General features: G+C 41.2%; 1 protein-coding gene across 2 annotated transcripts; it reads left to right on the top strand.

The window, feature by feature from the left end:
- The first annotated feature begins 31,374 nt into the window (after window positions 1-31,374).
- CDH11 (cadherin 11) lies at window positions 31,375-53,685 on the top strand. Of its 2 annotated transcripts, XM_054389737.1 has the most exons (11): window positions 31,375-31,602; window positions 33,319-33,613; window positions 34,381-34,500; window positions 35,650-35,817; window positions 38,302-38,489; window positions 39,976-40,229; window positions 41,674-41,810; window positions 42,023-42,144; window positions 43,619-43,736; window positions 51,726-51,977; window positions 53,189-53,685. In XM_054389737.1, exons 1-11 carry the CDS (start codon window positions 31,375-31,377, stop codon window positions 53,683-53,685), a joined length of 2,379 nt encoding a protein of 792 aa, XP_054245712.1. The 2 variants fall into 2 exon arrangements, with proteins under 2 accessions (XP_054245712.1, XP_054245713.1); XM_054389738.1 differs by lacking the exon at window positions 34,381-34,500 and having other exon boundaries at window positions 31,534-31,602.
- The last annotated feature ends 18,404 nt before the right edge of the window (window positions 53,686-72,089 follow it).

Here is a 72,089-nt window from a genome sequence, read left to right as displayed (position 1 = left end):
AGGTGGTAAAAGATTTCATAACAGCAGCTCAACTGATAAGCTTCTGGTGCTTTAAAATATAATGGGGGGTGGAAATATATATACAATGAGAAAAGTTTGAATCTGGGCCAAAAAAATTAAGACCTTTCTGGTGGATTAAACTGTTTTGCAGCTGAAGACTGCTTTTGTCTGAACCAGCCCATTCCCTCATGCAACTAAATGCTGCCATATGTTGAAATTCTTGCAGGCCTCCTAAGGCTGACCCAGAAGAAATGTCAACAAATGTTTGTGAGTCCTAGTGGCCCTGTAACATTTTCTTTAAAAAGTGAAGAATGGAACAGCAGGAGCTGTAACACTCCCACAGAACAGACATATGAAGGCATATGGCTAACATAGCAGCCTGCTGGCTCTTCAAAGCTTGCTGGCTTCATTCTTAAGACTTCCTTTTTTTCTTTTTGTTGTTTTTTTTTTTCCCTTCTCCTCAGAACAGCTCAACTTGTCTATTTCACAGGTTGCTCTGTTCTACTCAGAGCTGAGTTTAGCAAGCCTGGGGTCCTGTACAGTCCCTGGCCTGCCACAGGAAAGGGGAGACATCTGTTCCGAGAGGTGGCAGGCTGGTGAAGGCAGGTATGGTGCAGTGTGGTGCCCCTTGGTTTCTCCTGAGTCTTGGCATAGCCTTGAGGAATCTGTAGACAGTCACTCACCCTGTACATAGAAGAGCCTAGATAGCAGTCGCAGAATCATAGAACTGTTGAGGTCTGAAGAGACCTCTGAGATCATCAAGTCCAAGCAGTCGCAGATTCATAGAACTGTTGAGGTCTGAAGAGACCTCTGAGATCATCAAGTCCAAGCACTCGCCTTGAGCTCACCAGTCCCACCGCTGCTGCCATTGATCCACATCCCTCAGCACCGCATCCATGTATCCACATCTAGGGATGGTGACTCTACCACCTCCTGGGCTTTCTCTTCTCCAGGCTGAACAGCCCCAACTCTCTGGGCTTCTCCTCATAGGATTGGTTCTCCAGCCCTCTGATCATCTTCATGGTCTCCTCTGGGCCCACTCCAACACTCCCATGTCCTTCTGGGACCCCCAGAACTGGATGCAGTATTGCAGGTGGGGTCTCACAAGAGCAGAGTGGAGAGGGAGAATCACCTCCCTTGTCCTACTGGTCACACTTCTTTTGATGAAGCCCAGGGCACAGTTGCCTTCTGGGCTGCCAGTGCCCATTGCTGTACACCAAGGGGAGAGGAGAGCAGCTTGAGGCTGTCCCTTAGCTCACTTCCCAGTGCTCCACTATGAGCCTTGTTCAGGGAACCTTGGAGTGCCTTTTGAAAGGGTGTTTTGCCCTGATGCTGTGCAGATGTGGGAGCTTTTCTGTCATCTAAATTTATCTGTCTGAGGCAGCAGAGGATTTTGCTCTTAAACTTGCACCTTTGGGCCATTTTTGTTTCATTCTATTGTGCTATATTTGTAGATGTGGAGTGTTTGAAACCACGAAATCCTGATGCTTGGAGTCACAGCATTATGTATTTCTTAATACCACAAGATATTTCCTCACAACCTCTTTTGGAAGATTGTTTATGTAACCACCCACAAAATTATATTGTCTTGATGTGGAAGATTGCTGAGGTTTATTTTTCTCAAATGTGGTTGAGGAAGTTCCAGTGCCCTGAAGCAGAATGAAAGCAGAAAACCAGCATGCAAAATATAAACCACAAAATTCAACATTTTAGTGGAGTTTCAGTGGTTTGTTCCTCATCCTCTCTCTTTCTCTGTGCACTGCAGTTAATAAGTAAGCAATAATGTAACAAAAAAAAAAAAAAAGAAGGTTTTGCAGGAGATTGGCAGAATGAATAATTAGATTTCTTCTTATAAAGGGAGTGGGGAAGGTAATTGTTGTCATTTGAAACTTCTCCAATGCATTTTCTGAAGTGTTCAGCCATAATTCAGAATGCAGAATGCTGTCAGTTAAGAAGGAGTTAGGTTATGCTTTCAGTTGCTGTGAATATTGGCTGGAGAATCACCAAAGTTCTCCACACTCACCTGAAAATATTAAATGACTTGCTTCCATTTAGGTTGATACTGAACCCAGATTAGCAGGATGTTAAGGTATGTCAGATTGTCAAATACTCGTAAGTCTTATGAACGTGAAGATAATGTCAAAGATAATGCCAAAGCGTCACCAGCAGGAGGGGAGAGGAGATTCTTCCCCTCTGCTCTGCTCTTGTGAGCACTGCATCCCACCTGGGGCACTGCATCCAGTTCTGGTGCCCCCAGCATTAGAGGGACTAGGAGCTGCTGGAGTGGGTCCATGGGAGGCCACAAAGATATCAGAGGGCTGGAGAACCTACCCTATGGGGGCAGGCTGAGGGAGTTGGGACTGTTAACCCTGGAGAAGAGAAGGTTCCAGGAACCTAATAGTAGCCTTTCAGTACCTGAAGGGGAGCTACAAGAAAGCTGGGGAAGGACTTTTGACAAGGGCTTGTAGTGATAGGATAAGGAGGAATGGCTTTGAGCTTGAGGAGGGGAGATTTGGACTGGAGATTAGGAAGAAATTCTTTCCAGTGAGGGTGGGGAGACACTGGAACAAGTTGTCCAGGGAGGCTGTGGATGCCTCTTCCCTGGAGGTGTTCAAAGCCAGGTTGGATGAGGCCTTGAGCAACCTGGGCTGGTGGGAGGTGTCCCTGTCCATGTCAGGGGGGTTGGAACTGGATGATCTTTGTGGTCCCTTCCAACATAAACCATTTTTTGCAGGAGGGTTGGACTAGGTGAGCTGTGGAGGTCCCTCCCTTCCAACCCAACCCACCCCACTCAATGAAACCATTCCATGATATGTGACCATCTCTTCATGGTACCCAAAAGGGGAGCTCAGCCAATGGAACATGAAGTGTGTATATGGCTTTATTTTGGCTCAGTTCCATAGCATACATATGACAAAAGGTTTACTCCCTTAAGTGACAACTACAGCCACATGATTCTAGTTCTAGAGCATCTTAGTATTCCTTGTGAGAGTAAATTAACTCACCTTCACAGTATCGTTTGCAGATACAGGCATTAATTATTGTCTCTAGTTTGGTGATGGAGCTGAGGAGCAGAGGGCATGTTGACAAAGCCTATTGTTGGCAGATGGGATCTCAGCCCACCAGAGCTACACAAACATGTTTATCACCATGCCAAATCTGAATTAGCAGGTCTGAGCACAAGCTCATTTGCCTCAACTCACAGTAGGACTTTGTGGGTTGGGCACAGTGTGCCTTGCTAACCACATTTATTCAGCTTCAACTCAGCTTGGAACTCAGGCAGAAAAAGCTCACATCTGCCAGCAATATACTGTGTGGATACTCCCAGGAAATCTGCCCAAGACCACCCAGGAGGCTTAACTTACAGCCTGGAATATTCTTCCACTGCTGCCCAATGCAGTTGGAAAGGATACCCAAAAAAAAAAAAAAAACAACGAAAAAAAACGTTACTCCTGTACAAAAAATTATCCCACTTGTGTGTTTCCAGATAAGCTTTTATCAAACAGACCTTGCCATGCTTTTGTGAGAGAGTCCCTTTCTGCATGTTGACAGAGCAACTTCCTTCACTGTTATGAAGAGATCTTTGATTTTGACTAGGCGTTAGATTATTTCTACCTGCAGTCTTGATTTTTGACTAGCTATACTAATATTGGGTGCTCCTGGTTGTCAGACTGAAAGCTTTCTTCCAAAAGAAAGCAAGTTTGAGAGGGAGAGAAGCAACTTAGAGGGAGAGAAGCAACTTAGAGGGAGAGAAGCAACTTAGAGGGAGAGAGAAGCAACTTAGAAGCAACTTTGAGAAGCTGCATTGCTGGAATAATTTTCAATAGTGGAGATAGGTTCTCAGCTTTCAAGCAGCTTGGAGGTTTTTGCTTATTTGTGTTTGTGGTTTTTATTGTCTTGTTTTTTATTGTCCTTGTTATTTATGAATATATCTCCTTAGCTGGTTGAATATGAGTTTCCTAGATGATTGCTAGAGCTCATTTATTGTTATTTACAGCCAATGCCTTCATAGCACATAGGACTATCTCCATCAGACAAAACTCCCTTCGACAGCAGTAGGAATTCTTGGCTAATTATGCAGTGGCTCCTGAACATGCAGGAAGCTTGCTCTGTTATTATTTGGTTATGCATATTTCTATTTCACAATCATTGTTTTGAAGAAACCTCATAATGCACTTGCTCATAGCTTATAATGATTACACTACAGAAAATTAAAGTCTTGCTGGTGTTTGGGAGGCAGAATGAATAGCAGGCAAATGTTAAATATTCACACTCTCAGCTCTTCTGCTGAGTTTTGGCTGTGAGCTGCAGTGTCACAAGCACTTAATTACTTGATGCAGCTGAAGTACAGAAGGGCTGGAGCACCTCTGCTGTGAGGACAGGCTGAAGGAGCTGGAGTTATCCAGCCTAGAGAAGACTCCAGGGGCGACCTTGGAGCTGCCTTCTGATACCTAAAGGGATCGTACAAGAAGGCTGCAGAGGGATTTTCCATAAGGATGTCCAGCAACAGGACAAGGGAGAATGGTTTTAAGCTGAGGGAGAGTAGGGTTAGAGTGGATCTTAGAAGTTCTTCAGTATGAGGGTGGTGAGACTCTGGAAATTGTGGATGCCTCCTCCCTGGGGGTGTTTAAGGCCAGGTTGGATGAGGCCTTGAGCAGCTGAGTCTAGTTGAGAGGGGTCCCTGCCCATGGCAGGGAGGTTGGAGTAGATGAGCTCTAAGGTCCCTTCCAACTTAAGCCATTCTGTGATCTTTCTCAGGAACAGATAGGTTGGGCTTGATGATCTTAGAGGTCTTAGCCAACTGAAACAATTCTATGATTCTATGCTACCAAGTAACAAAATAATTAAAACCAAACCCATATTGTAATTTCTAGAGAGGAATATCCTGAAATGGTAGGTGGTGGTGGAAGATCCCTTTGTCCTTGTCCTGGAAAGATGTGTTGTGAGTAGAAACTGCACAGAAAGCATCATGAAATGCTTTTATTGCTTGCACGTCATCCAATTCTCTACTGATTGATATTTTGCTGTACCTTTAATTAATATTTAAAACTATATATAGCTGAGTATAGTTTGAAAACATCAGCTGGTCAGGATTGCTGAGTCTTGAAACCTGAAATGTGTCACTTAAAGAGGCTTGGCTTTGGAATCAGTGATGTTTAGCTTGTCTGTCTTCATTTTTTTAAGCTTTCTTTTGTTAGTGCTTAAAGATTTCCATGGACAAATGAATGTGTTTAACATTGCCTTGTCCTTGTTGGAGAACCCAACTGTGTAATGTCTTTGGAGAAAATACAAAAAGAAATGAGGAAAAGACAACTGGGAAAGATGGACTGAATGCCTTTTGGTTGACCTGGAATGAATTTACTATCCATTTTCCCTTCCTTCTGCCCTCCCTAGATCTAGACAAGCTATGACCTCTAGTGTGAGGTGTCCCTGTCCATGGCAGGGGGGTTGGAACCAGATGATCCTTGTGGTCCCTTCCAACGCTGACTGATTCTATGACAGGGGGAGGGGAATAGGAAAAGAGGTGTATTTGGTCCAGAAATAAGAATGAATTAAACTTCTTTAAAAAGCTTTCCAAATGTTTGAAGAGTTATTGCTGGGTTTTGCAATAGGCTGCCCAGAATGAATCATGTGTTTTCCTGGGCTGACAGAGACATTCAGTGAGTTGAATGAGAAACACAAAAATTCAGAAATGTCAGATCTCTGTGGTGACTTTGAACAGTTCCTCTTTTCTTTATTTATTAATATAAGGGAGAAGGTAGGGAAATAAAATGTCTCTAAGACCAAAGAACTCTCTCTCTCTTGAGTCTCTTGAACCTATTCTGAGCTGTTCTCCTTTACTGTATCTCTGATGTCTTAGAATTATTCTTTCTGGGGTGTCTCCGGTGGACCTGGAACCAGCAGGATGATTTTGTAGAACATTTATATAAAGATTTTTTTGAAAGGTTGGGGTTTTTATTTTTTTTTTTCCTGTGCTGAGTGTCCCCTACAGCTTGACTAATGGGGGCATTCAGCATATACTTCAGTGAGTCTCAATTTTTAGGTTTTCTTTTCAGGTCACTAGAAGAGATTGATAGAAGAGAGCAGAAGAAAGCCAGAGGAAAGAAACAGAGAACAGCTTACTGAAATTGGCAGCAGAGGAAGATAAGATAAATAGAGCACCAAATGCAAGAGGAGACAGTCAGTAGCATTTGCTGTAGAGGAAGGATCTGACCATTTGTGTTTATTGGGGGAAAAGCACCATGGAATATGAATATGAAAATGGTGAGGGGAGGAAGCAAACAAGAAACAAAAACATCTGAAGGGAAAATTTGCCATAATGATGACTTGATCCCACTCTAGTAGTCTCTGACTCAGTGGAAGCTGAGTTCTAGTATGACTTAGAAGGCTTTAGAGCAATTCTGTCTGCCTCTTGCAATGGTAATAATTGATTTTGTATACTTTGTATGCATAATGTTTACCCAGAGAGAATACATCAGAACATTTCACTGGTGGTCCTTCAAGAGCAAGCATTTAAGTTAATCTGTTAGCAAAGAATTTGGAGGACAAGTGAAGGTTTTTTGCAAAGGCAAGGAATTCAAATTGTATGAAGAGTGGTACCCAGAAATATTTGTGAATCTCTCTCTCTCTCTCTCTCTCTCTCTCTCTCTCTCTCTCTCTCTCTCTCTCCTCTCTCTCTCTCTCTCTATATATATATATGGATATGTATATGCATGAAGAAGGTCCCCATGGTCCAGCAGTGCCCTCATCCAGCCCACAAGGCAAATCATGTGCTGGGCTGCATCAAAAGGAGTGTAGCCAGCAGGGCAAGAAAGGCCATTCTGCCCCTTTGCTCTGATGGGACTTCACCTCCAACACTGCCTCCAGTTCTGGTGTCCCCAGCATAAGAATGGCACAGAGCTGTTGAAGCGAGTCCAGAGAGGGCCACAAAGATGATCCAGGGGCTGGAGTACCTCTGCTAGGAGGAAAGGCTGAGGGAGCTGGGGGTGTTCAGCACGGAGAAGAGTCCAAGGGGACCTTAGAGCTGCCTTCCAGTACCTGAAGGGATCCTACAGGAAGGGTGCAGAGGGACTTTTCATAAAGGTGTCTAGCATTAGGACAAGGGGAAATGGTTTGAAGCTGAGGTTTAGATTGGGAGAGTAGGGTTAGAGTGTTCTTCAGTATGAGGGTGGTGAAACTGTGGAATAGGCTGCCCAGGGAGGTTGTGGATGCCTCCTTTTTTGGGGGTGTTCAAGGCTGGGTTGGATGAGACCTTGAGCAGCTGAGTCTAGTTGAAAGGTGTCCATGCCCATGGCAGGGAGGTTGGAGTAGATGATCTCTAAGGTCCCTTCCAACCTGAGCCATGCTGTGATTCTGTGATTAAATTTATTAACAAGCTTATGTATCTGGACATGTATATATAAGAAGCATGTTTCCACTTGCTGTGGATCCTCTTCTTCCAAATGTAGTTTTCAGAAGAAACTCAGAGAAGTTGGAGCTCTTGAAGTGGTGGGCTTGATTTATGATATTGAAAATGACAGAACATACCTGCCTTCAGGCCTCCCAGTCCACTTGGATTCTTAGTACCTGGGGAGGATGGGACTGCAGCAGCATGAAGCTAATGAATACAGACTTTATCCTCAAGGGCTTGTCATCTACCTTCAGGCACTTGTGACCCAAAAGCAAGAAAAAACCTGATAAAGTCATATTGTATTGGGTGAGCAGAAAGCCTGGGTGCTCATGTGATCTGGAAAGAGATTTTTGAGGGGGCCTAATTTATTCTTTGTGAGCCCACACAAACCTTTTCTCTTCCTGCTATTTAATTTGGCCTTGAACAGATTAGGTTTGGGCTTTAATCTGATTTCTGTTAATCTTCTGAAAAGCATCAAGATGTATTTTTGTCTGTTGGGAGAGCATAGAGCTATTCCTGCTTTTTGGTTTGTTAGTTTCTGCATTCACTGGTGGCCTTCACATATTAATAATTTAGGCTTCAGGACAGTCAACTCTTTTTCAATGCAGAGTATTTGGAAGCAGTCAGTCTCACTGTTCCCCTGGCTTGTGGCTTTGTGTGCTGGAGGGATGGGAAAATATTTTGGTGTAGAGAGTATGATAGAAAATGAGAAGAGTTCCTGAGAAAGAGAAACAATATTTATTGCTTTGGTCAGAACTTTGTGTGAAAGCTTCTTTGCAGCTCTTGAGTTTTGTTCTTTTCTCACATGTCACATCCTGGGTGACCAGGTCCTTCTTTCCTTCTGGTGGTGCAACTGCTCAGTTCAAAATCTGTTTTCAAGCTTCATTTTATGCCAGACTTCTTATGTAAATCATGGGTTGAAAATGCAGGACTGCAGAAAACAGATGTGAACATTTTCCTACCTCAGAAGCAGGAGGTAATAAAAACAGTCTGAAGTGTTCAAGTATTGTGATGGTGAAAGCCAACAACAGAGGAAGTGTGTGCCCCTCCATCACTGCTGCTGAACATGAGGCACACATTAGGTCTGCTGTAGGTGGTCTGAGTGCTCAGGAGCACACACAGAAGGATGCAAACATCCCCCAGAGCCTGAAACGTGGTCAGTCGTCAAAGTCCTTGGCCCTGACCTGCCAGGAGACCCTGTAGCTGCATCCAGATGTATTTATTTGGATCTTTCTTTATGGAAAGAGTGGTCAGGCACTGGAACAGGCTGCCCAGGGAGGTGGTGGAGGTGTTCAAGAAATGTGTGGACATGGCACTTGGGGACATGGTTTAATGGCCTTGGTGGTGTTGGGTTGATGGTTGGACTTGATGACCTCAGAGGGGCTTTCCAACCCAAACAAGTCTATGATTCTATGATTTATAAGGCAGATTATGCAAGATTGCCCTTTTTATGCTTTCTGATGCAATTCTTGCCCATTGTTTTGTTCCATTCCTTTTCATGTCACCATCTTTCAGCATAAGGTGGTAAACCCTTAAGGAGTTCATGTCACAGAGAGACCATGGTCATGCTGCTTATTTCAGCAGTTAACAATAACAAAGTGACAGCCTTAATTACCTAAAGTAGCTTTGAAATGGGTGCTGCTTTCAGTGAGGGAGTTGGACCAGATGACCTACAGAGGTCTTTTCCCACTTTAAGCCATTCTAGGATGGTATATTGGTTGCTGTATGTAGGGCTTCACATTACCTGACTTAGCTGCCTGTAGTAAGTGGAAAAAGATAGATTCTCCTGGAAGGTGATTCCAACATAAGCTTGTTTAGATGCTAAGATAATAGCTTGCAGGAACAATTTATCTGCAGGCAAGGACACTACCATCCTAGTCAAGGCACTTGGATATATATTCTCTGGCAGGGTTGAATGCCAGTTTTTCACTAAGAGACTTAAACTTCAGTGCAGATCCATTTATATATATATATATATTTTTATACCTAAACATAGCCTACTGACTATATAAAAATCTGGTATGGTTGGGTGCTGTGTAGTAGGAACTGGAATAAAACTAGGAGAGAGCTGTCAGGAAACAGATCTTGTTGAAGACATATTTCTGAAGTGGGAATTGCCTAAATGATCAGAATAACTTTATGCAAATGCTATTGCTCCAGATGATCCAGCTTGGAGAGGGAGGGGAGTTTGGGCAAGGCACAGCATAGGGTAGCAAACACTCAAAGATGGCAGATGAGAAGGCAGGTTGAGACTTCCTGTTAAATCCCAACTTCTGTCTGTATCTTTAGAGCAGTTAATTATTCACTAGGAGAGAAAGTGAGAGGAAAAAAATGATGAAGCTCTGCACCCAAACAGTAGAGATACTCAGCTGGCATGTGGGAGGTCTGAATCCAGGCCTGTTTCCTCTGATTTTTGTCCCAATTAGCACATCCTTCATAGGTGAAATGTTTTATAGGCTGCCTTTGTTCACTTGTAGGAACGGCTCCAAGGTTAAGTGGTGCCTGGCAGGGTCAGACTGCAAATTCGTGCTATAACCATGGAAAGCTCACATATTCCTCAATCTTGGATTTTGTTTTGTGACTAAGAGCTGAAACCTGTGATATTTTAAATTTAAATGGATTTTGTTTTGTAACTATGAGCTGAAACCTCTGATATTTTAAATTTAAACGTGGTTAGACTCTTTTTTTTCCTTTTCCTTTTTTTTTTCCTTTTCCTTTTTTTTTTTTTTGTTTTCTTTTTGTATTTTAACAGTCTTGATTATTGTGTACATGGTGAGTATTTACTTTTCCACTTCAATATCTGTTTAATAGGCAGGTTAGAAATACCTGTGAGTTTTGTAGGCTTGTAGTAATCAGGCATGGGAGGGGGGTAGGAAAGCTATTTAGCCACTTCAACCCACTTACCTGGGCTATGTGAAACTTTGTTTCCCTAATGCATTTGAAAAAGTAGTTTACTGATCCAGTAGCTTACTGACCTAGTAGTTTATGACTGATGATTCAGTCCAGAAGTTTCAGCTCATCCATACAGGTTGCTCTGGCACTTTACAGAATCACAGAATGCATCAGGTTGGAAGGGATGCTCAAAGGTCATCTCTTCCAACACTCCTGCAGCCAGCAGGGACATCTCCAACTAGATCAGGTTGCAGAGGGCCACATGAAGTCTGGTCTGGAATGTCTCCAAGGACAGGGCCTCAACCACATCCCTGGGCAACCTGCTCTAGTATTTTACGACTTCTAAAGAACTTCTTCCTAAGTTCTAGGAAGAAGTCCAACCTAAATCTCCCCTGCTCCAGTTTCAAACCATTGCCCCTCATCCTATCACTCCAAGTCCTTCTAAACAGTCCTTCCCCAACCTTCCTGTAGGTCCCTTTCAGATACTGAAATGCAGCTCCAAGGTCCCCCCCAGAGCTGGGGTGTTTAGCCTGGAGAAGAGGAGACTCAGGGATGACCTCATTGCTGTCTACAACTACCTGAGGGGAGGTTGTAGGCAGGTGGGGGTTGGGCTCTTCTCCCAGGCAACCAGCAGCAGAACAAGAGGACATAGTCTCAAGCTGTGCCAGGGCAGGTATAGGCTGGAGATTAGGAGGAAGTTCTTCACAGAGGCTGATTGCCCATTGGAATGTGCTGCCCAGGGAGGTGGTGGAGTCACCATCGCAGGAAGATGTTCAAAAGCAGCTTGGATGAGGCACTTAGTGCCATGGTCTGGTTGATTGCTTAGGGCTGGGTGATAGGTTGGACTGGATGATCTTGGAGGTCTCTTCCAACCTGCTTGATTCTATGATTCTATGATTCCCTTCTCCAAGTTGAACAGCTGCAGTTCTTTCAGCTTGTCTTCACAGGAGAGGTGCTCCAGCCCTCTGATCATTCTTGAGTATGGTCAGTGCTGTTTGCTTGAGCAGCACCTTAGGCTGGGAGGGTTTTTCTTTTATAGTTGTGTATGATGTAAATCATCTTTTTATGAGCACTTCTTTAGTAAATTGTAATTGAGTAACTGTTTCTGTGGAAATGACCAGATGCAATGGTATTCTGACTGTGTTAGAAATGTTTTTTTTTAAGTATTCTTTGGAATATTTTAGTCTCTTTCACTTCTCTGTGGTAGCTACTGGAGTTTTCATTGGGTTTAAAACAAGTTGCAATAATCTGGTGATTGTTTCATTTCAGAAACTGATCCCTGATGCCTTCATATCTCTCAGCAACAAGGGCCTAAACACATAGACTTACAAATCCACAGCTGAAATCCTATTATGATTGTAAATAATTTGTCTCTATTTCATTAAACTCTCAGATATATCCCAAACTTATTTTGGCAACTCTCAGATGTGTCCCAATTTAATTTCTCTAATTGCTCTTCTGGAAGTAGTTAACTTTTTAAAAAGCACATTGGATGCAGTTTTGCACCAAAGATCTCTGAACATTTCTGCTCTTTTCCATCGCTTTCAAGTGCGTGTGATGTACCTGGGCCTATTTTTACAGAGACAAAATGTGTGGTCAGTGTAATTCTCTGCAATCAGGAAAAAGGAGACAGGAAAATAAAGAGGGGTCTGGGGTTGTTCTAGGTTTCCTTGCTTTAAATCTCATCTTTTGCATGCTCCATGATTGTATTAGTTTACATTCATTTTACCAAACAGACCGCAAAGCTGTGAATATTTATTTAGTTCTGTTCCTAATAGTTTTTCTAATAGGGAATTACTTGGGCACAATGAAAGACATTTGTAAATGAAGCAGATAAGCCCTTTGGCAGACAAGGAGTGCTTTGTTCAACACAAGAATTCTATTGTCCACTGCTTTAGTTGTCAAGTGCCTGGGGAGCCCAGGATTTATGATGATGTTACAATGGCCCTTTCAGAGCGAAGGCTAAGAAGCTGTGAGATTCGGTTCCTCTGCTTTTCAGACTTTCAAATCTTTTTATCATGCAAGGACAATGCAGGATTCAGCTGCTTCTTTAGGCCACAGGCCTGCCCATTTAACATCAGGCATTGTGAAATAATTACCATAGTGACAATGGGGTTGGGGTTGTTTCTTTTCTTTTTTTTTTTTTTTCTTTTCCTCTCTAACTAGCAACATTGCAAAATGGTTGGGCTTGTCACTGAGAATAAAGTGACTCTGAAGCCACAGCTTATTTAAAAAACTTCAGATAAAAATCTTGTTAGGAGGTTTGATTTAAGGTGCCACTGTGTGGAATCTCTTTGGAGCATTGGAAGTGTTTAATGTTTTGTTTTGTTTTGTTTTTCGGGGGAGGGGGGGAGGGAGGGTGCTTCTTGTAATTATAATTGGACTTGGAAACAGACTTTTGTAAATACAGCAGGTTCTTTTTCTTGGGGCTTTTCTCCCTTTTGTAAAGGTTGTAGTCTTATCAGGAGCTTTCTGTAGAAGCTGTATTCAACTACAGCAGAAAAAGTAGTGCCTGATACCCCTGTATCAATCAGCTAAAGTATTCCTTCTGCTGATGGAAATCAGCAATCTTAAATCAGTTTTTTTCATCAAAACTGATATCTGGAGGAGTTTCTCTTTCCGTGCCTGATGTTAATATGAAGATTTATTTGCTCCAAATCCTGATTAGTGCTACAGAAAATATTGATTTGTAACCTCTGATGTCTGTTTAAATGCAGTGTAACTGGAAAATGGAGCCTGTCTTTGGCACTTAAATTATTGTATACTCGGACACAGGATTCTGCCCCTTTGCTCTGCTGAGACCCCACTGGGCAAATACTGTGCCCAGCTCTGCTGTCCCCATCATAAGGACACAGAGCTGTTGGATTGAGTCCAGGGGAAGACCACAAAGATGATCCAAAGGCTGGAACACCTCTGCCATGAGGACAGGCTGGGGGAGCTGGGGTTCTTCAGCCTGGAGAAGAAAAGACTCTGGGGGGACCTTAGAGCTGCCTTCCAATACCTCGTACTGAAGAACTTCTTCCTAAGATCCAGTCTTAACCCTACTTTCCCTCAGCTTCAAACCATTTCCCCTGTTCTTGTTGCTTAACATCTTTATGAAAAGTCCCCCTGCAGCTTTTCTGTAGGATCCCTTCAGGTATTGGAAGGTCCCCCCAGTGTCTTTTCTTCTCCAGGCTGACCAACCCCAGCTCCTTCAGCCTATCCTCATGGCAGAGGTGCTCCAGCCCTTGCATATAATCTTCGTGGGCCCTCCTGTGAACCAAGTGCTTTCTGTATGAGTGCCTTGGTTGTCACTGTGCATAAGCTTTATTAGTGACTTGGTCACAGCAGAAGCCACATAACTTTATTTCTTCCTCTGATGGAGTAGGGGTGAAATCTGCTGATGTAAACAATGCTATGATCCTGTAGTTCTATTTTGCATCTGTAATCTCCAGTCAGTGTCTATTCATTTCTTCTCAACAGCTCTGAAATTTGGCCTCTGCTGCTGAACTATTTTTTTTTTCAATTAAAACTTGATTGCTTTAAGAGGAGTGAGAAATGGGTATAAAATGGAGGATTGATATAAATGAGAAAGCTTTAACAGTTAAATACTGCAGAAAATTGCTGATTGGGATGTATCAACCCATATTGCAGAGGCTATTTTACAACAATTCTTCCTAGAAACCATCAATTAATAAAGATCTGGGTAATCTAGCCTGATTTCCTTGGCTAGAATTAATCCTTGTCGTAGGATTCATTTACTGCCCATTTACGAGTCTGTCCAGGTATCAAATGAGCATCAGAATTAAGAGTATCTACAACAGTACATAAAAATAGATAACAGTGTTTTTTTTTCTGCTCAGCCTCCTTTTTTTACAGTGTCAGAAGCACACAGGATGGTGAGGATCTGCTTTCTGAAACTGCCACCATTCTTAATTTACTGATTTAAATTTCAGAAAAGGCTTAGCTCATCTCATAGGAAATGATTCAGCTGTTTTGTTCTTGTCTCTACCACCTTTCTGCAGACTGTCTCAACTCACTGTCCCACTTATGAAAGGATTTTAACCACCAAAACAACTGTAGATGAGCTTCTTACAGGCAGAAGCCCTTCATTTGCTTCCTTCAGATGTTTTATCCTAGATACCTTTCCCCTGCTGTAGTGGTAGCTCTGCTTATTACAATAATCTACTCCTTTCTCCATCATAATGGTAAAAAAACTTATTTTCTAATATGCCTTTAGAGGACTTAGACTTGTTCAAAGCACATTTTGTTGGCTAATGGCATCTGCAGCTATTACTTCTTTGTCTACAGTGTGTCTTGTATTGGATAATGTTCCCAAAACAAATTTTTGCACAGAACCTTGTTTTTTTTTTTTTTTTTTTTTAAGGAGATAACACAAAAGATGCAAAGGAATTTTGATATGGCCTCCAGCATTTTAGTTATGGAACCATTCTTGCAGTAGTAAGTCTGTTAAAATAAAAGCTGTTTATTAATTTTTCTCCTTGGAATTTTAAGTATCATTTAATTGCTTCACTCTAGGCTACAGTGCTAGTTATTAGGTTGGCCTTTAGTTTCCTTTTGTGGTGGTACCAACATTGCATTGGATCTCAAATGATCTTTTTCATTCTTTGCAGCCAGAGCTGAAGTACTGGAGAAGTGGCAACAGAATGCTTGCATCTGCTTTGTCATCATAGCCTCCTTCAGTGGCATTTCAAATGTGTGGAATATGCTACATAAATTGGCAACAAGTTTCCAGTGGGTGAAGGTAAGTGGTGCATCCAAATGTCTGATCTTCTGAGTGGTGGTGTCAGACATGCATGGCTAGCCTCTCGCTCCTGTAGTGTCTGCAACATTTTTACAACGTAGGGAACATTCCCTCAGTGATAATCTCTCCCTTGATGTGTGTCGTCAGCCAGTTTTCATGACACAGTTTGTCCACTGGGTATGGATTGTTGCTCAGGAGAGCTGATGTTGTAGGCCACTGACAATCCTTCTATGTCTGTAAAGCACGGTTTGATAAGGTGCATTTTTGGGATCACTTTTTAAAATGCCTTGTTTAAAATATCAGCAGCAGTGTAGCACTGGAAAAACAGGAATCACAGAATGGTAGGGGTTGGAAGGGACCTCTGGAGATCATCAAGTACAACCCCCCCTGCCAGAGCAGGATCACCTGGGGCAGGTCACACAGGAATGCATCCAGATGGGTCTTGAAAGTCTGCAGAGAAGGAGACTCCACAACCTCTCTGGGCAGGCTGATCCAGGGCTCCAGCAACCTCACGGTAAAGAATTTCCTCCTTACGTTGAGGTGGAACTTCTTGGGTTCCAGCTTGTATTCATTGTTCCTTGTCCTATCACTGGGGATTTCTAATATTTAGATTTCCAACTTGATTTTATTAGTCAAAAAGATTCATACTTTTCTTGTTCAAGGCCTACATGAGTAAGTGAATAAATTAATATTTGCTTTATTTCTCCAGTATTTTGTGCAATGCCACCGAGCTCAACATGACTGCCCAGGCTTGGGTTAGAAAAAGAATTTAGTGATGACCCTGAGGCTTCAGAAGAGGTGGCTGTGGAAAGTGTGGAAATAGAGCAGCATGAGAAAACTTAGACCTAAAAATACTTTGCTTTGAATGGTTTGAATTTTTCATATTCTCTTTGACTTTAAGTTGTGCTGCTACTGAAACCAGTGATCCCACAAAGATGAGAACTGTCCATGTAAAGGAGTATCCATGCTTTTTAAAAAAATAACTTAGAAACAGATTAAATCTAATAGATGCTATATACATAAATACTCTCCTTTTTTGCAGAATCAAAGGCATGATCCCATCTGAATTGTCTAGACTAAGGAGTACAAAGCTAGGATATTAAAGCTCTTTGTCTAGCTGACTCATTCGCAGTTTTTACATTCAGTGCACTCAAGTCCTGCTTGACAGATGCCTCATGTCTGTGGCAATGTCCTTGAATGATGATAATCTTATTTCTGGCAGCCAAATGGGCCATACACTTCCACATCCTTGTGAGAAGCTGTGCAGGATATGTGTTTGTGGTATCTACAGGCATGCTAAAGTAGACTGCAGCAATTAGTATTAGGCTGAATCAGCTTGCATTTGACAGTGATACCAGCAGCATCCAATTTAATTTTGGTGGGAAACGTGTAAGCTCCTTTGCTGCTTAGGAAGAGTTGTAGCTGAGGATGTGAGATTCTTACCCTGTCATTCACTGAACACGAAAGCCAAATTCTGCAAACTGTGCTCAGTTCTTGTCCAGATACAGCTTTGCAACAGCAAGTTTCCTTAGGTTCTTCTTAAACCAAGGCCCGAGAGTGAAATGTTAAGGAGAGTAATCTGCTTGTGTCAGCCTCATTTCACATGGGCTGTGTAATGAGATGGAGCCTGAATTTGTTACTTCTGCTTTGTTGATGCTCTTCAAGACTTGCTTGAGCTGAAATACCTTTGGAAATACTGTTGGCATATTTATAAGAGATAGATCCTGGTCAAACAGATACCAAAGAAGAATGACTATATGGATAGAAATTACAAAGACTTGCAAAAGATACCAAGTGCCCTATCTGATATAATCTCAATACCTCATAATGTGGCCATTTGAGATTTTACTATCTGCATTTTAATAGAAAATTATTTCCATGAAGTGTGATTGCCTTGAGAGAATCTTGATTTTGTTCAAACGTGTAGTTTGCTGTTCAAAAAACCTGACTTGTACTGAAATTCAGCTGCTGGTGACAAAAAGGTTTTTTTATCAGTGCAAATGCTGAAACAACTGAGTTGTTATCAAACACTCAACTGAATTATCAAACACTCATCTCTGCATTTTCCCAGCCTTCTGGGTGATCTCAGCCCTGTCTGGGTTGCAGTGTAAACTAAAGCAGCCTGGCTGGACTAAGTCACAGGAAACTCTTGAGGGATTCCCCCAAGGCATGAGGTTTGCCTAAGCAAAGGAGAGACTGCACAGACTGCAGGTACTGGTCATAAGTGTATTCTGCCATTCAAGGTTTCCTATGCAGCAAAAATATTCTATACTGTATGTTGTAAAATAACCCAAAACTTAGTGCACTCAATTAATTTGAGGTGTCTAACCTCATTTAACTGCATTGTTAGTCACAGCTGAAGAAAAGCTTCTTAGAAATGGCTTTGATATCTTTCAGGGAAACTTGCTGGTGTCATCATGCAAACATGCAATTTATGTGGCTCTGCTAATCTGTATAAACACTAATAAAGCCACACAAGTTGTGATTGGTAAAATCTAATGTAATGCAAAGGCTTTTCCCATTTTATTCCTGACAAACTGCATTTGCAAGCATTCAGTTACTTTATTTTAAAATGGCTTTTCGATTACATTCTAGTGCTGTAGGGGAAAGCCTTTTGACAAAGGCATGACATAAACCATTTATATTGCAGCTCCATCATAGTTCCCATAGCTAAACTAGACTGGACAGTTCATTAAAAAGAAAAATTAATAGTACAAGGTTGCAGGGAAACAATAACAGATTATGACTGGCCTGTGGCAGCCCACTGAATTCATGTAGTGGAATAAAAATGATTCCCTTGTCTTGTAAATGAAGGTTTGTTCCAAGGTTTTAGACAAACTCTATACTTCTCTTCCTTTACAGGAAAAAAGCAATACAGTTTCTCATCTCTAAAAGCAATGCTTGGTGATTCCTGCAGAAGATTAATGCAGACTTTTTTTTTTTTTTTTTTGAGGGTGGGCGGAAAGCACATATTTAATAATCTTTGAATGCATAGTAACAAATATAATATGAAAGAGAATATATTAGAACACATTAAACAGCAAAAAATGTAACCTTCTCAGGGCTGTACAGGGGCATGGATGGGCAAATGTGAGGGTGGAGTCAGGACTCAATCCTGTCTTTGCTTATCTTAAGGCAGCTACTGCTCTAGACCAGTCTGAAGTTGCTGTTCTGCAGTGTGCCAAAAATAATGAAACATTTGTGATTTAATGACATCTCTGTTAGGTCCATTGCTGCTACCTGTGTAGCATCAGATGTGATTTATCTCTTGGCTTAAGGTTGTTCTTAAAGGTGTAACCAAGTCCTAATGGCTTCTTTCTCCATGTTACTGTGTATCTTCCTGCTTCCCTCAGGGTTTCATGGTTCATGTTTTCTGTATTAATTCTGGTATATGTGGCAAGAACACAGGCTTATACTTTCATGTTGAAATCTGAGTTTTATTATAGCAATGCTATAAATTCCTGTCTCAGAAGATGTTTCAAAGAATATAGGCTCTGGGATGCATTAACCATTTGTTTTGGCCAGTGGCCACAACCTTGTGATGAATTCAATGGGCTAACAGGAGAGGCCAGAAAAGGGGAAGTCTGAGCCAGTGGAGTGTTTGGAATCAAATGTAAGACTGACTCTGCAGGGTGTTCTCTGGTCCTGTTTTTGTTCATGGTCTTCTTGTAGAAATAACAACCTAAACCACTGACAAGTCGTGGTTCTGGGACCTAATCCCCTTTTACATGTTCATACCTACTTTTAGAAGACAGCTTGGGTACTTGGCCTCCCATTTTCCCTTCTCTGCTCCTAGAACAGAAAAACAGATTACATAACCTCAAAATCTGGTCACTCTGAGAGGCCTCCTGGCATTCTTGGCTAAGTTTCATGCTATAAGCTCTATTTTGTGAACTGAGGCTGCAATGAAGCAAAAATAACCATCCAACCAAGAGTCTCCTTTGACCTCCTGAGCTGTTTTCGTACTTTCACTGCGGGCAACGTGTATGAGTTGCAGCATGCTGGAGAGAGGAATATTGCTCTTCATTTTTCAAGGGAATGAGTTTAGCACATTTAGCACTCACTAATGAGCTGCTCCTTTCAGGACTGGGTACTAACTGCAGGCTTCATTGCTATGTTCCTCTGTGTACATGCCCAAAGATAGCATTTGTTTTCCCTCCCTCTCTGCCCTGTAAAAGACACAGGAGAGAGCAGCCCCATCACAGGGAAGGGTCTTTCAGTGAATCACAATGACTCAGTCCAAGGAGAACTCAACAAAGACTGTGTTGTGCTGTTTCACAGTACAGCTAGTGACCCAGTGCTTACTGCTGCTTTGCTGCTCCCAGGATAAACAGAATTAACACAATAGTTCTGTATTCAAGAGACCTCACATCAGATGGAATTAACTTTTTTTTTTTCTCCCCCCTCTTTTTAGATCCGTAGTGACTCTATTTGCTTAAAGAGCACTTTAACAAAAATAAAGATCAATTAAATGTTTAAGTGGGAAAACTTCCCAGTAAAGAAAAGAGTGGCAATGGCTTTTCTAATAGCTGTCAAAACCAACTCATAAGCAGGGGTTGGTGCTCTGTTGGCCCAGTCATTGTCCAGGTTACTTCTGCTCCCCACATGCTGTTGCCTCCTTGCAGCACAGGCTGCATGGCTTTTAACATGAGGTCACACATGGTTGGCAACATTGCCTTTTATTTTACCGAATTCAGTTTTCCTGTGAGCTGTTACCAGTGTGTTGCATCCAGGTTTCAGAAGAGGTTGCTAGAAGTCTCCATCAGTTTATTGTGGTACAGCTTGTGGAGCTCATTTAGGCTAAGAAAGAGCAATTATATGTCAGGCTAAGAATGTAGTTATGTCCAGTTAAAACTGATACACACAAGCTTTCTTATATCTACCCTTTCTCTGGTGCCACATCTCCAGGCAGATGTCTTCAGGCAGGGATGGAGTTAGAGAGTTTTACATTCCAGAGCAATACATAGATGCTTCCCTCCTCCTCACTCCAGAACCCATTTGGAGTCATGTCTATGTTTGCAAACATGCTCCATGTCTCCATGCCTTGCACTTTCTTCATTGGCCTGTAGTTCCACATGACATCCAGTTTTGCTGGGAATGGTGTGGTTTATGGCTATAAAATACTGTCCTTTGTTCTCTGTTATCTCTAAAACTGGGTTTGTGCAGCTTCCAAGGCTGTGTTTGTTCACTGGCCAGTGGCTGACCCCTTGTGAACGGTTTACAGCCCTGAGGCCTCCACTTATTGTCTTCATAGAATCATAGACTGGTTTGGGTTGGAAAGGACCTTGAAGATGATCCAGTTCCAACCCCCGTGCCCTGGGCAGGGACACCTCCCACCAGCCCAGGTTGCTCAAGGTCTCACCCAGCCTGGCCTTGAACACCTCCAGGGAGAGGTGATCCACAGCCTCCCTGGGCAACCTGTTCCAGTGTCTCCCCACCCTCACTGGAAAGAATTTCTTCCTGATCTCCTGTCTAAATCTCTCTTCTTCCATCTTAAAGCCATTCCCCCTCGTCCTATCACCATAAGCTCTTGCAGGAAGTCCCTCCCCAGATTTCTTGTAGGCCCCATTCAGGTACTGGAATGCTGCTGGAAGGTCTCCCTTGAGCCTTCTCTTCTCCAGGCTAAACAGCCCCAACTCTGAACTTTACAACACAGCCATCCAAAGCCAAGCAAAAAACCAAAACAAAGGACCTGGTCCTCAGATAACCTGTTACAGCCAGAGCCCAGAGCTGTAATTGAAGCCCCATCCCTGGAGACATGCAAGGTCAGGCTTGGTGGGGCCCTGGCTAGCCTGATCTGTTTGGGGGTGTCTCTGCTGACTGCAGGGGAGTTGGACAAGGTGACCTCTCAGGGTCCCTTCCAACCAGTGCCTACTGTGATTCTCTGGGGCCCACAGACGTCCCTTGAAGCCTACCAAGTTGCCATGGGTCCTGAGGACTGTGTTGGTAGCCTCAGACAGAGCCTTTGGCATGCTGCAAGCAGTGGTTACAGAGTTTTACTGGCTTAGGGAGCTCTGAAGTTGTAACAAGTTGATGCTGCACATGGAAATGTTTTATTATTTTCCATTATTAAATAGGTGTTTAGTAAACATTCATCATAACAATCTTATTGTTATACAAAACATTCATGTCATGTATTACAGTTGGGTTTACTTATAGCTGTTTACAAACATTCTATCATAAGTGCCTGTGACCTTCTTAATGAGCTCTTCCTGCTTATAATATATATTCATCACTCTTCAGGGCTGATTCTCAGCCCTTTTGCTGAAGCTTAAGCCAAAAGGGGTCCACAAAATTTGTAGAAAGTAAATTTTAAAACAAGTCACAGAGTCACAGTCCTTTTTTTTTTTTTTTTTTTTTTTTCTTTAAGGCAGTGTTTAACCTGACAGCCATTGCATTTGAACAAGAAATATGTCTATCTGCTCAGAAAGATGTTCCCAGTTCTTGGATGAATCCCCAGATCCAGTTTCTCCAGCTGGTCCCCGTCTGGTACATTATTCTCTCTAACTACTGGATTTGCAGGAAGCTTTTTTTTTTGTAGGTGACATACAAATGGTACCAGATCATTCCTTTTCCTTTTGCTCACTCTCCTGAGCTTCTAAGCTGAAAACACTGTCTTTAGGTCTTCAATGTGGCAAGAAAATGCAAGCTTAGCATTGTAGAAGAGCGCCGTATCACTATCATTGGATGTGATATTGTAAAACACTATAGGGAAATTCAAAGAGCTGATCCATATGGGTAAGTCTTATGCAACATTCTATTATTTACCAAAGGGAGTTAGAGCAAAAAGGCAGATGGAGGTGTTCAGCATTCTACACAAAGAAAAACACAGCCACTGAAATTTTGCATAGACTTTTAAATGAAGCACTCCACATTCCTTGTGATGCAAACAAAACCAGCATGTGACAGTATAGTGCTTCATAGAATCACAGAATATACCTGGTTGGAGGAGACCTTCAAGATCATCCAGTCCAACCTTCAACCCAGCACTTAAAGGTCAACATTAAACCATGTCCCTAAGCACCAGGTCCATATGCTGCTTAAACACCTCCAGGGATGGTTCCACCACTGCCCTTGGCAGACCATTCCAATGTTTAAAAACCCTTTCAGTGAAGAAGTATTTCCTAGTATCCAGCCTGAACTTCCCCTGGTGCAGCTTGTGACTGTTTTCCTCTAGTCCTGTCACTTGTTATCAAGAAGAAGCTGGTCCCTCCTTGTTCCAACCTCCCTTCACCAGTTCTGGTGAAGCCTGAGATAGCAGAGAACAAGGCAGAAGGTTAGGTCAGCCTGTTCTGATGGCAAAATCAGTGGATGCTATAGGTTGCTTAGCCAAGTATATGACAAATTTCAACAAAGAATCTTTATTAAACTTTAAAAAGAGCTTAATCTGGAAAAAAAGAAAAAAGGCAACAAAAAAAAACACTAACAAAACTCAAGGTGCACTCAACACACTGCAACTAATAATTTTAGCCTGGCTTGTAATCAAGAGGCAAAGTACAGATGAAACATCCAGTTATGCACTTGACAATTACTTGGACTGCTGAAAGCCTCATTTCTTTCTATCAGAGGTGATAAAATTGACAGAGATGAGAGCTGTTTGATCTGATGAGTTGCCATATCCTGGACTTTCTTAACAGAATCATAGTAACATGGTCTCCAAAGCCTCATGCTTTTGCAAGCCTGATTTATTTGGAAAATGCTGTTTAATACAATACCATTGCTTATTACTCTTGGGCTTTCAGTCACTTTCATCATGTCCACCAGCTACTTGCTTCTAACATCGTAATTTGGGCTTCTAGTTCATGGCAGCTCTCTTGGGCTTAACATGTATGGTCTTTAAAAGCTTTCTATTGACACAACTTTAATTTTATTTTCTCTTTCCCAGGACTGTCAGCAATTATTTTAGTTTGTTTATTTCAACTCTCAGGTTGACATTTCCTTCACAAAAACTAAAAAGGTTCAAAGTTACTAAGCATTCCATCCTTCTTCCAATGACTGCAGCAAGTAGTGATGTATTTAGAAGCACTATGCTTGGTGACAGCCTTTCTCATCTCTCTTTGCCCTAATGGTTTCCTTTTCCACAAAAATCATCATTAGTGCAAGAGGAAATTTTGTTTAAATTACCATAATGGGTGACTTCAAGGGAGGTTGGTTGGATTAAAGTAGTGATATCACACCTGAAGCTTTTTGAAAATAACATTTTGGTAGAAAATATGCAGAACACAAGGGTATATTTAAGGTGAAAAAGTAAAAAGCTTCACCCTATTCTTTTGACACCTTCCATTAGCCCAGGTCGCTCAAGGCCCTGTCCTGTCCAGCCTTGAACAGCTCCAGGGAGAGGCCATTCACAACCTCCCTGGGCAACCTGTTCCAGTGTCTCACCATCCTCACTCTCCAGGCTCAATCTCCCCTCTTCCAGCTCAAAGCCTTTGCCGCTCGACCTGTCACTAAAGACCTTTGCAAAAGTTCCTCCCCAGCTTTCTCTTTCAGAAGGTTGGACAGGATGATTTTTGAGGTCTTTTCCAACCAGATATATTCTGTGATTCTTGTATCTCCCTTTAGGTACTGGAAGGCCACTGGAAGGTCTCCCTCAAGCCTGTCTTCTCCACGCTGAACAGCCCTAGCTCAGCTTTTCCCCATAGGGGAGGTTCTCCAGCTTCCTGATCATTTTGTGGCCTTCCTCTGGACCCACTTTGGAATCTAATTGTAGGTGATTCATAGCTCTAGCTACAACTAACAGTCATCTCATTAAACAAATGCTTATTTTTGCCGGTTTCCCATGACCAACTTTCTGTGGAATGTCAGTTTCTGAAACTAGGGCTTTTATGCAAGAACAGCTGTTGAGAATCATAGAATTGTTTGGGTTGGAAAAGACCTCTAAGATCACTGAGTCCAACCATTAGCCTAAGACTACCATTGCCATTAATCCACATCCTGAAGGGCCATGTCCACATATTTCTTGAACACCTCCAGGGACAGTGATTCCCCCACCTCCCCAGGCAGCCTCTTCCAATACCTGGCCACTCTTGCAGCAAAGAAAATTTCCCCCATTTCGCCTAAACCTCCCCTGGCACAACCTCAAGTATTTAAGTTTTGTCTCTTCTGCTTGATAACATAGTACCAAAAAAAAAAAAAAATCATTTAATTATAGCAAGGCACTGCCTTAAAACTATTGCTGTTACTGGTTTCTGTCAGAAGAACAAGAAATTGTTTTGTTGCAATCATCTGTAATTATAGGTCAGAAATAGTACACATGCATAGTCTCTGGGATGTATTAGTGGCTCATCTAATCAGTTACAAATATGTAATGAACAGATTTAACTGAAAATGAATTATGTTAGTCCAAAATATACTGAATCATTTTGCAAGTCATTTGCTTGAAAAACAAATTTTGATTGCAAGCTGGCAAGCCTGTCTTTGCTGTGCTATTTATATTCTTAGCATCTAACTGCATCACCTTAGCACCTCTTGGGTTTTTTGGGCTTGTACCATAATACTGGGAATTAGTGTCTTGGTCCTTATAGCTTTAGAATCCTGGAAATCACAGAATGTTAAGGGGTTAGAATGAATCTTGAAGGGTCATCTGGTCCAAAGCCCCCTGCCAGAGCAGGATCACCTAGAGCAGGTCACATAGGAATGAATCCAGAGAAGGAAACTCCTCATCCTCTCTGGGAAACCTGCTCCAGGTCTCTGTCACCCTCACAGTGAAAAAAAGTTTCCCGTTTTGTTCCTGTGGAATCCCTTCTGCTCCAGTTTGCACTCATTGCCCCTTGTCCTGTTATTGGACATCACTGAGCAGAGCCTGCTCCATCCTCCTGATTCTGCCCCTCACATCTTTATAAACCTGAATGAGGTCCCCCCTTAGCCTCCCCCAAGCCTCAGCTCCCTCAGCCTGTCCTCACAGGGAAATGTTCCACTGCCTTCACCACCTTTGTGACTCTGCACTGGACTCTTTCAAGCAGTTTCCTGAAGTCCTTCTTGAACTGAGGGGCCCAGAACTGGACACAATATTCCAGATGCAGCTTCACCAGAGCAGAGATAACTCCTCTGCTTTGTACTCAGAGCAGGGCAGGCTGCACAGCAAGCCAAAGGGAAGGCTGTAACTACTGAAGGTGGTGTTTGTGCTTGTTTGTGTGTTTGGGTTTTAAGTTAAACGGAAATATTTCACGGTGACTGCTTACAAAAAGACATCTACCGGGGGAGGTCTAGTTTGGATGTTAGGAAAAATTTCTTTTCTACAAGAGTGGTCAGGCTTTGGAACAGGCTGCCCAGGTAGATGGTGGAGATATTCAACAGGCATGTGGACATGGAACTTTGAGACATGGTTTGAAGGCCACAGTAGTTTTGGGTTGAAGGTTGGACTCAATGATCTTAGAGGTCTTTTCCAACCCAAACAATTCTGTGGTTCTGTAGCTGCAGAACACCCATATGAAAATGTTGTTTGAATTATAATTTTGTCATTTATTGCGTTGAAATAATGATTTAAAACTGCAGTGTTGGTCTTTTCAGCTGTAGCCTCCCATTAGGTACCTAAACAGTGATGGTCTCTTTCATTAGAGCTATTGAAGCTGTCTGAGGAATGTGTTTGAATCCTTTGACATCTTGTGCTATGGAGCCAAAACAGGTCTGTTCACAAGAAATCTCTACCTATGAAAAAATTAATTATTGATTCCATTTTTTATTTAAAAAGTATCAAAGTGGCTTTTGTGCTCTTTATGGGAGAAATTTGGACTAAACTGGAACAGTTCAGCAAACGATCAGAAAAAAAACCCAAAAACCTTATGTGCGTATGGCTGAAGGATCTGAACTCTTTCCTCTCAGCTCCAAGAAAGAGGAGGAAAGGAGAAGACTCTTTGATTAGGAATTTAGCTCTCACCTTTCTTGCTCTAGCACATGTATTTGAGAAAGGGACTGGTAGTAATTCAGTGACTTATCACATTCTATAAAGATAAGTGTTACAGAGAACTTGATTATGGGAGCCTCTCTAAATGAGAGCCACAGTGGTTGCTAGACTTAAACAAAGTGTTGCCAGGGGGCTTTGCATGTGCTTCCAAAGTGGCAATCTTTTATCATAAGCTTTCCTTCTTGAGGGAGACCTGATTAGGGGACTGGAACATCTCTCTTAAGAGGAAAGACTGAGAGAATTGGGGCTTTCAGTCTGGAAAAGAGAAGACTGAGGGGGAGTCTCATCAATGCTGATCAATACTTAAAGGGTGGGTGACAGGAGGATGGGACCAGTCTGTTTTCAGTAGTGCCCAGTGACAGGACAAGGGGTAATGAACACAAACCTGAATATAAGAAGTTCCATATAAACATGAGGAGGAACTTCTTTAATTTAAGCGTGCTGGAGCACTGGAGCAGGCTACCCAGAGAGGCATCTCTGGAGACATTCAAAACCTGCCTGGATGTGTTCCTTCTCTAGGTGGTCTTGCTTTGGCAGGAGATTTGGACTCTCCAGAGGTCCCTTCCAACCCCTACTATTCTGTGCATCTGTGAAAGGGACCAGGGGATCGAATAGTCTAATAGAAGTACATTTAAAGTGGAAAAAAACTTTTGTAGAGGAGCACATTCATCTTGTAAAGACCACACAAGATGCTGTAATGCTTTCAGCATTTCAGCAGCGCTGCTGAAGCTCCTCTAGAAATGAAGCTGTGAGTGCAACACCACAGACTGAGTTTAAATTTCTGATTGCATGGAGGCTGACAGCCTTCAATCAAAGATTACAGATCACAAATGGATTACTTGTTGGAATTCTTTCTGGTTGGGTTTGGTAGCTGCATAGGCACCTCCGTAGTCATTAGGTTCTGATAGGTTTTCAGTCTTTAGTGCTGATTTTCTGTCTCGTTTTTAGGATAAACCCAAATGACTGTCAGTCACAGCATGAGTGTTATTGAGCCATTCATAAGTACAAATTCTTAGAGGGGGAAAAAAAAATCAGGGTTGCCTTAGCATGTAAGTAGCTGGAATTAAGTTGACTTTAGCTGTCATTTCTTTCCTCTGCAGGGTGTCACTTATAGGCACTCACAGAAGAGCAAACTGTATTGAAACTATCATGGGCACAGGCTGCAGCTGTATTGGCCTTTAAGTACACATGAAATTATGAGAATTCCAGTTTGAGATGCACAGGAACACAATTTCTATTCAAAATAAACTCCACCAAGAGTTTAGTCATTACTTCAAATGACTCTATCAATCACCATGTTCTTTAATAAGACTACTTTTCTTTTTCCTTGTTGTTTTCCTCCAGAGTTTATGCTCTAAAACAGACAGCCTCTGTCACATTTATCTTGAGTGGATCTCCCCAGGGCAGCAAGTAAATGTAAAACTCTGTTTACAGCCATTTTTCATTTCCCAAGCCTTTTAATATCATTCTCTCAGGCTTATTTCTATGCCATTCACTTCATAATGTACTAAGTTGTCTTCCTGCTTTCTGCTGCTTTGTATGAGGTACACTAAATGGCAATTTCACTCTTCTTGAATGAGTACAAATTAAATCAAAGCCTGGTGAAAGTGCTTTCCTTCCATGATAATTTCAGAGGTGGGTACTGAAGGATATATCACATTATATTAGTCAGGAGGTTATTTTTCTTCCTCTTTCCTACAAAATGACTTCTAGTTTCAAAGAGGCATCATTTGATGATTTCATCAGTGGTTTCCTAATACTGAGTCTCCAAGCTGCTATGGGAAAATATGGCTACATTTCAAAAGCTATTCTTTGGAGCAGCTGGGGATTATTGGCTTTAAACATCTCAGTAATCCAATATAGAGCTATAAACCACAATTTAAAAATGCAAAGGATTAAGATTTTCTTTCACAGGATTTGAGAGAACTCAGAATAGAATTCTACAAAACTTAGCATTTTTAAGGTGACTTCTATCGCTGGAGATGAAAATCACCAGTGCTGTAAAGATTTTATTTAGGTATTTAGTGCATGCAAACCTTGCCTTGGCCTAGAATCCCTCTGCAGTAGGATACTCCTAGAATCTTGGCTGTTTCCACACCAGTCAAGTCAAGAGAAAAGAGTTTTGTTAAACAGGAAAAAAATAAATTGGAATCAAATGTTAGGTTATCAAAGTATGTGAACCTCACTGGTTAGGGCTGGACAGCTTTCTGCAGCAAGACCTGGTATTCTTCAAAGATATTTTCATGTTAATAAATATAAATTTCTTGAAAATTCTTAGGCATCAGGTATTTGAATACAGCAATCTCCAAGGGGATAAAAAAATCCATGGCAGCCTGAACTCCTGCCTTCACGCTGCCCTGCATACATTTACCAATGCACATGAGGAATGAAAGAGTTGTGCACAGAACTATTCTACATCCCTCAATTCATGTGTTTTATTAAAAGACTCCCAAAGTAGTTAAATTCATGATATGCCCTACAGATTAACCACTATGGGCTCAGTGGGACTTGGCTGATTATTTGATGTGAAAATCTTTTTCCTGCCTTTTTTTTTTTTTTTAATCTTGTGAAATGCTTGGGTTTTATGATCCCAATTACAGTGTTCAAGGAAGAAAGAAAATCTTAGCTAACCACTTGAGATAAATGTTGGAGTATGGGTCTGGAGGCTGCTCAGAACAGCCCTATCCCAAGAGCAGATGAATGCTTAAGTTCTCATTAGCTTTGCTGATGGCATGGAAGGTGACATGGAAGAGGCCCATGGAAAGCTGGGTGCATTTCCTGGCCACCCCAGGTTCCCCCCTGCCTCCATGGACAGTGGGGATGCTCAGCCAGCTGTGCCTGCCCCTCCATCCATATGCCCAAAGACCAGGCACTCTTAACTCCAGAACTAATATGATCCAATATTTATTCTGTCATTAAAAAACGATTACTTTCCTTGTCTGATGATAAAATTATTGTAAAATAAATCATTCATCTTTTCAGCTAATTGTAATTACAGCTGAAATCTCATTTGGACTGGGACTTGCTATATTTACTTGATACTTTTGCAAACCATTTGTGGCCTTAATCATCCATTATTATATTGCTACACTGTGCTCTTGACTGTTTTCTGCCAAGTGTATTCCTCAGAACAATTGCTATTTTAATCTGTCATCCAGAAGTCATGGCCTAGACAAATCAGAAAGATTGTTTAGTCTATTCTGATTTGGCACATGGTCATTTAATGGCTCAGAGGAAGTTAGCATGAATGTTTGGGATTATTTTTTCTCTAAATATGAGGAAGGAAATTTAAAACTGCCCAGACTTCACTTCCATGACTGCTGTTGTCATTAAAATGCAACAAGGGACAAGACAAGAGGAAATAAACCCAAATATTTAGCTCCTTATTTAAAGATCATTTGTAAGCCCGGGTCTGTCAGTGTTGGGGGGACTATTTTTATGTAACTGTGCAAAGGGAGTTTGCACGAGGGATCTGAGAAAGTTATTCCAAGATCATAGAATACCTCAGGCTGGAAGGGACCTCAGAGATCATCTGCTCCAACCTCCCCACCATGAGCAGGAATGCCTCTCAACTAGGCTCAGCTGCTCAAGCCCTCATCCAACCTGGACTTCAACACTCCCACACAGGAGACATCCACAGCCTCTCTGGGCAACCTATGCCAAACTCTCACCACCCCTGTACTGAAGAACTTCTTCCTAATATCCAGTCTAAACCTGTTTCTCTCAGCTTCAAACCATTCCCCCTTGTTCTTTCTCTAGACACCTTTATGAAAAGTCCCTCTGCAGCCTTCCTGTAGGATCCCTTCAGATATTGGAAGGCAGCTCTAAGGTCTCCTGGGAGTCTTCTCCAGGCTGACCAACCCCAGTTCCCTCAGCCTATCCTCCTAGCAGAGGTGCTTCAGCCCTTGGATCATCTTTGTGGCACTCCTCTGAACTCGCTTCAACAGCTCTGTGTCCTTGGTACTAGTGAGATATTTCCCTGTTGCTGGAGTTACAGAATGTGGCATAGGTTCAAGCTTTTGCCTACATTCACATTTTCTCTGCTACAAATACCAGTGTTTAACATCTCCTTATTTGTCATAAAAGCTCATTCTGTTTTAGAGGTGGTAACATGTATTTATAGCTGTGCCTGTATGAATATCACATTTATTTGTATCTTTTAGAAGAGTAAAGAGAATTACACTGAAAGCTGAAACAAAACAATGTAGGAACCTTGTGAATATTGGCTGTTCTGTAAAGGTTGAAGGAGAATATATTGGAACCCCCAGGGACAAGTCAAAGTGGCTTTTATGATGGATTGTTTGCTGCTGCAGCTGTAGACCTTAGTTCAGGTTTCACTCTATGATGCAATTTCTGCTTCAAGTATTACTTCTGACCTAGTGTTTTAAGAGTTATTAGAATGGAAGAAATCAATATAATTCAGGAATTTAAATCAAAGGGGAAGCAGGAACAAATCATCAATCGTTATGTTGTATCAAAAGTATCTGATTGTGTTTCTGTTGGTTTGTGGCATTTATCATCACCAGCACAAAGACAGCAGAACTTGCAATCAATGTTGCTTGTCTGCTTTGAGGACTTGATCCTCAGAGGTAGAAGAGCTACTTCAGAGGTCTAAATCCTAAATCATAGACTCATGTTTTGGTTGGAAAAGACCTCTAAGATCATTGAGTCCAACCATCAACCTAGCACCACCATGGCCATTGAACCATGTCTCCAAGTGCCATGGCCACACTTTTCCTGAACACCTCATGGAATTTCTATCAGCCTCTGCTCCTGCCTAGAAAAGTAGTTACTTTCAGCATGAGAATCTGTTGGTCATAGAAAGGCCTTCTTCCAGGCATGTGTAGAAATAGTACATTCTAGAGAAGCAAATATCTTGGTATCTATCTTATATCTAAACATGTGGCTTAACAGCTTATATCTAAGGCTTATATCTAAGCTCCAAAGAGAGCTTAGACCTAAATTAGGTATTTTGACAGTTACCTTGCATCTTGGGCTAAATCCATTTGGAAGGATCGCGAGAGAATATGATTCTCTGTCTTTCAACTTCCCTACCCAGCAAGTCAGGAGATTTCACAGGGTGGCAGATGTAGCCAAACACCAAACGTGCTCATTAGTCATCATTTCACATGTATTCATATATTTCAATCTTCTTATTGTCTTGAAATTTCCCCAAGGTGTTTCTAAGTTTTGTTTTGCTCGATAAAATTATTTGTTGCAACTCAGAAACATGAAAGATCTGACAGTCTTCTCCTTTTTTGCCTTTCTTTCAGGAATTAAGCTGGGAAGCCGTGGAGCATTAAAGTGATGTGTTCAATGTGTGGTGAAGGCATCCTAGGTGCAGAACGTTTGGTCTGAAACTTTTCACTTAGCTCCAAACCTTTTGACTTCCAAGGTGGAAGGGGGAGATTCTTGGATACTCCTGTGCCTACACAATAACCAAAAATGAAGGAGGACAATTGTTTACATGCTGCTCTTCTCTGCCTGGGCATGCTGTGCTACAGCCACGCTGCAGCTACAGACACACTGAACCACACAAGGCCATCGCTTCATGGGCACCATGAGAAAGGGAAAGAAGGACAAGTTCTGCATCGTTCAAAAAGAGGATGGGTGTGGAATCAGTTCTTTGTTATAGAAGAGTACACAGGACCAGATCCTGTACTAGTGGGAAGGGTAAGAAAAGTTTTCTTGTTGCTTCATCAGTTACTGTAGTTAATTTATATTATTATTTTGTAAGTTGCCTTTTTTTTCCCCCTTGCCATTCATTTTCTGCTGTATTAGCTTCCTCTTCAGCAGCTACTTATTCACCTAGAATTAGGCATTGTAGCCCAGTTAAGGTGCTAAGGAAAATACTACCTAAGTGAATATATTCTTTCCATTGACCTCAGCACTGTTTGAATGAATGTGTGCAAGGTCTTATTTAACACAACATCAAGAACCACAGCAACCACTTCAGCATCAATATGTCTCAAGAATACCTGGTGTCATTCTTGGGTCTTTAAAAAAAAAATTAAAAATTAAAAAGTTTTTAAAAATTTAAATTTTAAAATTAGTTTTAAATGTAAAATGGAAATCATAGAATTGTTTTGGCTGGAAGAGACCTATAGGATTATGGACTCCAGCCCTTAACCCAGCACTGCCAGGGCACCACTAAACCATGGCCCTCAGCACCATAGCTCCACAGTTTTGAAACCCCTCCAGGGATGGGGACTCCACCACTGCTCTGGACAGCCTGGGCCAGGCCTTGACAGCCCTTTTGGGGAAGAAATTGTTCTTCATGTTCAGCATGTGTAGCTTGAGGCCATTCCCTCTCATCCTATCAGCCCAGTGCTGGCTTGGAGACATGGCCAAGCCCTCACCAAGAGCCTTTCCTGCCCCTTGTAGTGTCTAAACTCAAGTGTACTGCTCAAGAAGCATCTCTTCATCCTTCCATTTCAAGTTATCAGTCAAATTAAGTATATGAGGAATATGTACAGAGAGATCTGTATCTGAGTGCACATGGATATGTGCACACATCCTGGACTGCTGTTTTTATTCTAACACTAACAGAACATAAATGCATCGATAAACCAATACATTTGCCAGTTTATAAATGATCAGCAGAAGTGTGTTGACTTAATCCCAGCACAAAGAGTGGAGAAGGGAATAAATGACAGCAAATAAGCATTCAGGTTTAAAAGATGATTAGTGTTGTGCAATTGGTGGATGTCAATACGAAATCAGTAGATCTGCAACTCCACTCAGTGTTTCCCTCATTCTTCAAACTGAAGCATGCATGGCAAAAGTAGGAATGTTTAGTAAGCATTTGTACCTTCTTTTATTTTAAGGAGATTGTCATCAAAAACTAGTTGGCAATCACTGATTGGCTCATTCGTTGCATCTCTAGCAGAATATGATTCCTACAAAGTGTATAAAATCCTTGTATTGGCTCTTCCAATTTCATTTGAATAAATGAAATTTATCTTCTCATGTATTTCTCTTAAATCTCAAAGCTTAGGTCTCAGTGGCCCACTGCAGAATCACAGAATGTTAGGGGTTGGAAGGAACCTCAAAAGATCATCCAGTCCAACCCCCCCTGCCAGAGCAGGGTCACCTAGAGCAGGTCACATGGGAACACATGTGGGCAGGTTTTGAGTATCTCAAGAGAAGGAAGCTCCACAACCCCCCTAGGCAGCCTGTGTTGTACCATGCAAGTCTTTGCAGGCAGTTTCTCTGAATGCAGAGCAGATGTGTGCACAGCATGTGCCCCAATATGGGTTATTGCCTGGTGTAAGACAAGGTTTTGAAATCAACAAGAATGACAGTGACTTAATGAACACTTTTGTGTCATAAAGGCATATACGAATGGTACAGCATCTTGTTAAGACGTGTCTGTTTGTTGTTTTGTAGCTTCATTCAGATATTGATTCTGGAGATGGAAACATTAAATACATTCTCTCAGGTGAAGGAGCAGGAATCATTTTTGTCATTGATGACAAATCAGGGAACATCCATGCAACAAAGACACTGGACCGGGAGGAGAGAGCTCAGTACACTCTGACAGCACAAGCTGTAGACAGGAACACTAACAGACCTTTGGAACCACCTTCTGAATTCATTGTGAAAGTTCAAGATATAAATGACAACCCACCTGAGTTTCTTCATGAAAACTACCATGCCAATGTGCCAGAGAGATCAAATGTAGGTAAGTACTCATAAATGTTCCGTTCCTGGCCCTATGAAGGTGGTGGCAGTATGTCTTAGTTTTATCTATTTCTTATAATCTAGACATTTGGAAAGTAAAATTTACTTCATGCTCAGCCAGTGACTCAGTCAATTTATCTAATCTGCTGACCAAATCAAGCCCTGCCCCAGCTACTGACTGTCATGCTTGAAGTAGCTCTCAATGCTGCTTAGAACAGGACCATTTCCTCCTGGGAAGCAACGTGAATGTCCCCTGGAATTTATAGAGTGTGAATCCTCTGGGGTAAACATCAAGATCATTCCTTTGGCAGAGCTGCGTAATAAAGCTAAAGAGTTACTGCCACACTATTCCATTTTCATCTCCTGTTAGAGCTTGTGTCAATCTCAGACACTTCTACAGGAATTAGTTCTCTGAGACTTACTGAGGAAAATGTAAAAAGAAAACTGTTGTTTGGCTGTCTAATGACAGAAGCAATATAATGCTTAAACTGCTGAGGGAAAAACCCATAATGGTGCAGCATGACTGCTGACATTTATATCTTCACTGCTTAGAACATTAATCCACATCCCAGCTGGTGGCAAACCTTTTTGTATGACTCTGTTTTGTTGGATATGAATTGCTGAGTAATTTTTCTTTTCGTTTACTAAACCTGGAAATAAAAAAGTTAAGAAGTAGTTCTGCTGTGTGACTGAAAGCTTCTCTGCATGGTTCTTACAGGCATCTTTGACTCTGACAGTATTCCTTCTGGGTTTGCTTTCCATTTTTAGGTACATCAGTTATTCAGGTAACAGCTTCAGATGCTGATGATCCTACCTATGGGAACAGTGCCAAATTGGTTTACAGTATTCTTGAAGGTCAGCCCTACTTCTCGGTGGAAGCTCAAACAGGTATTATTGAGCACTTTGTTTGAGTAGGACCTCATAAGTGGAATACATTAAAATGAAGAACTGACTGTTCTGACTGAGGCAGTACGGTTTGGTGTATTTACTGATTTGTTTCAGCAAAATATCCTTCATTCTGCTTAGAATCATAGAATGGTAGAGGTTGAAGGGACCTCTGCAGATCACCGGGTCCCAGCTCCCCTGCCAGAGCAGGATAACCTAGGGCAAGCCACACAGGAACACATCCAGATGAGTTTTGAAAGTATCCAGAGGAGAATCCACAGCCTCTCTGGGCAGCCTGTTCCAATGCTCCAGCATGCTCACAGCGAAGAAGTTTTTCTTCATGTTGAGGGGGAACTTCCTGGGTTCTAGTTTGTATCCATTATCCCTTGTCCTATCACAGGACACCACTGAAAAAAGCCTGGCCCCTTCTTCTTGACACCCACCCTTCAGATATTCATAAATTCAATAAGATCTTCTCTCAGGCTTCTCTTCTCCAGCCAGAGTAAACAGCCCCAAGTCTCTCAGCCTTTCCTCATCAGACAGATGTTCCATTCCCTTCATCGGACACTCTCCAGTATGTTCCTGTCCCTTGTGAACTGGACACAATACTCCATCTGTGGTCTCACCTGGGCAGAGCAGAGTGGGAAGAGAACCTCCCTTGATCTGCTGGCCATACTTTCCTTAATACACTTGATTCTAGCTGAGCTCTTTTGCAGGTTTGTCCCGTCTCTTCTGGGTACATTACACTAGAAAGGTGACACTATTTCTTTTGTGGTATGGCATGGCGTGACAGAGATGGCAGGGGCTGTGCTGAACTGCCATTTTCCAGACTTGATCTCTGTTCAGCTGTGTTGAGACTCAATGTGGCCCTGGGCAGCCTGAACTAGTTGGAGGTGCCCTTGCTGACTGCAGGAGGGTTGGACAAGGTGACCTTTGAGGGTCCCTTCCAACCCAATGCAATCTGTGAAGCTGTGAGCATATGTTCTACTTTCCTTGCATAGCAGGACACACAGTGATGGGAAAACAGAATCTGCACCATCACCACCAAAATTGCTGAGTTTTAATACATGATAAAACCACAGTATCCAATCATATTTTTGTGATGTGAACCTGTGTAGAATTGATGTGTTCCACATTCTTTTGCATTCATAGGAATTATCCGCACTGCCCTTCCAAACATGGACAGAGAAGCTAAGGAAGAGTATCACGTTGTAATACAGGCAAAAGATATGGGAGGACACATGGGAGGCCTCTCAGGGACAACCAAAGTGACAATTACACTTACAGATGTCAATGACAACCCACCAAAGTTCCCACAGAGTAAGTAGTAAATATGAGTAAAGGTCTTGTTGCTACTAGTCCTGATGTTTGTGTACTGTTAGACGAACCCAAAACTTCAGAGGTCGGACCAGATGGTCCTTGAGGTCCCTTCCTACCTGGCCTTCTGTGATTCAAAAGGCAGTAAAGGAGGAATGATCTCAGCACACATGTGAACAGAGAAAGATTGTTTATATAGAGCTTTAGTATCTGGATTATTTGTTTTGTGTTACAAAGTGAGGCATTTTTTTATGGTCAGGTTTAGATTGCAAAAAGTTTCATAACTCCACACTTAATTTTTGAAACTAATGGAGCATGATGTGTTAGAAATATTAGAAATATACCTATGGGATCATTAGAGAGACATAGTCTGGACCTCTCTGTTAATGGAGAAAGAAGCCCCATTTCTTGAGGGGTCTCTGGTCTGTTAATATTGGTCAAAAGTACTAGAAATTGTTCCTGGCCCTGCTGCAGTTTCACAATTTTTGTAGTTACAGGACAGATGTAAAAAACAGTTTGAAAAAGCAAGTGGTGTTTTCACAGGATCACAGAATGTTAGAGATTGGAAGGGACCTCAAAAGATCATCTAGTCCAACCCCCATGCCAGAGCAGGATCACCTAGAGCAGGTCACACAGGAACTCATACAGATGGGTTTGGAATGTCTCCAGAGAAGGAAATTCCACAACCTCTCTGGGCAGCCTGCTCCAGGGCTCTGTCACCCTCACAATGACTTCTATAAACATTTTCAGTAAACAGTGAATGTCCATGAGGGCAAAAGTTAAGACAAGATACTCCTCAAGACTTGCATTTACCTTGGCAATGCAAACTAAATTCAGTACAATTGCATTTTTTTTAATCAATGGTTGGAATGTTTTGCTGGTGGTCAAATGAAGTCCTTTTCTTTATACCTGTGCTATTTACTTTCAATGTGGAAAATTAATCAGGGCTGACATTAACAGATTCACTCTTCACAGCTGGGTGAAAATACATTAATGGACCTACACATCTGTTCTGCATTTCATCTCTGCATGGTTTGGGGTTGTTATTTTGGAGTCCAGTGTACATACCATAGCTGTTTCTCCTCTGTCCTGAATCTGTCTCTCTAACAGCTCTTTTTCCAGTCTTGCAGCTTCCTGGACCCTTATGCAAGAGCTTAAATGACAAAGCCAGTTCCTAACTGTGTAAAAAGAAAAATCTATCTTAGAATTTTCTACCATTCTGATAGGAAAGTGCTGAAAGTGCCAGGTTTTGCATACCTCACAAACATCCCTTTTCACAAACATCCCTTTTCACACTAAATCCTGACCTGGGACTCCAGTATATGGTATTTTGTTGAGTAACTCCAGCAAATGATGGATTTTTTCACTACAAATTCAAGCTACATGACTGAGTGTTTTGGGAGAAGATTAAAAATTATTAGAAGTGCCTAAGAGCACTTAATCATTCACCCCCAACTTAAAACCTTAACTTGGAATGGTTTTTAACTCAAAGCCAGATTTTGACCTTTTTCTGTAAGCAGCCGAGTGCTTGATTTTTTTTTTTCAAGTATTTTCCTTTTTCCCTCTTTTTTTCTTTCTTTCTCCCTCTCTTTTTTTTTTTTTTTTTTTTTTATGTTCATTGCTCCAACCCTTAATGAGTTATGTGCTTAAATTTTGGATTCTGGAGTTAATGACCTATTTTGATGACATGTGCCAATTGTTCTTATGGGTAATGAGCCAAGTCCTTGCCTGGTGTAAGTCTCCTGATGTTCCTGGGGTGCTTATGTATCAACAAAACAATTATGGAGAAGAGAATAAATTTTATTTTATTTTATTTTATTTTATTTTATTTTATTTTATTTTATTTTATTTTATTTTATTTTATTTTATTTTATTTTATTTTATTTTTGTTTGGTTTGTTTTATTTTGCCTTTTCTTCAAATTTATTAATTCTGATGAAGTGTTAGAAAATGCTGACTTGGATTTGCACATAGAATCATAGAACATTTTAGGTTGGAAGGGACCTTACAGATCATTTATTCCAATCTCCCTTTCATGAGCAGGGACACCTCTCAACTAGACTTGGCTGCTCAAGGCTTCATCCAACCTGGACTTCAACACCCCCCCCACAAAGGAGGCATCCATACCCTCCCTGGACAACCTATTCCAGAGTCTCACCCACCCTCATGTTGAAGAATTTATTCCTAAGCTCCAGTCTAACCCTGCTCTCCCTCAGCTTCAAACCATTCCCCCTTTTCCTACTGGTAGACACCCTCATGAAAAGTCTCTCTCAGGTCTTCCTGTAGGGTCTCTTCAGGTATTGGAAAGCAGCTCTAAGGTCCCCTGGAGTCTTCTCTTCTCAGAGGACTTACTTCGCAGAGCACTCCTTCAGGAGATTTGAAAATGTAAAAATATGTCTGTGTTTATTTGGAACTTACAAGCTAAATGTGTAAATGTACAACTGGAGAGCAGACTGCACTCTTAAATGCTTCTTTTTCCCTTCACCAGGTGTGTACCAGATGTCAGTGTCAGAAGCAGCTGTCCCAGGAGAGGAAGTAGGAAGAGTGAAGGCCAAAGATCCAGACATTGGGGAAAATGGCTTAGTAGCTTACAGCATCATTGATGGAGATGGCATGGATATGTTTGAAATTACAACAGATTATGAGACTCAGGAAGGTGTTGTAAAGCTTAAGAAGGTGAGTAACACCTGCTCCTGGGTGGCATCCTGTGTGGCTGGCAGAAGATTTGCTACCAAGGGCTTTACCACATGAGCTAGAATGTCAGTAAATGCAATTTCACTCCTTTTGTTTCTAAAGCTGTGATTAACTCTTTAATATTCCATTTCCCCATTAGCTGAATTGGAATGGAAGAGAATAACCCAGAAGAGTTACATAAATACTGTACAGTGGATTAATTGCTCAAACTAAATGAGTTCATAATAAAAAATCACGGTAAAACACCATGCTATCAGCTTCATTGTTAATGAAGTTTTGCCTAGTGCTGATAAGTAGCAGACATTCACTGTTGCTTTATGTTCAGTCTGAACAGCCTCATGCCCTCTAGTTTGAATTCTTCAGCTGTGCGTTGTCCACAGTATTGTTCTGAAGGAGTCACAGGCTATGAGAAAAGCAGCAAACAGCACTGAGGTGATTTCATGTAGAGGCAGTCAGTCTGATCTTTTGAAATGTTCTTGTTCTAAGTTTGCAAATTATAAATCATCTTATTCATTCATTAAGCATTATTATTTGGTATCTTGATAGCTATTGTCCCTCTTGGAGATAATCAAAACTCAATGGAGAAGGCAACATAACTTCAAAGCCTGCCCTGCCCATCAGGGCAGTCTCTCAAGGAGAGACCCAGAGACCTTCTCCGGTCAGACCCCTGCTGTGGTTTAGTTTCTGTGTGTGCTCTATAGGTGGGAGGGTATCTTCTGTGTATTTTAAAACATGGACAAACTATCACACCACTCAGTCTGTGGTGATAGATTGTGGCTAGCACCTGCATTTTGAGGCTCCCAATCCTGCAGCTCTCTAGTTGTTTGATGTCAATGACAAAGCAGACATGCTGTGACTTTGATCAGGCCCCCCACAAGAATTATTCCAGGGGGCATTATTTCACCTCCCCTTGTGTAAAGCACTGTGGGATCTGGGGAGAGAAAGAACTGCAGAAATGAAGGCACTGCAAACCATCTTCATATTTTCCTAACAAATTACTTAATTTCTCTGTGTCCTGTCTCATGAGGCAGCTAATAACAACTCCAGCCATACCCAGATCTCTAAATGAATGCCTGTCAGCTTGGGTTAGACCAAGCCTAACAGTTTGTGGTTACTCCTTTCCTAACCATTGTTCTTTTTGTGCTACCTGGAAGGCTGTGTGAGGAAAAGGTTAATTTTCCCAATAAAGGTGACTTTCTGAGTGATTCAGCAAGCAAAGAGCAAGACAAGGACTCTGTTGGGATATTTTGAGTGTCTTCCTATGCTGCTCCATACATAGAATGTAGCTCCTTCCATCTGAGTCTTTGTTTTTAAATGCTTACATTTCAGTCCAAGCTTGTTGACAGATGCTCACGTTTGTTTTATGTCATTGGATACTAAAGGACTGCTTGATGCTTTTACACTCTAATTCTCCTGACTGTGGAATGCTTTGGCTTCTTGTTTTTTGTTTTTTTGTGTTTTTTCACAGCTCTTAGATTATGAAACCAAAAAGTCCTACAGTCTGAAGGTAGAGGCAGCCAATGTACACATTGATCCTAAATTCATCAGCAATGGGCCATTCAAGGACACAGTAACAGTGAAGATATCAGTGGAAGATGCTGATGAGCCACCAGTATTTTTAAAGCCAAGTTATATTTTTGAAGTACAAGAAAATGCAGCATCTGGTACTGTGGTTGGAAAAGTGCATGCCAAAGACCCTGATGCTGCAAACAGTGCTATAAGGTATGCTTCAGCTGGCTGTTTCTTTCTAAACCTTAGCTTTTAGGATTGTTATGCAAGTTATACAAGCACAGTGATACTCTAATTTCACCCAGGACATTAATAATTTTAAGTACAGGATATTGGTTTTATTTCTTGTTCCATAAGCTATCAGTTTCTCAAAGCTCCTATCAGTAAGAAATCACATCATAACTATGTCTAACTACAAGCATGTCTGTGTTGTCAGACTCCACTCTAAATTGCATCTTCTATAAAATAAAAATGCCCTGTGCTGTTCTCACAGCATAGGTTTTGTCAAAATATAAAAATCTAGGCAGTAGTTTAGAGATTATGTTGAGTAATTGTTAAGAGTTAGTTGTTAATTGTAAAGCACTTAAAATCATAGCACCTCTAAGGCTGGAAAAGGCCTTTAAGGTCATTTAGTCCATCCATAACCTAACTACTATGACCACTGAACGGTATCTTGAAGTGCCCCATCTACAGCTTCTTGAACACTTCCAGGGATGGTGACTCCACATCTCCCTGGGCAGCCTGTTCCAGCATCTCACCACTCTCTCAGTAAAGAAGGTTTTCCCAATGTCCAGTCTAAACCTTCCCTGACACAACTTAAACCCATTTCCTCTCATCCTATCACTGGTTACTTGGAAGAAGAGACTGATCCCCACCTCACTCCAACCTCCTTTCAGGTAGTTTCAGCAATAAGATCTCCCCTCAGCCTCCTCCAGGCTAAATAACCCCAGCACCTCATCCTCTCCTTGTATGATACCCTCCAAACCCCTCATCAGCCTTATTACTCCTCACTGGACACATTCCAGGACCTCAATGCCTTTCCTACACAGACCTGCTTTCAGCAGTTACGTTGCATAGTTCTTTTATATTTTGTTTGTCATGTTCTCAGTGTAAATTCAATTCTGAAGCTCTGGTTAATGGGTATATGTTGAATGAATGAATGAATGAAATGTATTTCAAAGAACTGCAAGGTGAAGACATGAAAACCAGAGCTGTGTAAAGCTGTGTAGGTAATGGAAGGTAGAATCTGGTATGATCACTTAAACATTCTGAATAGTCCAAATATCAGAAGACTTAAAAGCTCTTAATGATTAATGTGAAACAGAAGAAAACAGAAATATTTCAGTAGCTATTTGATCATGGTTTATAAGAGAATGAAAATAAGAGACTATGTGGAGACTTTAACAGAGACTTCAAAGAACAGCGATCTTCACTTAGTACAAATATTCTGATGCAACAATTGTTCTAAATGTAGAAAGCAAACAGAGAAATCTCCTCTTAAAAGAATGCACATTGTCCCTTTGACAGTGATAATAAAGGCAACAGTAAGTGTGTTACTTCCCCTTATTTCAAAATAATAATAATATCAAACTAACTTGGATGCATGAAGCTACTCAGTCCTTCTTTATTCTAATTCCTGGTGCTTAATCTTCCTTAGATATTCAATCGACCGACACACAGACCTTGAAAGATACTTCAGTATTAGTGCAGAAGATGGCAATATCAAGACAATAAAAGCTTTGGATAGGGAAGAAATGGCTTGGCATAATATCTCTGTCTTTGCGGTTGAAGTCCGTAAGTATTTCACTGAGGTGTTTCAGAATCAGTGCTATAAATTCTCCTGTTTCCTAATTGTGTTTGTTTGCTAAGTGCATTAATCTCAACAGAAATCCTATTCATAGCCCATTTCCTTGTCACCTGGATACAGCTGGGGGTTTGGGTTTTTTTTTTTTTTTTGAGGGGTTTTCCTGCTTCTGTTTTATGTTGCTTTTGTTTTACTCCCACAGACAAACAACACCAGGAAGCCAAAGTTCCAGTTGCTATTAAGGTCATCGATGTCAACGACAACGCTCCAAAATTCGCAGCAGCCTACGAAGCTTTTGTCTGTGAGAATGCCCGAAGCAATCAGGTATGGCTGTGCCCCACCACCTTCCCTGGGCAGGAATGGCTTTCCTCAGGGTGTTGGTAGCCCAGTTGTGTATTGGCAGCTCAAATAAGTGGCAACAAACAAAGATTTATTTAGAAATTTTGAGCAAGATGCCTAGAGCATCCAGAAAGACATGTCACTGTGCTTTTATTTGGAGCTGCCATCAGCAGATACAGTGCTACCTGCAGGGAATAGGTCTGCTGTTGACTGATTATCCATCATCACATGATAGCTGGGAGCAGCTTTCCTAGTCAGGAGCCTGTTTTGGATATCACAGAAATCATAAAATCATAGAATGATTTGGATTGGAAGGGACCTTAAAGATCACCTCATTCCTACCCACCTGCCATCTCCAGAGACACCTGCCACTGGACCAGCCTGCTTTAAGGCCTTGAACACCTCCAGGCAGGGGATATCCACAACCTTCCTGGACAACCTGTTCCAGCGTCTCACCACCCTCACTGGAAAGAATTTCTTCCTAATCTCCTGTCTGAATCACAGAATCATAGAATCAGTCAGGGTTGGAAGGGACCACAAGGATCCAACCCCCCTCCCATGGGCAGGGACACCCCACACTAGGTCAGGCTGACCAGATCCTCATCCAGCTTGGCCTTAATTTCCCCTCTTCCAGCTCAGACTCATTGTCCCTCATCCTATCACTACAAGACCTTGGAGAAAGTCCTTCCCCAGCTTTCTTGTAAGTCCCCTTTAGGTAATGGAAGGCTGCTCGAAGGTCTCCCTAGAACCTGCTCTTCTCCAGGCTGAACAGCCTCAACTCTCTCAGCCTGTCCATGCAGGGGAGGTTTTTCAGTCCTCTGATCATCTTTTTGTCCTCCTCTGGACCTGCTCCAACAGTTCCATGTCCTTCTTGTGTTGGGGGCAGCAGAACTGGCCGTGGTACTGCAGGTGGGGTCTCACAAGAGCAGACTAAAACGCACAGTAAAATACTCAGCCTCCCATGGGAAGAGTCACAACGCAAAGCTTTAGACTTTACCCTGTAGATTAATCCCTGAAGGATAAATCTGGAGGCTTCCCTGTGAGGGAGTTGTTAGCATATAGAAGTGTCTGCACAGGCTCTGCACTTTTGCAGTTAGTGCAGCAATTTGCAAAGGACGTTATGCTAACTCCCTTTGAGCTGCTGAGTTTCCTGCAGAATTTTATTTAGTCTGTTAAGTTCTGATTAGCAGATACTGGTACAGAAGAATCTCTGTGTGGGCATCCACCTTTACATCTAGAACCCTGTTGGTTAAATAGAATAGAAAATAAAGATTGCCTAGACTAGATTGGAGTTTGCTCTGTGTTTCTAATTGCATACACTTGTGGAGGTATTTGTGGGGGGGAAGGGGTTCTGCTATTTCCAAATGTTTTTGTTTCTAGGAGATTTCTCAGAATGTTCCCTCTTTGTGATGTACCCAGAGAAGGAGCTCTTTGTTGACAGAGTATTTTTCATTTGCAGCAATTTATTACAATTAGTGCTGATGACAAGGATGACTCGGCCAATGGACCAAGATTTATCTTCAGCTTGCCACCTGAAATTATTCATAATCCAAATTTTACTCTCAGAGACAACAGAGGTTTGTGTGAAGATTCCTTTTATTCTAGAGCCCAGTGAAATGACTGAAGAGTAAAAATACTGGCCAATGTAATGTCATGCAACAATGTTTTCATTTGCTCTGACAAAGTGTCTGTTTTCCAGAGATTTAGGGAAGGAAGGTGGGAAAAATAGAACTGAAATCCAAGGAATGTTGCTTAACTCACTTTCATTTTCTTGAGTACATATTTCAAATTACATAGTAATATCCTAGATGAAAAATCCACTGACATTTGGCCTCCTAGGAAGAGGGTAAAAAACATTGCCAAAACCATTCCCCAAATGTAATTGGCAGATATCCTTGATTTAGAGAACAGTTACTTGCTAAAGTAAAATTAGCTGAAGCAGGATAAGTTGTTAGGTTGGTTGTATTTGTTCCTGTTATTACTCTGCTTGCTAGTTTTTATAGATCATGGATCACAAGAGACCTGGACTAGATTCCTAATAGAATAAAACCACTGCCACACTAAGCTTTTGTGAAAAATACAAACGTGGATTTCTGTTGAGAAACAGGCCCAGACTGGGTGTATCTCAGGCTGAGGGTATCCTGATCCCTTTGCCAAATTTCTGTTCAGGCCTTGCATAGAATCACAGAATGGTTTGATTGAAAGGGGCCTTAAAGGTCATCTAGTTCCCACCCCCTGCCATGGGCAGGGGCACCTCCCACCAGCCCAGGTTGCTCAAGACCTCATCCAACCTGGCCTTGAACATCTCCAGGGAAAGGGACATTCACAACCTCCCTGGGCAACCTGTTCCAGTGTCTCCCCACCCTCACTGGAAAAAATTTCTTCCTACTCCCTAACCTAAATCTTCCATCTTCCAGCTTCAATCCATTACCCTTCATCCTGTCACTACAAGCCCTTGTAAAAAGCTCCTCCCCAGTTTTCTTGTAGGTCCCCTGCATGTATCAGAATGCTGCTCTTAGGTCTTCCTTTTCTTCTCCAAAGCGAACAGCTCCAACTGTCCCTACAGGAGAGGGTCTCCAGCCCTCTGATCATCTTTTTGGTCTCCTTTGGACCTGCTCCCACAGTTCTATATCCTTCTTGTGTTGGGGTCTCCAGATCTGGATGCAGTTCTCCAGGTGGTGTCTTATAAAAGCAGAGTAGAATGCTCAGTAAAACACTCTGCCTGTTATGGAAAAAGACACAGTACAGTGCTTTAGACTTTACCCTACAGATTTATCCCTGAAGGATTCCCTGTGAAGAAGAGAGGTTGTTAGCATAAGGAAGTTGCTCTACAGAAGTCTCTATAGATTGATGTTAAAATGTTTGAAATGTGTAGACAAAAAAACCCAGGCATAGGTGAGCATCAAAGCTGACTTGGTCATCTAACATGACAGCACCAATGAACATAACTTGCTAGAGGGGTGTAAACAGAAAAAGACAGATTTAGCCATTCTACATTATTTTTTCTATTTATTTAATGATAATCAATATTCAATTGTCGTTCATTATTCGTCATTTTTCTGTAAAGGGAAAAAAAAAAACAAAACCAAACCAAAAACCCAAAACCAAACAGCTTCAGCTTCTAAGAAATTGATTTTAGTTAACAGACTTTAATGTTTGATGGAAAGTTGACTCTTTTCTGAAAAGCAGAACTCAGCTGAACTGCTTTAAATAACGAATCCAAGTGATTTCTTCTAGATTGCTAGAAGTGCAAAAGGCAACATCATCCAGAGCCATGATTTCAGTAAAAACGTCTTTTCTCTCAAGTGTTATGTTGTGGCACGCTTTATATCTGTATCAGCATCTGAAGGGGGAGTAATTACCATCAGAGCTCCCAATCAGAATTTCTGCTGTTCTTGAAGGATCAAAGTACTGTTGTTGCCTAGTGCTTGACACTTGTACATACATAAGCAGTTCATACAGGATGCAGTGGAGGGGCTGTATTTATTCTCTTTAAAGCAGTAAAACAAAATTCTTGAAAAATTGATGAATGTATTTGCAGAGAGAAGCAAACAATAATTTTGCCTTTTTTTTTTTTCTTGAGACTGTGAGGCCAAGTTTCTCTTTAAAAATGGTCACCAGATCAGACTGGAGATGGATTTGATTTTATGATATAACAAAGGAAGCATAGGTGCTCTGATACAGCTGCAGGCAAATGGTATTAAGCTTGCTGACTCCAGCCAATTCCACTAATCCTTCATTTCCATATGCAGTGAATTAATTCTTTTTTTTGATGACTAAGGTAACCCAGATACAAACGTTCTCTAATTGAAACGATGAAGTCAACTGAATGCAGGGACTGGGCCTGATAATACTGCAAAAGGTTATTTCAACAAGACAATGTTTAAGGATTGAATCTTCCTGTAGAATTTCTTGTTTGGAAAAGGGATTGTGTAAGGAAATCCATCCATATCCATTGTATCTGGGGTTTTTTTGTACAGTCTTCAGTGCAGTGATGCCAATTTAACTATTTCTCTGAAGGTTTATGGTAAGCTGTGGTAGAGAGTAAGTTAGGTTAGTCAGTAAAGTAAGTTGTGGTAGAGAGTAAGTTATGGTAGTTAGTGAAGTAAGTTATGGTAGGGAGCAAGTTATGGTAGAGAGTGAGTTATGGTAGTAAGTACAGTAAGCTATGGTAGAGATCAAAGTTTAGAAGTTGAAGTTCTATGTACTTCTATATACAAACCAAGCTTGCCAGAGAGAGTGTGCTGCCATTTGCAAGTGAAATAATTTACATGATCATTTAAAGGGTTTTTCTTTCAGTTGTAAATCTGAGTAGTTTATATACCATGCCACCACTTTCAGATGGAATTGCTAGTTTCAAAGAAAAATGGCTTTATTGACTGAGAAGAACAGTTAATGAGAACTCCAGTGTCTGGGTCTGTTACAGAACTTTAAAGTGAATACAGTCCTGTAATTATCATTTAATAGAGTTTCTTTCTACCACCTCCTAAAAGTAATCACACATTGCAGTGATCCAAAAAATGTGATCACATTCTACATCCTATTAACAGCCTACTGTGTTACCAAGTTTTTCAGCTGAGACTATCTCCCATAGAAAACATGAGATAATGGCTGATCCCACGCTGTGATATAACACTGAATTACTTTTGTGCTGTTTACTTACATTACACCACGTAAATAACTAGCACTGGGTTTGTCCAGGCTCTGCTCAATTTTACTCCCCTTGAAGTCAGAGCTTCAAAAGAGCAGCAGAGGCTCACGACACTTCACAGCAGAGAGATGGATTTTTAGCAAAATCATTTCCTGCTCTTAATCCTGCTCCATCCTAAACTGAAATGCCCTCAGCTTGGGCTCACTCACCTTGTGGGCAGGCCTGGCAGACAGCCAGTGTTGCTGGAAGGATTGCAACCACTTCGCTCCTGACTCTGCTGCACAAGGACGAATTAATACTGCAAAAGTGAGCTGTAGGAATGTTCTCAGATACACAAAACAGTGCTTTTCAAAGACAAAGGAAATTTGTGAGTCCATTCAAATCAGTGACTTAAGACTCGCTTTTTAAATAGAATCACTGAATGTTGGAAGGGACCTCCAAAGATCAATTGGTCCAACCGTGCTGCCAGAGCAGGATCACCAAGGGCAAGTCACACAGGAATGCATCCAGATGGGTCCTGAAAGTCTCCAGAGAAGGAGACTTCACAACCTCTCTGGGCAGCCTACTCCAATCCCCTGGTTCTCAATTCTAATCTTTTAATCAAGACATTTTGAAACATAAGCATTAAACTTACAGGACTTTGCCATGGATTATCCACATCAATTGCCACTGCCTGCTAATGATGTTAGACAGTTGGACCCCTGAAATTGTTTATGCTTCCTGCTGAATCAGCACTCACATTCTGATACTGGTGATAAATGTTCACACTGCAGTCAGCTTCTTTAAGCTAGAAGCCTCCTCACACAGTAGATATATTAACAAGTCCCAAAAGGTATGTTACGTTGGCCTGCATGTAGAGGAAAAATCAGTAAGGTCACCAGAAAAAAAAAAGATGAAAGTGAGAGGTCAGGAAGATCACTCTAAAGATCACCATAAAGCAATGCAATTTTAACTTCTAATTGTGAAGATTTCCATGGAGAGTCAAGGTAATCTTCACTTACAACACTTTTGGGCATTGAATATCCCCTACAATAACAGCTGGAAAAATGAAAGTGTCTGTTTTCCTGAATGGGGCTGAGGTGGCTACTTTCATTTCTTTTGTCTTGTGTCAAGCCCCGTTGTTTTTGTTAGGAATGTCAGTCAAGTAGCTCCCATATGTGTTCAGTAATAGTTTGAAGCTGGCATTGACATTTAACTACTGTTTCTTGGCTTTAAAAATGCCTTTATACCTGGATTATAGCTACACTCTGGGGACTTGAAAGTAATGAAAAAAAAAAAAGAGGGGTGAGAATATTAGCTAGGATTATATGTTATCTTTTATCTAAGTAGAAGTGTGGGTTTTTTTCCCTCTTATGGGTATTATGTTTTCTTCTGAATGTGAGAAGTGAGGATAAGCAGGAAAAAAAAGTGTAAAATAAGTTTCTTTTTAGTCTTGATACATCATAGAACCATAGAATGGCTCAGGCTGGAAGGGACCTTAGAGATCATCTGCTAGTCCTTTTGCAAGACTTTAGCTAGGCATCTTGATAGGATTTTTCCTTCTTCCTTAAAAAAAAATATATATAAAACTAGAAATCACTTCAAGTTAAACCGGTTGCATCACCTGCTGGATCAAATTCAGCCTTAGTGTCATGTAATTGATTGCAGTGGTGTTGACCAGTCTGCTTAATAAGTGAATAATTTACTATCCTTTTCCTATCTCTAGTTTGGAATGCTACTTAAGCTGTTAAAATTCAAGAAGGGTGGAATAGGATGGGATGGAATAGAATGGAGTGGAATAGGATGAAATAGAATGGGATGGAATAGAATGGAGTGGAATAGGATGAAACAGAATGGACTGGAATGGAATGGAATGGAATGGAATGGAATGGAATGGAATGGAATGGAATGGAATGGAATGGAATGCGGAAGAATGGACCAGAATAAAATGGAGTGGAATAGGATGGAATAGAATGTAGTAGAATCATAAAATGGTAGGGATTGGAAGAGACCTCTGGAGATCATTGAGTGCAATGCCCCCAGCCAAAGCTGGATTTCTTAGGGCAGGACACACAGGAGAAGGAGACTCCACAACCTCTCTGGGTAATATAAGTAGAATATAGAATAGAATAGAATAGAAAATGGAAAAGAAAATAGAATAGAATCATAGAATAGAATAAGAACAGTAAAGAAAATGCATAGCCAAGAGATTAAATACACTTATATATGCTCTTGCCTGTGTTTCTTCCCACATTTCAGCCTCCAGGCAGTAGCAGCTCAGCCCACTATTAATGTTCATATTCTTCAGCACAAGGATTATCTATCCTATTGTGTGATCTTTCATTTAATAGATCAGATTTTTGCTCTCATATTGAGGAAATGAATTATTAAATGCATTTTAAAGAACCTTGTAGAATAGTTTTATTCTCTATCAATATATATGTACACACACATATATTAGTTCAAGTATCAGGTGATGAATTAATAGATACTAGATGTGACATTTCTATTTATACCAAGTTTTTATGAGGCCATTAATTTAAAGTTCTAAAATAAGACTTCTATTATGCACACAGTGACACCAGTAATGTCTTTCAAAATTGGGGTACCACACTTATGTTGCCTGTAAACATGCAATAGGTTAGACTGAAAGAGAGAGGAAGGGCACCTTCAAACCCCACAAGTAATAAATAGTTTAACCTTTATCAACTTTTCTGTCCTTAGCAAATACGACCATCATGTAAAGGAAGAGTTAAAAGGATGGGTTTGATCCAGGTGTCATTTTTGTGAGGCCTCAGCATCAGCAAGAACTCAGTTCTGTGATACTGAAGTAACCACACTGGGCATCAGGTGTGGTGGGCCTGGCAGGAGGGGTGTAGATGTGGGGAGATGAGTTAATATGGTATGTACCAGACAGATCATAACTAGGACAGGCCTAAAAAAATATTAAATCATCCTTCCTGGTGTGATGTGCCGCAGTTCCTAGTGGGAGAGCCAGACAAGCAGGGCCCTAGGACAAACACCTTCATCATCCCATAAACTGTCCTGTGTCTGCCATCATCCCAGAACTTGTCCTGCATTAGAGGTGCCGCCTGTGAGGCTGGTTAATATAAGGCAAGAATACTTATCTTCTGGGATAATTTATTCACAAACTTTCATGGAAATAGCAGTGATTAGATCATTAGGAGAGGTTTTATGATTTGCATTATTAAATTCTGGAATTTGTGCTGACTCTTCAGCAGGAAAATGATTAATCTTCTGCAGGACCCCGAGGCAACAGTAAAATGGGTACTGGTGGAGGTGAACAGCCCTCCCTCCATAGATAGAAGAATCATTCTTTACTTCTATTTCATCTTCAGAGATAAAAGAATCATTCTTTTCTTCTATTTTATCTTGATAGATAACAGAATCATTCTTTTCTTCCATTTTCTTTCCCTTATGTAGGGAGGAATAAAGAACATGGCAAAACACAAAAGGTTGTGTCAAGCAGATCCTCATCCTAAAATGGTTTTTGAAGGGCTGAAAACCACGGATATGAGTGTTTCATTTTATTTATGTCAGGATGTTTACAGTTTTACAAACTTTGGTGCAGTCTGAGATCTGAGACACAGGGAGCACAACAAAGAAGGGCTGTTTGTGTTTCTTTGACGTTGCCTGGTGTGGCTGGGAGCAGGAAGCACTGGTGTCTCATCTCAGCGTTTCATCTCACACACTTCCCTTTCAAATGCTTTTGCCCCTGAAAAGGTGAAGGACTACCCAAAAATGACCTGTGCTGAGATGGGAAATTTGATTTCCATCCCCTGCACAAGGAGGGGCAACCACTCTGTGAGAACAACTGGAAATAATGTCAGAGAGGAACTTTAACTCTTCCTCATATCCACAGAATTTAAAAGGTGCCCTGTGTGTGTATGATCAAACTTACTGAATCCTGGCTTTGGGAGTTTGGGTGGAAACCAGCTTCTGCTAAAAATATCCAGGACTTGAGCATTTCTTACTGAAACACAGGGACACTAAGTTTCAAACCTGCTAATGGCACAGTAAATGTTGACTGTCATCTTGATGGATGCCTTATTAACAACCCATTTTGATACAGATTTCTGTTTTCCATTCCTGGTGGTCTGACACCAAGAATAATAAAGCAGAGATTAATAATAATAATAATAATAATAATAATAATAATAATAATAATAATAATAATAATAATAATAATAATTTCTATATATATAATGTATCGTATAAGTTATATTATAACCAATATTTACTATTATAAAAATATTAGTAGTATTATTAATAATAATAATAATAATAATTTTCTTATTATTTATTTTATTGTTATTTTCTTAAAATTATATTGCTATAATTTTAAAAATTAAGAAAAATATAAATGATAGTAAACATTTATATTATTAATGTTTAATAGAAATTATTATAATAATTTTAATTAAAATAATGACAAAAGTAATACACAAATAAATAATAGTAAAGATATATTATTTTAAATTACTTTTTTTAAATAATAGCAATTTTTTTTACCCCCCCTCCAATGAAGACTTTAATTCTGGAAAGAAAGTATAACCAGCTTCAACAGCAGTAGAGTCATTCTGGTAGATGATGAAGTATTGTGACCTCACCCAGAAGTTAGTGGGGTGCTAAAAGGAGGCTCTGACAGAGAATTTTTGTGCTCCTAGTGTTACTCTGATCACTCAAAAATAGTTACTCTTCAGTGTGGTGCTGTATGAATGAAGCACAATACTGTAATTGCACATCAAGGCAAGAATTTGTGCTGGTTTATTGTGCAAATAATGCTAAGACATCTGGAAATTCAGAGCCATTGTTGCAAGACAGATTTCCTGCCTCCTCCCCATCCCCCCCAGTATTTGCTAAGAGGATGACTTTGTGGGAATAATAACGATCCCTCTTTCTCTTCTTTAAACAGATAACACAGCAAGTGTTCTGGTGAGACGTGAAGGGTTTAGTCGCCAAAAGCAGGATTTGTATCTTCTTCCTATTGTCATCAGTGATGGTGGACTCCCCCCTCTGAGCAGCACCAACACCCTCACCATCCGGGTCTGTGGTTGTGACAGCAACGGCTCCCTGCTCTCCTGTAATGCTGAAGCCTACATCCTCAATGCTGGATTAAGCACTGGAGCTTTAATTGCCATTCTTGCTTGCATTGTGATTTTGTTAGGTAAAAACAAAAGCTGTTCTTTCTTTCTTGTGTTAACCTTGCTGTCAGGTCCCAGATGGAGAAATGCGTCTTCACTTCTAGCTTTTATTTTTATAGGAGGTACTGATCTCCCTGGCTGAAAGGCAGTAGCAAACACCAACCAGTTTGTCTAGGTGTGATCAGGGAGTGTCTTTTGGTGGCCCAATAGGAGTTAATCAGGGACACTGTTAAAAGCAAGTCATGACACACAGCTTGAATTTTTATGATCTTCCCTGGATGACAAATTCCTTATTGAGGTCAGCCAGGATTAATGGCTCCTGCCAGCTATTTCCCTCTAACTCCTCTTGTGCTGAAGACAAATGAATGTCTCAGAGGATCTGCATTCAAGGAAGTGCTGTAAAGCATTTCCTGATGATTTGAAAATATTTATATAAAATGGTTTGGTTTGCCCATCGTCATTTTTAATCTTTCTTTTCTTATTTGTTGTAAAGTTATTTGAGAGAAATTTGAAGTGAGAAGGACTGCAACAACAAAGGCATGTGTTTTGAGGGGGCTGCTTAAGAAAAAAAAATCCATTTTCATGGAACTGAAACATGGAATTAGGGTTAAGCTTTGGGCATAGAGGAGAGAGCAAAGATCAGTCTTTGTTTTATTGCAGATATACATGTGATTGGCTGGCTCAAAGGCAGTGTTAGAGTGTTCGTGGGGGCCCACAGATGCTTTTCTTGAATTAGCCTTGAGTTAATGAGCAATTAGTAAGAGCAGTGGTGTTCAACCCAGAGAGAAAACCTCACATCATTATGTTCAGTTCTGTATGCAAACATCGATGCTTTAACCTAGCTGCATATGGTAAGAGTACAGATGTCAGCAAAAGTACATGGGAATCACAGAATGGTTTGGGTTGGAAGGGACCTTAAAGATCACCCAGTTCCAACTCCCCTGCCATGGGCAGGGACACCTGCACTAGACCAAGCTGATCAAGGCCCCATCCAGCCTGGCCTTGAACACATCTTCCTAATCTCCAGTTTAAATCTCCCCTCTTCCAGCCTCAATCCATCCCCTCTTGTTCTATCACTACAAACCCTTGTGAAAAGTCCCTCTTCAGCTTTCTGGTAGGCCCCTTCAGGTACTGGAAGGCCACTATAAAGCTGAGGTGCAATGATGAGTTTAGAAAGGAGCTGCTGTCTGGGAGTGCACTCTAACTTGCTTTGTGTTCGTTTTGTGTCCTGTAGTCATTGTAGTGTTGTTCGTAACGCTGAAAAGGCAGAAAAAAGAGCCCCTGATAGTTTTTGAAGAAGAAGATGTCCGAGAGAATATTATCACCTATGATGATGAAGGTGGAGGAGAGGAAGACACTGAAGCTTTTGACATAGCTACTTTGCAGAACCCTGATGGCATCAATGGATTTATTCCTCGTAAAGACATCAAACCTGAGTACCAGTATATGCCAAGACCAGGGCTTCGGCCAGCTCCCAACAGCGTTGATGTCGATGACTTCATCAACACGAGAATACAAGAGGCTGATAATGATCCAACTGCTCCTCCTTATGACTCTATTCAGATCTATGGCTATGAAGGAAGAGGCTCAGTGGCTGGTTCACTTAGCTCCTTAGAGTCAGCGACAACAGATTCTGATTTGGACTACGACTATCTACAAAACTGGGGACCTCGATTTAAGAAACTTGCAGACTTGTATGGCTCCAAAGACACTTTCGATGACGATTCTTAACAATAAAGTTTAAGATTTGGCCTTAAAGAACTGTGTCTGATGTTCTGAAGAATCCAGAAGAAATGTAAGCAGGTATTTTTTTAACAAATCAAGAAAAACAAATGATCTCATTTAAGTTCGACAGAGAGGATTCCTTTGATTACAAAAAGGACATCGAAGTGGTAAATACTGTGAATTACCTTTTCCTACAAAGGGTAAAAATAGAGAAGTTGGCTGCCAACTTCCCTAAAGGAAAACAAACCACCCACCCACCCACCCACTTAAGAAATCTCAACTATTTAAATGAAGGAAAACGCTCAAAGCGAACCTCCAACTAGGGGACACCTTTTCTGGGTCACGAACGTCTAAAACCTTTTGTCAAAGAAGCTTCCACACGTTAGAAAAGAGAACAGTTCTGAGCTGTAATTTCGCCTTAAACTCTGGACACTCTCTATGGTAGTGCATTTTTAAACTTGAAATCTATACTATCCAGCCAGCTTAAACCCATATGATGTATGTACAGTAAAATGTACAATTATTCTGTCTCTTGAGCATCCGACTTGTTACTGCTGATTCTTGTAAATCTTTTTGCTTATCCTTTCATCTTGAACTAATCCGTGCCAGATATAAAGAGAGAAAACAAAGAAGCAAACAAACTCTGTCTCGTGGCAGTGGGGGAGATGCCCAATTTCTATGTCATTTTTAATGTATCTATTTGTACAATTTAAAAATTCTTATTTTAGTATACATGCGAAATATCAGTATCCTGACATGTAAGAAACGTTACAGCATCACACTTATATTTTATGAACATTGTACTGTTTGCTTTAATCTGTGCTTCAATATAAGAAGCAGAGACTTTGAAATAAACTGATTCTTTTTTTTTCTTTTTTTTTTTTTTAAATCCTTGTTCTGGTTATTAAGCATTTAAGGAAACAAAACAAACAACAAAACAAACCCAAACATATTGTTTTTAATGTCCCATTTCTAGTTCTGACTAATTTACTACAGTTGTGACCTTTTAGTAGCCTTATTTATGATGTGTTTGTAGTTGGTTTGTTGCCTTGTTAAGTGATTATTTAAAAAAAAAACAAAAACAAAACAAAAAAAAATCAAGTACATTTTGCAAAATGTTTTTTTTTTTTAGATTTAAACAAACAAAAAAATGAATAATAATGTAATGTCTGGTGAATATATTTTTGGTACCCTCTCTATCTACAGCTTGTGGCTGCTCCCAGAACACAGTGCTAATCTTCATGTAACACTGCTGTGATTTCTGGATGAAATGAAGTGTAATCCTTTGCAATATTTCCCATGTAATATGCATTTAGCTTAGATCTTAGAGATTCCAGAGGTTTCACAAAGGACTTTGTCAGTGGACAGGAGGGCTCTGTACTTAACAATTTACTCCAGACTTGTGAGTTTCCCTATCTGTGCTAAGCTTCTGTGGGTCCCAGAGACTTGGATCTGACACAGTTTAGCTCTAAGTTCCCTAAGGACTGTTCCACCTGACAATTATCTTACCTGAGTAATAATTAAGATTCTGGCACTTACTTTTTTTTTTTCCTTTATTTTATTTACTATTTTGATTTTTTTTTTTAACCATTTTTTTCCCTCATTTACTGCAATATAATAGCATCATCTACTGAGAGGAAGACATTTTAATTTGTGATGACAAATACAGAGTGCTTTCAGAGTTGTTCTTTGCGATGTATGGGGTTTTTTTTAACTGAAAAATGAGCTATAACTTTTTTTTTTTTTTATGCTAACTCAATATATTTTGTTGTTTAGGGTGAGAGATCAGCAGCTGCAATATGGGAAGAGGCAATAAATAGAAATTAGAGACCTTTTTTCTACCATAGATTTTATCAGACCCTGTCCTTCACCTGCAGTCAGCTACCAAACTGCTTGATCAGAGAGGGAATGGGATTTGGTGGTGTGTTGCTTTTCTGAAGAACCCCCTCCATCCCCTACCTGTATTCAGATTAAAATCTAAATCTTTAAAGATTATGAATGATGTTTCAGCTCTATATTCATAGCATTTTCCCTTCTCCCATCCTATTCCTATGGGGTTTTTTTAAAAGTTTTTAAGTTTGCTAAATCAGCAGATTTGCTCTCCACTCTTTATTGTAATATTTCACTTTCTTATAGCTGTATGCTTTCTATATAATCCTATAGTTTATTATTAACTCGGTTCAAATTTCTTGGGTTGATGATTTTTTTTTTCTTTTTCTCTGTTTATAATCCAAAGAATATTTTGCTAGATTTGCACATTTCTCCATTATAAATTTAAAGAAACATTAGAGAAAAAAGAATATAAAGAATGAGTATCAATTTACGAATTAACACGTTGAAATAAAGTTAAAAAAAAAAAAAGTAATTTGTAGGACTCCATCCTCATTGATGCTATCTGGATTTCTTTCATTTTTGAGCAAGTTTTAGAGTTAATGACTGCATTTTCTACATTTTTATGTTTGATTTTTAAGGAGGACTTTGTCAACTACCTTTTTTAAATAGTTTTAAATGCTTTGAGTTTTAGTCTATTGTTTGTAGCACTCTCGTAGATGCTTGGAAATAAATTTTCTTTCCCTTCTGGTTTTGTCCTTTTTCATTTGATTTTTTTTCCTCCCCCTTTCCCAGTGAATATACAATTATCATAGTGCTTTATTAAGTTAGCCTTGCTAAATCTCAGCCAACACTACCTCTGAAATGCTGGGAATGATACTCACCATGCCTCATCTGCAGCACCCCAAATGAACAGCGTGTTTTGGCACAACACCACCACATTTATTTGTGTTAAACTTTGCAGCAGTGGTTGCTGGAGTCTCAGGTTTATAATCTGAGAGTGCAAAAAGCAGCCCAGAGCAGCAGTGCTGGGTTAGACACCAATCAGAGAAGGCTGTGGGCTGGGGTTGTCGTTTGTTGCAGCGCTTCCAAGGATCCGAGCGAGCTAGGAATAGATTTCCTTCCACGAGTTGCTTTAGCATAATCTCTCTCTTCTGACTGAGCTCAGGGAAGGACTGAGCCTCACATCTGTGGAAGACAACAGAAAGATTAATTACAGCTTCAGTGGGTTTGAAGGCAAACCCTAATTAAAAGGAGGATCATCATGACTGAGCCCAGTAAGGTAAGGGACAGTGGCAAGTCTCTTTTTTTTTCATGGATTTTAAAGAATGGTTTGGGTTGGAAGGGACCTTAAAGATCATCTAGTTCCAAACCCCCTGCCATGGATAGGGACACCTCCTGCCAGATTGTTCCAATCCCTGTCCAACCTGGCCTTGAATACCTCCAGGGAGGGGGAAGTCAGAGCTTCCCTGAGCAAACCTGTTCCAGTGTCTCCCCACCCTCATTGTAAAGAATTTCTTCCTAATCTTCAGTCTAAATCCATCAACTGAGCTGCTCTGAGCACCCTAACCAGGAGTGATGCTCATTTAGTGAGGTGAGTGCATGTATGGCAAGGTTGGGCAGTTGCTGGTCTAGCTGCTTCTTGCCAGAAGAACTTGCATCTGAGTAAGGTTACCATGCTCCCCATTTCACCTATATCCACAGTGCATTTGTGCACAATCTCTTTCATCACTGGCAAGAAGCAATTAGGAATGCAGCTTCAGTGCTAGTTGCCAAGGGAGCTCTTGAAACTTACACTGATATGGAAGGGGAGGGTTTGTTTGGGGTTTTGTAGATTGCCTCTGTCATGTTCTTGCCATTATGTCAGGCAGGTTTTGATACTGTGTCAAGGGGTACAAGCTGCAATCCTGCCACCAATGTCTACCTGATCTCTGCGAGATCATGGCTCAGAGAGTGATATGAGCAGAGATGAGGAAAGCTTTTAAATAATTTGCATGTTTTCTTGGCTCTGTGCTATTGATTGACTGAGAAAATAAACGCTGAATTTTGCCATGTTGGTGCTGAGAAGCTTACAGGAAAAGTGAAGAACGGGAATTTAAATCAGACTCACAAGGAGGCAGCTTTAGACCAAAAAGGAGGCAGCTTGGACCTAAAATCTTGGGATTCTTTTATGTGTTCCTCATCCAACAGAGTTCTCAGAATTGCATGATCTTATTGACAGACTCAGTAAACAAAAAATCTAGCTAGACCCTCTGTGCAGGCTTCTACCTTCCTGACTGATTGAAATACTGAGCTGGAACCAAAGCACCAGAATTACATTCTGCATTAAAAATAGTAATAATAAGTAATAAATAAAGCTTTGCTGTTGTTTTTACTAGTTTAGGCTGAGACTGGAGATCAACCAGTTTGTCCCAGAAGGCAGATCACAGCCTGGGCTGCATGGAAAGATACTTTGCCAGCAGATCCAGAGAGATGATTCTACCACTTTCCTGTGCTCTGGTGAGACTTCACCTGGAGTACTGTGTACAGGTCTGATGCCCTCAATATAGGAAGGACATGGACCTGATGGAGAGGGCCCAGAGGAGGGCCACGAAAATGATCAGGGGGTTGGAGTAGCTCTGCTACAAGGACAGACTGAGAGAGATGGAGTTATTCAACCTGGAGGCTCCAGGAAGACCTGATAGCAGCCTTGCAGTACCTGAAGGGGGCTGCAGGAAGGGTGGAGAGAGGCTGTTTGCAAGGGCCTGTGGTGACAGGACAAGGAGCAATGGTTTCAAACTACAGCAGATTTAGATTGGATATCAGGAAGTTCTTTACTATGAGAGTGGTGGAACATTGGAACAGGTTGTCCAGGGAGGTGGTTGAGGCCTCTTCCCTGGAGACATTCAAGGTAAGACTCAATGAGGTCCTGGGCAGCCTGGTCTAGTTGGGGATGTCCCTGCTGACTGTGGGGAGGTTGGACTGGATGCCTTTTGGAGGTCCCTTCTGGTCTGGACCATTCTATGATTCTGTGACTCAGTTCTGTGCCCAGGGATGACAGCAAAGAGGTTTTTCAATTATTTAGTATCACTAATTTCAGTATTGGATGAGGAAGGCTCTTTCAAATCATTGACTGAGTGAGTGACTTGGGCTGGCTACAAATACCCAAGCCAGAAGGAGACCAATTTTAACTGCAATTATAGATTCACAGCATTTTGAAATACACATTTCTGGTAGCTCTGCACAAAGTCCTGGCCCTTGCCTGCTCATCAGCTTCGTCTCTGTGCTCATTACTCCCTCTTTTAGTGACTGCAAGCCCTGCTTCCAGAATGCTCTGCCTTCTGAGAGCAGAGGAAGGGCAGGAGTGATGGCTTCAGGCATCAATAGCACCTTTGCCATGTACACCATGGTGGGCTCATGTGTGCTTCAACACAATGCACTTTGCCAATGGCCTAGACCTGGACAGAGGTGAGGATGGCATATGCCAGGGGCAAGGGCTTACCCATGATCAGATGTCTGCACAGTACATGGAGCAGTTCAAGTTTCTTGTTGGAAAGCAGAGATGCCCAAAGAGGGGGAGACTTGTTTGTGCTGTGTATGACTTTAAGATTTCTTTCCAGGTCAGGGAAGAGTCCTTTTTCAAGAGGCTTTCAAGCTTTCTGTGGAAGCCAATTTGTGTTCTATAAATAATTAAATATTGACCAGGGTAGAGAATTGAACCTGAGACTATCAGAATCCCTGTGAGTTCTCTAACTGCCAAACTCTAAACCTGATTTTTTTTTTTTTATTTAATTTTGGGGTTTTTTTGGTGTTTGTTTAGCCCATTTGCAGCAGCCTGTAACTGCATCAAGAAGAGCAAAGCCAAGACACCAGCCAGGCTGATGGGCAAAGCACTCCATGACCACAAGGGAAACCTGCTTTGGAGCTGCAGCTTGAGACTGGCAAATTCACAGCTTCTAACCCAGACTGCCAGGAGGTGAGAAGGAACAGACACCCCTCTTGCTTTTTTGTTTCTTTTTCCTTTTATATTTGTCATATCAGGGCAAATATCATCTAATTATCTGAGTCTAGGGGAAGACTTTTGTCTTACTTTGAATCCTCTTGGCTTAGTCTCTTGATTACACTGGTGCTCTTTTAAAGTAATTCAGAATAAAAGCTTGAGAGTTGGACCTTTAACAGCTTTAAAAACTACAAAGAGAAATAAAAAATAAGTCTTACTCTGGAACTTTTTTAAGCTATTCCCCCCAGTTTTAAGACAAGCCTGGCACTGGTGGTGGCTAGTGAAAGAGACTTGGACTTTATGACTGCTTTGGAATGAGATTATCTCTCACTTCCTTTATTTTTTGTTTTTAAACAACAAGTGCAATAACATGTTTGTTTTAATTCATATGCTTCTCTCCAGACCTTTCTGCAAGTGAAGGTTTTATTTTGCTGTTGCTGTTGTGTTCTCTTCCAACCTAAATTATTCCATGAGTCCATGACTCATTCCTTCAGCTGCCAAGGCAAATTTCCTCCAGCTCTGTCCCCAGCAGCTTTGCAGACACACCACTGCTCTCCCAGAGCTGCTTTCCAAATGGGAAGCACTTCTCTATTGTTCTCTGTGATGCAGGGAGGTCTAAAGGGGGCCAGGGGATTTGGGTTTGGTTTTGTTTTGGAGCTATGAAGCTTTCACTTCCACAACTCCAAAACTGGCTTGCCCTGTGTGGCTCATGCTCAGTGCCCTGTCTCTGGGTGGTAAGGAGCAATTTTTTTCAGGGAGTAATAAACTCCTTCATAGTTGGCAGGGAGTCTTAGAAAGCCAAATTGTTCCCCTCCTGCCAAAGATGGCCTTCCTTCCAGGAGACTGTTCTCCCTGCTGCAGCTCTGGCTCATATTTTCCTTCTTCTTATTAGCAAGCTGAAGAAAGTCATCATTAATCAAATGCAAGCACATTTAGCAAAGTTCAATGCATATGAAAAATTTATGTCAACCTTTAGGCTCTATGACAGCCCCAAGGCTTCACTTAATAAGTTCTATAATGACTTACTGTTAATGGCCAATTCCCATTATCTCTTTGAGGTCTATTGGGCCTTTCAGTAACATTTTCCATTATTGATTGTGGAGCTGCTGCACGTTACCCAGATAGAGAAGCAAAACTGTTGCTTGCATTCTTTGCTTTACAAAGTGGAAAGCTGGATGCATTCAACTACAAAAGAAAAAAAATACTCTCCCAGAACCATTTTTTTTCTTGTGTTAATTTATGTGTCTCTAGCAAAGCACAATAGGGAGTGAGCAAAAGTAGCTACTCGTGGGGGGCTGGCAGAAGCTCTTGGAATTTACTAGAGCAACAAAACTGGTGGAGGGTCTAGAGAAGAAGTCTTGTGAGAAGCAACTGAGGGAACTGGAGTTTAAGCTGGAGGAGAGGAGGCTGAGATCTCTTTGCTCTTTCTACAACTCCCTGTAAAGAGGTTGCCAGGCTCAACTTTTCCAACTGACCCAGTTCTCTGATTCTGTGTTCTAGGTGCTGATGTGGTTGCATTGGCAGTAAGGTGGCTTCTGACCTTGCATTTCTGCACTTGGGGCAAGTTTGATTTTGCAAGCAGGGTGGGAAAGGGAAGGAGGGGTCAGTCAGAAAGACAGACTTGCTCTGTTTTCATCTACATGGTGTAGTAGCTGGCTGGTAGGCACTGACCTTGCTGGTGTCTCTCAATGAATTCCTGCTCTTTTCTTCTTGCTTTTTCAAAACCTTTTAGAGCAAGTCCCATGTCTTTGTTTATTTATTTTCCTTTTCTATTTCCCTCCCCCCCCCTCTTTAGCTACAGTTGCTTATTGTTACTTACATGAATGAAACATACAATCAGTTCTCTTTAGCTGGCTGTGACAAAAAATCATGGCATTTTTGCAGCTCTTGGTGAGATGCTTAGGTGTTATTGGAGGGACTTTTCTCTAGGAAAAGAGTTTTGCATGGAATTGGGCATTTCAGAGCAGTCTGCAGTGCAGCAGCAGCACGTGTAGGCACATAAAATGTTCTTATTGGTTTATTTAATGATGTTTTAACACAGTGCAAGACATTAGCTTCCAGTAGGATGGGAACACTTAGATTCCAGTAGTGTTACCTCATTATACTTACTATTATGTGTTCCCAGCAGTAAATGTTGTGCTAAATAGTATGTGTCTGCAGGATCTAAGCTTTAGAAAATAATATTATTATGAGGACTGAACAGTCTTGAGAGATTGTGTTCACTGAAAACCATTTGCTAGAGTATTGTGCAAAGCCACAGAAGTAAAAGCCAGAGCTTGGTTGTCAGAAAACTTTCCTTATTTTATTTTATTTTATTTTATATTATATTATTTTATTTTATATTATTTTATTTTATATTTTATTTTATTTTATATTTTATTTTATTTTATATTTAATTTTATTTTATATTTAATTTTATTTTATATTTAATTTTATTTTATATTTAATTTTATTTTTAATTTAATTTTATTTTATTATTTTATTTTATTTTTAATTTAATTTAATTGTATTTTTTATTTTTATTTTGTTATTTTATTTTATTTTACTTTATTTTTAATTTAATTTAATTGTATTTTTAAATTTTAATTTTATTATTTTTTATTTTATTTTTAAATTTAATTTTATTATTTTATTTTTAATTTAATTTAATTTTGTTATTTTATTTTATTTATTTTATTTTACTTTATTTTAAATTTTACTTTATCATTTTATTTCCCTTCCTAAATTTCCAAAAGATATTATCTCTCTGAGATTAAATATCTTCAGCAAGGAAAGCTGCATAACCTAGGGCAGTCAGTCATTCCAAATGTGACCTCATCTGAGGCTCTTAGCAAGGATGGTGGATACTTGGATGATGACAGTGTTTGAAGTATAGATTTCTACTACATCAACAGAAAATGTCATACAATTTTTTCAGTTGGAAAAGCTCTCTAAGATCATTGACATCAACCTAACACCACGATGTCCATTAAACCTTGTCCCTAAGTGCTATGCCCACACCTTTCTCAAACACCTCCAGGGATGGGGACTCCACCACCTCCCTGGGCAGCCTGTTCCAATCCTTGACCACTCTTGCACCAAAGAAAATTTTCCTGATCTCCAACCTGAGCCCCTCCTGGCACAATTTCAGACCATTTCCTTTCATTCTAATACCTGATACTAGGGAAAAGAGACCAACCCCACCTCACTGCAACCTCCTTTCAAGGAGTTGTAGAGAGCAATAAGGTCTACCCTCAGCCTTCTCTTCTCCAGACTAAACAACCCCAGGTCCTTCAGCTGCTCCATGTAAGTCTTGCTCTCCAGACCCTTCACCAGCCTTGCTGCCCCACATAGACTTGATGTGCCCTGTGATACATTGCAAATCCACCTAATCCCAAGTGGATCCATCTGCAAATACATGGCATGGCTTTTTCATTCACATTGCTGATGCTGGACCAGTGGCTTGGTGGTGGAAGAAATGGCCAAGCCCATTCAGAAATCTGCTGGCTGCTGCTCAAGTGAGCTCACAGCATAAATGAGCTCTTTATGACTGAACTCTTTAAAGAATTAAAAGCTCTGCATAACCCTGAATATTCCAAGGAGACTACTGGTGGTAAACTGCTCTTAGCCATAGCAGATAATCAGGAACTTTAGCCAAAAAAAAAAAAAAAAAAAAAAAAAAGAAGAAAAAAAGAGAAAAAAAAAGCTTTGCTATTAACTCTGCTTCAAAATGAAAAGGGCATCTACTCTGGACTGCAATAAAAAACTGGTGCAGAACGCCTGCCTGATAATAACAGAGACCACAGTTTTAATGAGAGTTGAAGGGGAAAAAAAAAAAAGACAGACTAGAATTTGTCAATGTTTACTTGCCCTTGGTGGGTGATGAGACAATATGAAAGTCCTTGTTGTTGGTTTTTCTTTATTTTTTTTAGCATGGAGGTCAGGACAGAGCTGTGCTAATAAAAGAGCATTAAGCTCCCGCTGCACCTAGAAAATCCAGAACCTAAAGTAAACCTTCCAGGGCAGTGCATGAAGCTACATGCCAGCAATTCCTTGCAGAAATGACCCCTTCCCATCACACCTCCAAGAGGTGAGCCAACTTTCAGCAACACTCAGCTCTTCTGTTTATTTGGCACAGTGGAGGTTGCTGCAATAATCTGTCTCTGAGAGGACTGTGTCCTTTCTTGTGACCTCCTGTGTGAGCCTCTGGCATTAGCTTTCCTTGTTACCAATTTGTGTTGGCTGCAGAGTCTAAGGGCAGAATTTATGAGCTGTTCCTGGGAGTCACAGGCTGGAATCATCACTGAGGGATGAGAGGCTGGGCTCCCTGCCTGCTGCAGGGGGCACCTGGGCTGGCCTGGGAGCGGTGTGGCTGTGCCAACTTCAGAGCTGCAGCTGCCAGGAGAACAGCGTCCTGTGATCAAACCACCAAAAAACCACCACCCCTTGGGCCAGAAAAACACTTTTCAGTTTGAGGAATCAGGAAACTGATGAAAAGAAGCATTTCTAGGAAGGCTGCCTGTGTATAAAGGCCAGCAGAAGAGGTGCTGAAGCAAAGGCAACAGGGAAAGGAGGAGGAGCTCACCTTACACCATCCAAGTCTCCTTGTGCTTGCTTTACTGTTTATCTTGAAAGCTGTTTCAGGGAAGAGTGGGAGGATAAAAGATTCAGGCAATCTTATGGCTGGTTGGTACAACATCATATGAGAGAGAAATAGAAGTCTGCAAGACAAGCAAAGCAATCTGAGCATGTCTCAAGGGCTGAAAAGAACTTGGTTCTCAATGCTCACCTCAGTCCCCATGCTCCAGCCCCCACTTCGGTTGCATTGCCATGATGGAGACCCTGCACCAAGGCACAGAGAGGGGGAACAAATCAGTGTGGGGAAAAGGTTAGCTTCTCTGCTGGAAGAAAGAGGGCTGCTCTGAAGCCTGGCTGGTGGGAACACCTCCACTGATAAGGCCCTGCAGATCTGTTAAGGGTGTGACACCCATCACTGACTTCAAAGGTAACCTTGAAGTCTTCAAATCCCTCTCTCTTATAACCCCACTGATCTTTAAGGATAGTGACAGACACCTAGAAACCTTTCATCCAGTCTCTGCTGGGTTCCTTTCCTAGCCTGTCATGCTCTGGGACTCCCCTGTTGGTTTAGTGCATCTTTGCTGTTACAGGGGTGGGGGTGTCACTATAAAGCATGATGGAGCCTTTAAGTTCTTCACTGACAGAAGCTTCCTCATTCATAGCTGAATGACAGTAAAAGTGGGGTGTCCAGCAGGTAAGACTCTTGCAGTTGATGGGTCAAGTAAAGAGTTCTTTTAGAGCTTCCATCTCTCTCTCTTGCTCAGAAACGTCAGGCTTAGTAATTTTCTATCATTCTGAATCCCATCATCATTTAGACTCAGAAAATTTACGTAATCATAGAATTGTTTCAGCTGGAAAAGACTTCTAGGATCATCAAGTCCAACCATCAGCCTAAGACCACCATGACCAGCAAACCATGGCCCAAATTGCCATGCCCACACATCTCTTGAATGCCTCCAGGGCTGGTGATGCCACCACCTCCCTGGGCAGCCTGTTCCAAGGCCTGACCACTCTTGTAATAAAGGAGTTTTCCCTAATCTCCATCCTAAACCTCCCCTGGCACAATTTCAGGCCACTTCCTCTCGCTGCTTCATTGCTTGCATTGCTTTATTAGACATGGAATTTGCTACCTGAGCTCCTCCTCTCTTTGAGGTTCTCCAAGCAGAGGTCAGAGTGCTTTTCTTTGTTAAACTCTACTCATGCTCCTCATAGGAAAGGTTACATGTTGATTCGCTCTCTGGGTTTTGCCTTTGTTTTCCTGAAGGATGGTGTTTTCTTTCTTGATCTCTTTTAGACTGCACTTGAAACGTGTTCTGTGTGGCACCCTCAGGACTCCCTTCCATAGCCTTGCTACAAGCATCCAGAACTCAACCCCCCCTCCCGCCCCCCGAAAATAAAAAATGTACTCTATGGGTTTAATTTGTTTCAGTTCAAGATCAGTGTTGTCCTGGATGTGTGTAAAGGTCACATGGATGTGTTTAAAGGTCGTTTGGAGGTGGTGCTTGGAGATACGGGTTAGGGGTGAACCCTGTAGAGCTGGGTTCTCAGTTGGATTTGGTGATCCCCAGGGTCTTTTCAACCTGAATGTTTCTGTGGTTCTGTGATAATATCACTCTCACCAGTTCAATGAATAAATAGGGTCAATACTAAATCATTGCTGACTTCAGCAGGTCCTTCTGGTTCACTTGCAGGAGCTAGAGATTGCCTAAGAAATGAGGGCAAAGTGCAGGGCCCAGATGAACCTGAAATAAGGTCAGAGGAATCACTACACAGGGTTAGGCTAGGAGGAAAGGTAGCCATATGCAAATGTGATGCAGAATAGTCTCACCCTGCCAAAGAAAAAAAATCAAGAGAAGCAGAGAGGGTTTTAGGGACTGCCAGTGCATATTATTCAACTTTCATTAACTCTCCTAAGAAAGCCAGAGAACTGAATTTGGATTCTTGCTGCGGTGTTAAACTGCAGCCCATCTGTTTTCCATCCCCAACAATGCACAGGCCAATGTTCATGCGAAAAAAAAAAAAAACCAACTAAAAAAAAAGGAAAAAAGAGAGAGTGAAATAAAATTTGCTGTAGGATTTGAAGGTTTAAATAACAGTTACCTCAGAAATCTGGTGCATCTCTCTCCTCCTTCTGAGATGCATTTGCATCCTGTGTTTGAGTACTGCTTGAAATGATTCAGGAGTTTTGCTTGACAAGCAGTTGCTGTGATCCAAGGCCCATATGGCTTGTTTTGGAGTGGGGAAAGGTCACTGCTTCTGTTAATACAACTAGTACAAATACTTCCCTGCCATCTGATGCTGTTCCTCCTTATTCAGATTGGCAGCCATTTCACCCCACAATCTGGAAGCTCCTCTCAACGTGGGTTGTTGAAGTGGGGATGATAACAGTTTTAAAATCAAAGGTTGACTGCTTCTGTTGAGTTATACTTGGAACCAGCCATGTTCTGTATGCTGAGAACATCCCAGATGGAAAGGACATATGTGTTGGAGACAATAACACATAAATAGTGTATACAATTTTATATAACCCCTGCATTCTCCTAGCTGTTAGATGCACTCCTGTATGGAGGCAGGTGGAGGAGATGACTTTAATACTGATATTTAAGTCCTTATGTTGAGAGCTTACACAATAAACTGAGACTTCTAAAGACAGAGTTAGCTGTTCACTATTTTTGAAGCATTTGCATTGATACAAGAAACCCCTGAAAACCCTGTTGAGATGTTCTTACACAAGAGGACTCCCTGAAAACCCTGTTGGGAGGTTCTTACACAACAGGAGTCCCTGAAAACTCCATTGAGATGTTCTTACACAACAGGAGTCCCTGAAAACTCCATTGAGATGTTCTTATACAACAGGACTCCCTGAAAACCCTGTTGGGAGGTTCTTACACAACAGGAGTCCCTGAAAACCCTGTTGGGAGGTTCTTACACAATAGGACTCCCTGAAAACCCTGTTGGGAGGTTCTTACACAAGAGGACTTCCTGAAAACCCTGTTGGGATGTTCTTACACAATAGGACTCCCTGAAAATCCTGCTGGGATGTTCTTACCCTATAGGACACCCTGAAAACCCTGTTGGGATGTTCTTACACAAGAGGACTCCCTGAAAACCCTGTTGGGATGTTCTTACACAATAGGACTCCCTGAAAACCCTGTTGAAATGTTCTTACACAGGAGGACACCCTGAAACCCCTGCTGAGATGTTCTCATACAAGAGGACTCCCCGAAAATCCTGTTGAGATGGATACAAGCTATTCTGCAAAAAAAATCCTCAAACCACCACTGAGTTGCTGGAGTGTGGCCAGAGAAGGGCATCAAAGCTGGTGAAGGGTCTAGAGATCATGTCTTATGAGCTGCACCTGAGGAAACTGGGCTTGTTTAGGCTGGAGAAGAGGAGGTTGAGGGGAGACCTCATTGCTCTCTACAACTCCCTGAAAGGAGGTTGAAGTGAGGGGGGTTGGTCTCTTCTCCCTAGAATCAGGTAAGAGAAAGAGAGGAAATGGTTGAAATTGTGCTGGGGGGACCAAGCTTGGAGATTAGGAAAAGTTTCTTTGTTGTAAGAATAGTCAGGGATTGGAACAGGCTGGTCAGGGAGGTGGTGGAGTCTCCATCCCTGGAGGTGTTCAAGAACTCCGTGGCCATGGCACTTGGGGACATGGTTCAGTGGCCACAGTGGTGTTAGGTTTATGGTTGGACTTGATGATCTCAGAGGGCTTTTCCAACCCAAACAATTCCATAAGTTAAGTTTCTTGAGGAATGGAGTAAGTGAAATGTTTCAGTGGAAATTTTACAGCTAAGACAAGAAGAATCCTGACAGCAGTTTTCATTTTGACATTTCAGCATGACTAAGGCTTGGAGACAGGATGTGGAAGCTGTTAGGATGCTGACCATGTTGTCCCTGATTTACACTTAACTCTCCCAAAGAAAATCCATCCAAATGTGGAAAACATATACATTCCAGAGGGAGGAAAAAAACCCCATACCAAACCAAACCACCATAAATCTCAGTTTGCAGCTGGTCAATGAGGACCTGTGGGCAGCCAGGCTCTCTAAAGAGTTGGGGCAGAAAATTTTCCAATCCTCTCCTTGCCCTCCCTGTGCTCAGCACTAGCACCACTGATGAGCTTGATCTTTGAGCTGCCTAAGGACACTGACAACAGGGGTCAGCACCATGACACTATTGTTCATTTTAAAGGGTTTAAACAAGTTTTACTTTTCTTAAAGCAATTACAGTCATTTTATGACCCTGCAATGCTCAGTGTCAGCCACAGCACATTTCATGCTCACTCTAAGGTATCTGCAATATTTTTTTTCCCTCATGACCATTGTCTTGCTTTATGGAGCTTTCCAGAAATTGTGGCAATATTTGCCCCCTTTCTAGTGACCTAAACATTGGCCTTTTTTTTTTTTTAAACCTTATTCTTCTAATTTTTAATCTCTCTTTTCAAAAATATTTTTCCTCTCAGTAACTACAGAGCAGTGACACTGCTTTGTGAGAACCTTTTAGGGAAGAGGGCTGTTATTTTCTTAACATATGTTCCCTGGAAATTAATCACCTCTCAGATGAAGAACCTAATGGTTTGTGGCCACACAGTTATTAGAGTCCCATTAGGTGAGCACTAAAATGGAGCTGCCTTTTTTTTTTTCTAAGGGTGCTTCCATGGCCAACAAGCCTTACAAAAGAAATCCAAATGGTTCTTCTCTCCTTTCTCATATCTCTGATTACAAATTAGCTGAGGGTTTTAATGGAGCCGTGTGCCAACTGGGTATAAAAGAAGCATTTAAAAGACTTCTAAGTTCTGTTGGTGCCTAGTGCAGGCTTCAAAAGAATCCTAAATCTGAAGTGTCCTTTTTTTTTTTTTCCCCTAAGCATTTTCTGCAGTCCTTCTAAGAGGCTCTGTGCTCCATGAACCTATTTGGAAGTTTCCATCTTCTGGAGGAACTAAGCAAGTTTGTTTGTTTGTTTGTTTATTTTCTGTCTAAATAATTGAAGCAAACTGGGTGGCAAAAGAGTCCCACAGTGAATTTCAATGGCTAGAGAAGGACTATCAGAGGACAAATTAACACTGAAGAATGGGAATGTTTCAACCAGTGTGACCACTGCAAAATGGGATCTACCTACCTGAATTCCACTTAGGAACAAGAATGCATCTTCTCACCCAACAAATGATTCCTTAATCAACAAGTTTGGGGCTTTACAACCCTAAGAAACACAACATCTGACTGCTTTGTGAGCTGAGTGACCCCCAAAAAAACCTTCATTTACTTTTTATCACAGCCTTATTACAACCATCATTGACATGCTTGGGCCTTCATGCTAGGTTAGGGAAGATGTTCCCACCCACCACAAATTAAAGGGCAAATTTACATAGATTCACTCTACAAACCAATAGGAAAATTAAGGAAGGGGGAGGGGGGAGCTGCAAAGAGCCTTCTTGTACCCTCCTGCTGCCTCCCACACACTCTCAGTGCACCATCTCTGCTTCTCAGCCAACCTCCTTGTTCTGCATCACTTAACTGGCAGAACTCTTTTTTTTATTATTATTATTATTATCATCATCATCATCATTATTATTATCACCATCATCATCATTATTATCATCATCATTGTTATTATCATCATCATTGTTATTATCATCATCATTATTATTATCATTAATTCATTTATTTTTAATGATTTCAATTTTATCTGGTTTAATGAGCTGAAGTGATAAAGCAAGAAGAAAAGTAACAAAATTACCTGGAGGCCACCCAAACTGGCTGCAACATTATACTCACTGTGAGGATGACCCTTCCTTCTTTCCAAGTCTTCTGATCACAGCTGGGAGGTGCTATCACTTACTGACTCCAAAAAATTCCTGTAGCCCTTTGAACAGTGCAAGGCTGATCCTGCAAGTCCTCCTGTGCCTTATCTGTCACCCCTTTCCCTTTAAAAATATCCAGAAATCCTTGTGGAGCTTCTTCCCCAAGTCATTTTCAAGTAACACTGTGGCTTTACTATTTTAATTTAATTTTTTTTTTAATGTATATCTCATTCCTTGAGTCACACTGACATATGTTCATGGACCTTCAGGTTGCCAACAGATTACTGTGTATTTTGGCATCTTGCAGTTACATCCTATTGAATTACTTGTGTTTTTAGAGGGCTGACTAATTGTATTGATAGCCCTTAAACACTGCTCCTATAGCAACTGCTGGAGTTTCAAGAGCTCCAAGTCAGCAGCACTGAGACTTAACCCATTACTGAGAAAGGCAATGGAAGATGGGGAAGGGAAAAAGGGAAGAGGAAAAGGAAAGGGGGAAGGAGAAGGGGAAGGGGAAAGAGAAAAGGGGAAGGAGAAAAGGAAAGGGGGAAGGAGGAGAAGGGGAAGGGGAAAGGAAGGAGAAGGGGAAAGGGCAGGAGACAGGGAAGGAGGAAGAGGAAAGGGGAAGGAGGAAGGAGAAAAAGGAAGGGGAAGCGGAAAAGGGAAAGGGAAAGGGAAAGAAAAAGGGAAAAGGGAAGGGGAAGAGGAAGGGAAAGGGGAAGGGGAAAGAGGAAAGGGGAAGGAGAAAAGGAAAGGGGGAAGGAGGAGAAGGGGAAGGGGAAAGGAAGGAGAAGGGGAAAGGGGAAAGGGGAAGAAGGAAGGAGGAAAAGCAAGGGGAAGGGGAAAAGGGAAAGAAAAAGGGAAAGGAAAGGGAATGACAAAAGGGAAAGAAAAGGGAATGAAAAAGGGAAAGGAAAAGGGGAAAAAAAGGGAAAGAAAAGGGGAAAGGAAAGGGAAAGAAAAGGGAATAAAAAAGGGAAATGAAAAGGGAAAAAAAGGGAAAGGAAAAGGGAAAAAAAGGGAAAGGAAAAGGGAAAAAAAGGGAAAGGAAAAGGGAAAAAAAAGGGAAAGGAAAAGGGAAAAAAAGGGAAAGGAAAAGGGAAAGAAAAGGGAAAGGAAAAGGGAAAAAAAGGGAAAGGAAAAGGGAAAGAAAAGGGAAAGGAAAAGGGAAAGAAAAGGGAAAGGAAAAGGGAAAAAAAGGGAAAGGAAAAGGGAAAGAAAAGGGGAATGAAAAAGGGAAAGGAAAAGGGAAAGAAAAGGGGAATGAAAAAGGGAAAGGGAAAGGGAAAGGGAAAGGGAAAGAGAAAGGGAAAGAGAAAGGAAAAAGGAGGAAAGGAAGAAAGGAAAGGGAAAATTTCCAAATTCTCCACACCTAAAGTTTTCCTTATCAGAACTCTGTCACAAGTGTCCTCAAATACTATTTTTTCCAGCTTCTCTAGGTCTGCAATCTGAGCTCACTCCAATGTCACTGGCAGGCACACTGTGTAGCCATTAGCTTCACTTCTGCTCCATGCATTGTTCTTCACTGATCTGTCTTCAAAATCGTGCTTGCCTGCACATCTGAGGTGCTGCTGATGCAGCTGAGCTGAGCTCATATCCTCACCCAATGCAAACCAGTAACAGCACTACCTGCCTGAGCCCTGATCCTCCCAGTTCCTGTACTATGAAGCAGACTTCTGGCCCTGACATCTCTTGTCCAACACTAATCTGAACATCTCTACAGATACACCTTCAGCTTCCCTTCCCTCTCCTCTTTCCTTTTCATATTCCTTCCAGTTGTAAAGGAATAGCTCTAAAGGTTTACAAGCCCTCAAACCTGCCCCTTCTCCCCCAGTATTTGTTATTTTTTTTCCACCTGAGGGTTTTCAGCTCATCAGTTTAGCAGTCCTGACTCACTGCTTTCCATCTCTTGTAGCTGGCAGTTTAGGAAGCAGATTTCCTTACAATCAAGGAACAGGTGCCATTCATATCCTTAACTTGCTTTCCCCACCCCCCTATCACTGCATAACATACATCTGTCTTATTGCTGCAACAGAAAACAGAAGCCCTGAGCTCTATTTGCTGATTCTTCCACAGCATTTTTCTTAAGATCAAGACTGTTCCCCTGTTCTGGTCAAACTCTAATTAACAGAGTGATAGCATCACTGTAAAAATCATGCAATTCCTATTTTAAATGATGTTTAGTGTGTACTGCTGCCCTTTTCTGTCAAAGCATTGCTGCATGTTTTGTCACAAAGATAT

Source organism: Indicator indicator, chromosome 19, assembly GCF_027791375.1.
Source record: "Indicator indicator isolate 239-I01 chromosome 19, UM_Iind_1.1, whole genome shotgun sequence".
NCBI classification, from domain to species: Eukaryota; Metazoa; Chordata; class Aves; order Piciformes; family Indicatoridae; genus Indicator; species Indicator indicator.
The sequence above is the reverse complement of the archived record's forward strand: the minus strand, read 5'-3'. Positions and strand labels throughout refer to the sequence as shown.

Coding starts and splice junctions, on each gene's coding strand:
- CDH11 (XM_054389737.1), top strand. CDS start 31,375: ATGAAGGAGGACAATTGTTTACATGCTGCTCTTCTCTGCCTGGGCATG. Junction 33,614..34,380: donor GCCAGAGAGATCAAATGTAG/GTAAGTACTCAT, acceptor TTCCATTTTTAG/GTACATCAGTTATTCAGGTA. Junction 34,501..35,649: donor CTCGGTGGAAGCTCAAACAG/GTATTATTGAGC, acceptor TTGCATTCATAG/GAATTATCCGCACTGCCCTT.